At 43.4% G+C, this 72,089-nt stretch overlaps 1 protein-coding gene across 1 annotated transcript; it reads left to right on the top strand.

The window, feature by feature from the left end:
- Positions 1–29,206: 29,206 nt before the first annotated feature.
- Positions 29,207–62,430, top strand: LOC145406155 (uncharacterized). Its single transcript, XM_080277355.1, has 11 exons — positions 29,207–29,339; positions 30,130–30,276; positions 30,877–30,927; positions 32,199–32,339; positions 37,814–37,850; positions 44,493–44,641; positions 48,081–48,218; positions 49,587–49,828; positions 54,684–54,767; positions 60,594–60,764; positions 62,042–62,430. Exons 1-11 carry the CDS (start codon positions 29,207–29,209, stop codon positions 62,306–62,308), a joined length of 1,560 nt encoding a protein of 519 aa, XP_080133481.1. The 3' UTR covers positions 62,309–62,430.
- The last annotated feature ends 9,659 nt before the right edge of the window (positions 62,431–72,089 follow it).

Here is a 72,089-nt window from a genome sequence, read left to right as displayed (position 1 = left end):
TACCTAATAATTTAACCAAACCTAACCTAACCTAAAGTCAGAAAAATACTTAAAGATAAACTGGAGGAATATGAATTTGCTAAGGTCTCTCTGATGAAAGTTAAACGTACATTTAGTGCTCATTCTTTTGTTCGTTTTTGTGTTTAATGTGAAAGAGAGTACTGATGCAAACAGTAATATATCCCATTAACCCCTTAATGGGGTGGAGAGGTATATGAGAGAGGGGGGTGTGAGTTGGGAGCAGGGCAGTGAAATGGCGGGGGACAGGGCGACTTGGAGGCAATTTGTTTGTGGCCACCCCAAACGGGCTTGAGGCGTCTGGCAATAGATAGATAGATAGAACCCCTTAATAACCTCCGGCACTGAACAACCCTTTACAGTACCGATGTCAGTGATATCAAGTCAGCATGAGCTATAAAGAAAATTGAACAATTATAGGGAGGGAACGAAGGTCACTGGCACGTTTACACGACTCTATGCTAAGATTCCAAGCAGTCAGGCAGTCGGTTAATCTCAGATGTTTTCGCCCATTTGGTAAATGCCCCGTAACTTTAGAAGTTTTTCCGTGACTCATAGCGAATCATAGCATGGGTTTGGAAAGCTAAATAACATTGCTAGGTGAGCCAGACAATTATCTTCACGTCTTTAAGAAAAACAAATTGATAGAAGAATGGAAGAAACTTACTCTACGTACTCAGAGAGATTAAATTTCTTCCATTCTTCTATCAATTTGTTTTTCTTAAGATGTGAAGATAATCATCTGGTGCACCTAACAATGTGTTATTTAGTTTCCTAAACCCATGCTATGATTCACGGGAGAAGTTACAAAGTTACGGTGCATTTACCAAATGGACGAAAACATCTGAGATTAACCAACCCTCTGACTGCTTGGAATCGTATCATAGAGTCGTGGAAACATGCCAGTGACCTTCGTTCCCTTCCCATAATTGTTCACAGTTTTTTACTGTAATGGGTTGTTCAATGCGGGAGGTTATTAAGGGGTTAATGGAATACATTACTGTTTCCATCAATACTCTCCCTTTCACATGTAAACAAAAAAAATGAAGAAAAGAATGAATGCTAAATGTACGATTAACTTTCATCAGAAAGACCTTACCAATTCATATTCCTTCACTTTATTTTATGCAATTTTCCGACTATTTTATTTTGTGTTTGGAAAAAATACTGTATACAGCACTCACTCCAAACATATTTGTAATAACATAAGTAGTGATGAGTTCACCAATACAAGTGATGTACTGAGCTGGTAGGTAATATTACGTATCATTTCGGCCATCCAGGAAGTGTTATCTGACTTGTATGCCTACTATGTCATTACCCTTGTATATGTTCACTAATTTATATAAATATATATTTCAGATTCAGGTACAGTAAAGTATTGATTGCAGTATTGTACAGTATACTCTCTCCAAACAGTTGTAATACCATAAATGGTGATGACAGTGTTCACCAATATATTTAAGGTACTGAGTGGGTAGGTTTTTGATTATTCGGTAAATCCAATATCTCGGCATCATCTTGGTCCCATAGATGCCGAATAATGGGACTTTTACTGTAGATGGTTTCCTGGCTTACAGGAAACCATTAGGCTTGCCACTCAGTGTAAAGCCACCTGAAAAGGGAAGAAGAGATATAAAAATTTACGAGAAAGATGGGAGAAATAGAAAGACAGGAGGACAGACACAGAAAAAGAATAAAGGTGATGGAAGAGGTAGACCACCACATCAAAGAAAAGGCCTATAAAAGGTACCGGAGCCAACCCACCCCTGAATCACATCTTTTTTGTTTCTGCCTGGAATCGTGCTAAATCTGTTCTTCGCTCTGCTAAAAATAATGTAATTCGTGCTAAATGCTCTCAACTCTCCAACTTGAACTCTTCCCACTCCTACTGGCATCTTGCCAGAAGCCTTTCTAACAACTTTACCTCATCCTCCTTCCCTCCTCTTTTCTACTCTGATGGTTCTGTAGCTATTTCTTCTACTGATAAAGCAGATCTCTTCACTCAGACTTTCTCCTCCAATTCCACCTTAGATGATTCCGGTGCTGTTCCTGCCTCACTTCCCCCCTCTGACTTCCTCTTGGCTGACATTAAAATTTCTTCAGCTGATGTATTTTCTGCCATCACTGGCCTCAGTACTAACAAGGCATATGGGCCTGATGGAGTCCCTCCTGTTGTTCTCAAGAACTGTGCTTCTGTGCTTACACCCTGCCTAGGTAAACTCTTTCTTCTTTGTCAACTTCTACCTTTTCTTCTTGCTGGAAGTTTGCTCTCAATCAGCCAGTCCCAAAGAAGGGTGACCATTCCCAACCCTCTAACTATCGTCCAATTGCTTTAACATCCTGTATCTCAAAAGTTTTCGAGACAATTCATAACAGAAAAATTTTAAAGCATCTTTCCTGTCACAACCTTCTTTCTGATCGCCAGCATGGGTTCCGTCAGGGACGCTCCACTGGCGCTTCTCACCTACTTTTCAGACTCCTGGTCATCCTGCTTTTGGGACTTTGGTGAAAGCTTTGTCATTGCACTTGACACCTCAAAGGCTTTCAGTTGAGTCTGGCATAAATCTTTAATTTCCAAACTGCCCTCTTATGGTTTCTTTCTATCTGTGCCTTCATCTCTAGCTTCCTTTCTGGTCGTTCTGTAGCTGCTGTTGTAGATGGCCACTGTTTTTCTCATAGATCTATCAATAGTGTTGTTCCTCAGGGCTCTTTCCTATCACCAACTCTCTTCCTTTTATTCATCAGTGACCTAAGCTATACATTGAACCTCATCCACTCATGCCACCCTTCACCTTTCCATTTGGTTCCTGCAGCGTCCATCTCAGCAGTTACTTCAACAAACAAGGGATGAGGCTATGGCACACCTAATGTCTGACTTGGCTCATACCTCTGACTGGGGTAAAAATATATATATATATTTTTTTTAATGCATCAGAAACTCAGTTCTTACATATATTAACCTATCAGAATCTTCCACAGGAGTTAGCCTCTAATTTTCAAAAATACCCAGCTCTATCCTGCATCATCTTTAAACATACTTGGTATTTCATTCTCTCAGGATTTATCTTGGAAAGAACATATTACCTCTCTTGTGAAATCTGCTTCCTAGAGATTAGGTGTGCTAAGCCAACTCAATGCCTTCTTTACCCCTGCACAGTTGTTGACTTTATACATGGGTTTTATTCACCCCTGTGTAGAGTACAACTCTCCTGTGTGGAGAGGCTCCCTACATACAGCTCTTCTCAATAGGGTGGAGTCAAAAGCTTTTCATCTCATTAACTCTCCTCCTCTTACTGGTTCCCTTCAACCTCTGTCTCTTCGCCACACTTCACATCTTTTTCTCTTTTTCTATCGCTACTTCAATGGTCACTACTCCTCTGAACTGTCTACTTGCATCCCTCCACCACTACGACAGGCGCATAGCACCCGTCTAGCAACAAACTCGCATCCCATTTGTTTCTAGCTCACTAATGGCTGAATTAACCTTTACTCCGAGTCCCTCATTTATTCAGCGGGTCAACGCCAGAACTGTCTCCCTCTGTCTGTATTTCCTACTTCCAATGGTTTCCAGTCTTTCAAATGCAGTGTGTCCAGGCATCTAAAAATGAACAGATCTTGAATTTGGCTCTCTTTTGTATTGTTTTTGTTTTTTCTTGGAGGGAACCATTTGCCGGCTCCCAGCCTTTGGTTCCCTCTTCCTTGCATTTAAAAAAAAAAAAAAAGAGGAGTGGATGAGTCACTACCACTTCACATTCAAGTTGTGAGAGTGCCCCAGTTCCCTCATATGAAAGCAGACTGACTGTACTGTATCTGTACAGTAATACCTCGATATACGATACCCCTAGATGTGATACCCCGGCTTAATAATGGGGGTAGAAATACCACCATACCCTGCCTAATGATGGCCAAACCCTGGTTTAACGATGGGTTATGATAATTTTTGCCAATTTTGATGATATTTTAATTTAAAATTGGGTGTTTAGGTTGATTTATAAACTATTTTTAGACTTAGATTAATGTGTTTTGTCCATAGGTGGGGTGAACATTGTCATTTTGGGGTACAGTTTACTAAGCTTAATTTTTCCTAGACTTATATTTGATGATTTTCAGATTTTATTTGTTGGTTTTAGTGAGTTATTTACAGGTGTTAGGCTTAGGTTAGCTTCCCTGACAGCTGTTAGGCCATTTAGATTAGCTTCATATTTGTTTTGGGGCTCATTTGGGTAGGTTTTGGGCTTGGTTTGGGGGGAAACCCAAGGCTGGTAAACAGTTCACATTGAAATACATGTTTAAAGTACCCCGATATACGATACCTCGCCTAATGATTCTTACCTAACCAATTACATCGCCAAACTGGGGTATGCCTGTTTATGGTAGGTGGGATGCCCATCATCCACTTATTTGATGTAGTGCTGCATCCTCCCCCCTTCCCCCCCACTCTCTCTCTCTCTCTCTCTCTCTCTCTCTCTCTCTCTCTCTCTCATATTACTGTAGTGTTGAGGCTGGAGAGGGATGCCTTCATGTGGTGGCACTAATATAACCCAGCACCTTACAGACATCATTCACTTCCCTCCCTATCCCCTGAAAAGATGGAGAGCAAGAGGAGGGCAGCTTCATCCTGCAGTCCACTGGGTTCTTATTTCAGATGAACTTGGGGCTGCAATGACACCAGTTTAAAGTAGTATTTGTGACAGATATTCGCAGGTTCAGACGTACAGAAATGACAGTGATAAGGTGGATGTGCAGTGCGTCCCTGCTTGCAAGGCCTGGAGGGGCTGGGTTTACAATGGAAGAGTTGAGGAGTAGGATGGGACTGGAGTGTATTGGTGTTGTGATGAGGAGAGGTAGACTGAGATGGTTTGGGCATGTGGAGTGGATGGGGGATGATAATTGGGTGAGGAAGGTAAGAAGTGTTAATGTTGGGGTGCGGTAGCAAGAGGTAGACCGAAAAAGACCTGGGACGAGGCCAGTCTCTCATTCTCCATCCTTACCACATTGCCAAACTTTCTCATAATGATGATGAGGAGGAGGAAGAGGAGGAGGAGGAGGAGCAATTGTAGGATGGTGATGAATGATGTTTATGATGATGATGATGAATTTTTAGTTGATTTTTTTTTTTTTTTTTTTTTTTTTTTTTTTTTGTCATACTTGTGAAATGTAATAAAAACTGTTATATCATCATCATCATCATCATCATCCAATCCCATTTTGCCCCATATAGACAGGAGCAAAGGGTCCCAGGGCTGAGCTGCACATTCCCAACATTTAAGGCAACAATGACCAGCCTCACTGGCCCCTGAGTGGCTTTACATTTCATTTTGTCTATAAAGGCTCCAGCATGCTTGTTTGTGTTGGCCTTGGTCACCTGATGGCATCTCTTCATACTGCTTGATCTCTAGCATCATATAATTGATGGAGTCAATAGTCATGTCACTTCACTCACGTCATGTCTTTAAAAAGAACTAAGGAGCTTTTCTGTGGTTAAACTCCATGCTGCTTGATCTCTGGCAACCTCCCTATTCAGTCCCTTATCCCTGAGGTCACACTCTATGACCTCGTATACTTCTCACTTTTTGGACCCAGTTGTCATGCCCCATCCTCTCAACATGCCCAAACCATGTCAATCTACCCCTCCTCATTAGAACACCAATACTCTCCAGTTCTGTGCTACCTACTGACTCTGCCATCGTAAACCTAGCCCCCCCACGCCAGCAGTAAACCCCAACCACCTGATAGATGTTATGAGAAAAACTTCACTTTTCTCCACAGACGAATCGTAGAGATGCAGACAACAGGAGGCCTTGGAGATCCAGGTCGAGGGAGGCCAGTCCAAGGCGATTGAATCCAAGACGATTGAGTCCAAGGCGATTGAGTCCAAGGCGTGTGAGTCCAAGGCGAGAGCGGTCCAGGTCGCCCAGGCCCAGATTTGAGACTCGCACCCGTGAGCACCATGACAACGTGATCAGCGGAGGAGGCCTGGCGTCAATTATCGGAAATATGCCCGTGGATAAGGTAGGACAGTAGCCTGATTGTTGTTGGAAATTGACATGTCTTGTTGGCAGTGCGCCTCTCACCAGAATTGTCCCTCTCATGTTGGAAATGTCCCTCTTGTTGGAAATTTCCCTCTCATGTTGGAAATGTCCCTTTCATGTTGGAAATGCCCCTCTCATGTACTGTCACCTCTGCGATACAGATTTTTACGTGGTCAAAAGGGACAGAAATCAAGTCACTATTGATGACCACTGTGTGCTGGAACGGTCGGGAACTCAGATTGATGGAGACTCTCTCCCACTAGCGGCCTCTTTGGTTGCGTTTATTATATTTCAAGTGGTCAAGTTAAGATTGGTAGTATGCCAAAAGGATGGGGCCAGTCTCCAACTAGGCCAACCCAAGCCCAACTTTCGCAGTTTCCACCAAAATGCTTTTGTTGCACATTAACAAACTACTAGATAAGCTCTGTACCACCAGTTCTCAAGGGTTATACAAACAATAAAGTTTGAGTGGGAGGAATTGTGTATTAACAAGACCAAAAGGTAGTAACCTTCCCCAGCTACTTGCTTTACAGATTAAACCTGAATCAGTTGGCACGTTGTTCAAAAAAATATATATATGGTCCTAATATCAAATCCACAAACCTTAGCCCCTTTGTCCCAGTCCAGTGTTTCTTCATAATCATCCCTCTGAGTACATAGTTCACTGGTCCAGTCCTCTGCCACTCCCGACCTTGACTTCCACACTGAGACCTTGACTCACACACTGGGACCTTGACTCACACACTGGGACCTTGACTCACTCACTGGGACTTCGACCTCCACACATGGACATTGACTCACTCACAGGTACTTCGACCTCCACACCTGGACCCGCTAGAAGTTAATAGGTGTAATGAATAACTATTCTCCCTAAAGCAAGTAATCTCTTCACATGATCAGGAAAGTCTCATAGAAACATGAGTTACAACACTCGGCATCTCAATTTATAACACAAGATCACATGGCACTACAGACACATAGGTCTGCTCAAAATAATACTTATTGTAGGGATAACATGGAAGAGAAAGTACTGTAACAAATACAGTAAGCATGAATAACTTTAACCATGAAAATCATCACTGCATCAACATCATTGTGTCTCACAAAGTAACTACGTGAACATTTACTCACAACATAGCCCTAATAAGTACTGAATTGCAAAGTCATCCCAACACATTAATAAATAATTCATAGTCCCTGGGCACCTGATATTTGGCCCACAAAAATCACACATTTATCTGAGGCTCAGACAGAACTCTGCAGCTAGCATTCTCGTATTCCAGTTACACACTAAATAATAATACAAAGTACAGTACACAAATATATGGGAAATACCTCACTATTCAGCTCACAGAATACCAGAGTGGTGAGCGGGAAACTCGGGACTCACTTTTCCAATAGCTAATGGCGTCATCGATACACACTTCCTGAGGAACGACAACACTTGATTCTTCCCGAGTCTGTTTCTTTATTTCGTCACTATTATGACTTGTGGGATATCACTGTTTGCGCTTCAACATATCAGACATAAATATCATCAATAGTATCAAATTACAGTAATCACTCTAATATCCGGACGCCCAATAACCGAACATCCCCACTAACCGAACCTTATCGTCCTGGGATCAAACATTCCCAAAATGGTCCGAAAATCCAAAAAAATTGGAAAAAAAACCGATTTTTTGCCGTCCGTAATTTGAACTTGCCGCGCGCGCCGCGTGAGAGCATTGTTTTGGTTCGTCATTCCTCCGACGTCCGATAGAGCGCCGCTGCATCATCCCCACTTCCCGCCTGTCTCTCACCGCGACTGGACCTGCGCTGTTCGTCATGGCTGCCCACGTGCTCGCTTTTGTGGTGGTGCCGTACTTGCTGCAAGGCCTCCTGCTGCTCTCTGCCCTACTCTTAGTGTGTGTGATGATGGCCCCGCCTCCTGAGAAAAGGAAGAGAGTGGTGTTGACTCTGGAGAAGAAACGGGAGATATTGGAGAAGGTTGATGCGGGTTGGTCTTCCTCTCGCATTCTCCGCGAGTTCAACCTGGCCCGGTCGACTTTGTTTGATATCAAGCGTTCCCGAGACAAGCTCATGCAGTACACGGCTGACTTCTCGTCGAGAAGCAAACGCAACGTGGAGAGGAAGGTTATGTTTACTCCCAAGTATGCAGAGATCACCGCTCCACGTTGATTTGCATCGACAGCAACGTGCAGCTGGTGTGATGGTACGTGGAACGGAGCTGAAGGCTGCTGCTGAGAAGTTTGCAAGGCTTCACGACGCCCTAGACTTCAAGGCATCCGAGGGTTGGCTCTTCGCGTTCAGTTGCGACATGGCCTTACTAACCGTAAAGCACATGGCGAAGCATTGGACGCTAACGAGGATGGAGTGGACGAGTTTCGGCACAAGGTGAAAGGCTTGATCGACAGGGAGGGCCTCACTCTCGGTCAAGTCTATAACGCTGACGAAACTGGCCTATTCTATCGCTCGGTGCCAACGAACACTCTCGCCGATGAGACGGAGAAGCGTGTACCTGGCCGCAAGCTTTCTAAGGAACGGATATCTGCTTTGTGTTGTGCCAATGCTAACGGCATGCACCGGCTTAAGCCCGTTATTGTTGGCCGTGCAAAGCAGCCTCGGTGCCTTCGTGGGGTGATGGATGTCCTTCCTGTCGTATGGTACCATTCTTTGAAAGCATGGTTCACAGCTGTGATTTTCAAAGACTGGTTTCACCATCACTTCGTCAAGGAGGTCATACATTACCAGACGAAGACACTGGGAATTCCTCGCGACCAGGTAAAGGCTCTCCTTCTCCTCGACAATGCACCTGCCCACCAGTGCGACAAGGACTTGGTTGCTGAGAATGGCCGTATTAGGTGCATGTTTCTGCCACCTCAATCACGACTGCTCTCATTCAACCAATGGACCAAGGAGTGATCGTGGCAACAAAGCGCCTGTACCGTCGGAAGTTCCTGGGACGAGGTGATGGTGGTTCTCGAGGACCGAGGACGAGCGCAGGGAAGGACGTGACACTCGAGGCAAGCGGACTTTGGAAAACCTTCGCCGCTACAACATCAAGTCTGCGCTGTACAACTGGGCTAGTGCATGGAAGGAAGTCCCTGTGAAAACTCTTGAAAATGGTTGGTCTCGTCTGCTTCTCGGAACAGATGTGGAGTACGATTTCCTAGGGTTTGACGTGGATGACTTCCATGCACGGCTACGTACGCACGGCGACGATGTTGATGTGGACGATGTTCGTGAGTGGTTGGACGACGACGAGGGCGATCCTGGGTATCAGACGTTGTTCTGATATCGAGATCGCGTCTTCGGTTGCTGGTGTCAGTCCCGAACTTGAAGATTCCGACGACGAAGGCAATGATGATGCAGACTCCGCCCAGCAGGACACTACTCCAGCCATCCCTAAGCTGAGCGCACTCCGGGAACATCTAGAGTTCGTCCTAGACTACCTGGAACACCCGGACTGCGACAGGGAGATGGGGCCCTTGGGACTCGTGGAGGAAGTGCGTGCTTTCCGGCAGCGCATCATCAATCGCCAGAATCGTCGGTCCTTGCGTCAGTCAACGATTGACAGTTTTTTCAGGCCCGTGACCCCCGCTGTGCCAAGCCCTGGTTCCACTCCGTTGCCTCCCAAGACAGGCCCTCATGCTCCGAGCCACAGCCCAGCACATCAGCTACAGTGGAGTCACCGCTCGACGTGAGTTTGCGGCTGTCTTCAGAGTCTTCTGTAGTCGGTACGCCATCACCACTACCCACCGATGCACCCCTTGGACGCCTGCCAGTGATACTCGGGCTCTGACAGTGAATAAACAGCAAGAACTTCTCCACTAGACCACACGGGAATTTTGAGTGTTGTGCAGTGAAAACGGTGTGTTGTGTTAAGGTTTTCAAGTTGGGAGAAAAGACTAAGTAGAAAAGAAATTTAACGTAACTAACCTTCTTTGTTTTGGCTTTGGAAACTTAAAAAAACTTGGGAAAAGTTAATGTGCAACACTTAAATTTAATGGAACATTATTTGGACTAAAGTGAACACTGTGAAAAGAACGGACTTCTGTGTGTTAGTGACTAAGTTCAGTGCAAGACTTCAGGAAGAGTGTAGTGCAAGTGCTTCAGGAAATCGTTCTTACTGTCAGAGTCCGAGAGGAGGCGGTTATTCATCGAGGTGGCCAGGGACTTGCTGTAAGTAGCCAAAATGTTTCATGTTGTACTATTTTCCATACTATATTTACCAGAATGTTTCATATTGTATTTTTTCCCATACTATACTTACCAGAAAGTGTCATACTGTACTTCTTTCCATACTAAACTTACCTCATGCATGTGCAGTAGGAATGGGTTTTTCAGAGTTCGGTTAGGTTCGGTTAGGTTAGGTTCGGTTAGAGTCCATAAGTACCAGAATGTTTATTAATGTATGAACATACTTCTAAACCCACATTTTATGTGTCTATTGCATTTATTTCAGTCATTTATGTGCCTTATTGGTGTGATTTGGGTGTTAAATAGGTGCTATGCATGTCCGGAGGGAGTTGTATAGGTGTTTCTCTGTGTTAGGGTCCGTAAGTACAAGTCCATAAGCTGGGGCCCAATATCCGGACAAAACCAATATCCGAACCTACCGATGGCTCTATTGATCCGGATATTGGAGTGATTACTGTACTTACAGAATTCCTTGGGTGGGGGGATGACGACAGTACCAACCATCCGTCACCTATCATGGCCGGTGAGCGAGTGAGACACGCCAACTCTGCCTGATGGAAAGGGGGGAGTGGGGGATGACGGCTTACGCTATTTAAAATTTTTATTATTACAGACTCGTGATTGACTTAGTGTGATGCCTTTCCCCTTGCAATCGATTACCCGAAAAAAATGACATTCTCTGGTTACAATGATTACTCACCAACCCCTCTCTCTTTATACCCTTACATTGAAAAACATCAAAAATCATCGTGCCTTACATTACTTGGCGCATGCATACATTATGCTGGATTACGTGACCAAGGCACATATTCCCATCCACTCGAGTTTTTATATTATAAAGAGACTTAATACTAATAAATTACAGTAGGGAGAAAAAAAATGACTTAGCAACTAGGTAACTTAATCTGTGTTCTGGTCACGTCGCATGGTAACAACTATGTCCCGACCACACTCTCTGACTTAACCGAACTTTTGGTCATATAAAATGAACTAGATACAACTCATTATCACTTCCAGGCACTACACTCATGTTGGAAATGTCCCTCTCATGTTGGAAATATCCCTCTCATGTTGACAATGTCCCTCTCATGTTGGAAATGTCTCACTCTTGGTAGAAATGCCCCTCTTGTTGGAAATGTCCCAGTCTTCAGAAATGCCCCTCTTGTTGGAAATGTCCTTCTCTTGTTGGAAATGTCCCTCTCATTGGAAGTGTCCCTTTCATGTTGGAAATGTCCCTCTCATGTTGGAAATGTCCCTCTCATGTTGGAAGTGTCCCTTTCATGTTGGAAGTGTCCCTTTCATGTTGGAAATGTCCCTCTCATGTTGGAAATGTCCCTCTCATGTTGGAAATGTCCCTCTCATGTTGGAAATGTCCCTCACATGTTGGAAGTGTCCCTCTCATGTTGGAAGTGTCCCTCTCATGTTGGAAATGTCCCTCTCATGTTGGAAATGTCCCTCTCATGTTGGAAGTGTCCCTCTCATGTTGGAAATGTCCCTCTCATGTTGGAAATGTCCCTCTCATGTTGGAAGTGTCCCTCTCATGTTGGAAGTGTCCCTCTCATGTTGGAAATGTCCCTCTCATGTTGGAAGTGTCCCTCTCATGTTGGAAGTGTCCCTCTCATGTTGGAAATGTTCCTTTCATGTTGGAAATGTCCCTCACATGTTGGAAGTGTCCCTCACATGTTGGAAATGTCCCTCTCATGTTGGAAGTGTCCCTCTCATGTTGGAAGTGTCCCTCTCATGTTGGAAGTGTCCCTCACATGTTGGAAATGTCCCTCTCATGTTGGAAGTGTCCCTCACATATCTAAAAACCTACCTGGATACAATAGGACTTTGGCCAGCATTCTCATGAGGTCATGTGCTGTTGTTGTTATTTTGGTTAATCCCTGTCTGTTTGACTGAACAGACCCATCAACCACAGGTAAACAACTGGTTCTGTAGGGTTGTCCTACAGGTGCAGTACAGTACAGTACATGCACCATGCAGGGATCTGGCACCCCCTTGTGGAAGACAGCACCGCACCAGCTTTGGATCAGGGTCCTTGCCATGGTGAGGTGTAGAGATATACAAGGAGGTTTGGCACCTGGGCAGACACCACAGCTGCTCCACTAGGGGTATACAGTGCCACCCTGTGTTGGTACTTTGTCAGTGGCATATACAGTGATCCCTTGATTATCACATGTAATGGTACTGAACATGATGCACGATAACAAAAACACAGAACCAATAGGATGTACTCTAATTGGTACCAGACATCCTTAGTGCAAGCCCCAAATTTCTCTTTTATAACAGTTTAGACCCACTAAATACATGCAAACTGTTATGGTAAGTATCAGAAATACACACAGGCTTGGTTAGATTAATAGTAAGTGATGAAAAGGCACAAGAAGGAAGACACACATACCATGGAGTGCTAAGGTGGACTTGAGGCTAGGGGGTGGAGAATTAGTAGTCTCCGCCACCTGAGATTAACTCCTCAAATAGGGCATCATCTTTGAATCCCTCAGAGACATCAGAAATCACAGACACCTCACCAGAAACCAGCTCAGGTGTGTTGTTTGGCTGGAGAATGTGCTGTAATGGCAGGAGTGCAGATTTTCATCATGCTGTGGCAGCAAAAACCACTGTAACCTGTCACTGTACAGTAACTCTTCATTTAGCATGCTTTCACTTAGGATGTTTTCCGCTGTTAGGCTTTTTCACTGTTTCTTTACTTGCCTGTTAGTATACACTGATCCATCCATCCGTCCATCCATCCATCATCCAATCCTGTGTTGCCCCATGAGGAGCGTAGGAGCCCAGGGCTAGGCAAGTTGGTCCTGACATTTAAGATGGGAGTGACCAGCCTCACACATCCGTGAGTGGCATTACGTGAGCAGTAAACCCCAACCACCCCTTAGATATAAACCTTCACCGGCTCAATCCGATTGAAGTGCCTTAATTGCCCACTAGACCACCAGGTGCCATTAGTTGGTTATATGGTTACCACCCAGCATAGTGAATGGTTTCCTGGTGTACAGGAAACCACTCAGTAGTAATAATAGGGTAACCCAAGTCTGTATGACAGAGCAGACCCATCAACCATAGGCAAGCAACCACCCTTACATAACTGTATAACTGTCCTGTGCAGTGACCTGTTGTTCCCTTGCAGTGGACAGCACCTCATCACAATGCGGTGCTGGGACGAGTGTGGAGGTTTGGTCCCTGGATGGATGCCACATTTGCATCTCTCTGCTCGTATTAGGCTCCACGTCGCCCTGTTATTTGGTTCTGTGGTTACCACCCAGTAGGTTTCCTGGGTTACAGGAAGCCATTAGGTTTCTCACTCAGTTTGGAGTCACACAGTGTGGAAAGAAGAGTAATTAAATATGACAGGAAGGATGAGAGGAAGAGGAAGAGAGAAGGGCAGGCAGAAAATAATGAAAGTGAAGAAGTAGTCAGCACTACATCAAGTGAGGGGATGATGGGCATTCCCATCTACCTCCACAGAGTTAAAGTTAAAGGGTTGTAATATTCAAGTTGTGAGAGTGGCCCATATCCCTCGGGGAAAAACAAAATGGTATAATATGTCTGAGCAAATCTGAAGGAGGGAGGAGGCGAGGTAGGCCAAGGAGAAGGTGGAGGGATGTGGTGGATGAGTGTGTGAGGAAGAGAGGTTTGGAAGTCGGTGAGGCTAGGGAACTGACAAGAGATCAAGCTGGCTGGATGAATGTTGTGAGAAGTGCATGATCAGGGATTTGGCACCCCTTTTTAATATGACAGTGTCTGAATTGACTATATCGGATATGTTTCTGTGAAGGTACAGAACGTGATGAATGTTTTTGGTGTATCAGAGAGAGACAGGATTCTGGGGGCTTGAATGATGAGTGAATGGAAGCGTGGCCCATTGGATTGGGCAAATTTGGGCTGTCTGGATGTTGCTACTCCTCACCCCGCCCTTGAGTGGGAAAGGAGGTTTGGATGATGATGATGATGTCTTTCTTTTTTCTCCTCAGATTTTGGAGTCGAGCAAGTACTGCCGGGTGGATGGGTGCCCGGAGGTGTTCGCTGCAACTGATGCGCACCGGTTCTGTGTGGTGCACGACCGGTGTGTGAGGGAGGGCGGCTTGTTCTCCCCTGACAGGTGCCAGGATTGCCGCGAGTGGCTGGAGGTCGTGAATGTGCAGGGGGAACAGACGATCATCCAGCAGGTGGCCTGTACACTGCTACACGAGCGGTACAGCCGAGCGCGCCGCCTCTTCCACCCACTCTTTGTAGACCCAGCCATTGATGATCTGATTTCGAAGATTGAAGTGAGTGTTTTGTTTATGATGTGGTTTTATATCAAGCAGCTGGAGAGAATGGAGAATGAAAGACTGACTAAGAGGGTGTATGTAGGTGAAGTGGTGGGAGGGAGAGGGAGGGGGAGACCAAGGATGATGTGGAGGGATGGTGTTGAGAGGTATATGAGGGAATGCAGAGTGAGTTGGGGGGAGGGCAGGCAAATGGTGGGTGACAGAGCGACTTGGAGGTGTTTTGTCTGCGGCCACCCTTTGCGGGATTAGGGTGTCGGGTTATAGATAAATATAGACTGGTTGTATATTTACTGCACTGACTGATAGAGAGGTATTGTATCCAATGCAGTAATTAGATCAGACAGCACTGCTTTATTGGACTGATTTCATACTGGGGAAATAATATGCCTTATGGGGAAAATTATTAAGATCAGACAAAACTAATTTAAGTCACATAAATCTCTAGAATGTTGTAAACAATCGTATGCACACACACAAAATTGCAGTTTGTTTTGATGATTAAGGGAAGGTAACACACACACACACACACACACACAGGCTCAACCCCCTCCACTCTCTGTACTACTGTAAGTTTTCTGTGCCAAACTAATCTCTTCTTTTGCTGAATATTTTGAGTGTGCTGTAACAGAGGCGACAACTACTGAAGAAATGTGTGTTGTGTGCGAGGCCCCTGTTCTGTTATTATTAATCATTGAACATTCAGCCTTGTGGAGAGAATGGAGAATGAGAGACTGACTTGAAGAGTGGATGTGAGTGAGGTGGAGAGGGGGAGAGTAGAGGGAGACCAAGGATGAAAGGAGGGATTGAGTGGAGAGATATATAAGGGAGTGGACATGGGAGTTGGAGGGAGGACAGCCAAATGGTTGAGGGCGGAGCAGTATGAAGGTTGTTTGTGGCCACCTTTATGGGACTAAGGCTTTTGTCAATAAATTGAAATGTTTAAAAGACTTTAGACAGAGTCATACAGGGTGACCTCTGGGCTGAGGGGCTAAATAGAGAAGCTGCTAGAGACTGAACATCGCGGTGAGCCACTGTTAGGTGACCAACACATGCAAGCATGTTGGAGACTATTTAAACACACAAACAAACAAACTTTTCCTCATTGTTGTTGCTGTTGAGTAGTCCTGGTCTGCCTTGCTGAGCAGACCCAACAACAGGCCAGCAACCACCCCTGCAGGGCCAGCCTGTGTGGTGAACCGATGTGCCATTGGTGGACAGCATCACCACATTGAAGCACAGAGAAGGGTGTGGAGGTTTGGTTCCTGGATGGATGCCACATTTGAGTCACTCCCAGTTAACCCTCTCATTACTGGACGACGCTGGCTGCATCCAACCACGGGCAAGTAGGCCTACTGAGGATGTGGGCTGGCTCGGCATTGGCCGAGTGCTGGGAGAACCCCCCCTTGTTTCCGCGCTCGCGGTACTTCGTAAACATTTTATCCTCGCACCCTTAGTTTTGCTTTTGTCTCCATGATTTTTTATTCTTCACTGTCTCGAATAGCTGTACTTGCTAAAAGGTTTGGCGAATATAAATTATGCGCTAATTTACGATGTTTTTTCTTTCCTTCGTGATTTTGTTCAACACAGCTCGCGTTGTCCAGTAACGAGCAGATGAGATTAGGTTCGATGCAGCCTTCATCATCCAGTAACGAGCGGGTGACTTTTGCACTGCTACCCTAAGTATCGAAAGAGTTAAAAGGGGGCACCATAGTAGACTCCACATCACCCAGTTATTTGGTTATATGGTTACCACCCAGTGTAGTAAATGGTTTCCTGGGTTATAGGAAACCACTTGGCTTGTCATTCAGTGTAGAGTCACCCATAGGCAGGAGGAAGAGGAAAGAATGAAGGAATGAAAGACAGACGAGGGAGGGTAAAGTCACCCATAGGCAGAAGGAAGAGGAAAGAATGAAGGAAAGACAGAAGAGGGAGTGTAAAGTCACCCACAGGCAGAAGGAAGAGGAAAGAATGAAGGAAAGAAAGACAGAAGAGGGAGTGTAAAGTCACCCACAGGCAGAAGGAAGAGGAAAGAATGAAGGAAAGAAAGACAGAAGAGGGAGTGTAAAGTCACCCACAGGCAGAAGGAAGAGGAAAGAATAAAGGAAAGAAAGACAGAAGAGGGAGTGTAAAGTCACCCACAGGCAGAAGGAAGAGGAAAGAGTAAAGCAAATAATGTTTGTTGAATGGGGTGCAGTGGGTGGCAATACATGTGTTTCCTACTCTTTTTTTTTCTCCAGCCTGGCCTGAAATTGCCCTCTCTCCATCATGATTGCTGAGTTGTAGTAACACATTATAGTAATACTGTACTAGTCGTGAAGAAATGCTATGACAAGGATGTGAAATCAGCTGCAAAAGGGTGAAATTATGGGCCAGGTTAGCATAAAATGGCTGTTGTTTACATTTTTGGGAGTAGACTATGCTGCTGTACTCATTTATTTTCATGTGCCTGAAATCCCACTTCATGTAGGGCACTCTCGGATGTAATGGACTATAGGCCTTACTGCAGATGGCTATTCCACAATTAGCCTGTTATAGTGAGGGTCTGCTGTTATTACTACTACTACTACTACTACCACTACCACCACCACCACTGCTACAGCTGCTGCTACTAGTACTACTACAACTACTACTACTACTGCTACTGTATGACTACTGCTAGTATACTACTACTAATAATAATAATAATAATATACTCCTAGTATATTTTTTCTACTATTACTACTACTACTACTAATTTACTACTACCACTACTAATTTACTACTACCACTACTAATATACTACTGCCATACTGCTACTATTACCAATATACTACTACTACTAGTGTCTATCTATCTATCTATCTATCTATAACCCGACGCCCTAATCCCGCAAAGGGTGGCCGCAGACAAAACGCCTCCAAGTCACTCTGTCACCCACCATTTCTACTCTCAGAATGTCCTTTGTCCGTTCCTTAGTCGTCAACGTATGGTCCGTCCGGGTCCGAGGCGCTTTATTTGCTTTTTTAGTTAGTTCTTTTTACGGGGTGGGGCACTAACCCACCACCAACCCTTTTAGTCGCCTCGTACGACAAGCAGGGATACTGGGGGAGTATTCTTGAAACCCCCCTACCCCCAGGGGTAGTGTACTACTAATATATTACTACTACTACTTATATACGACTATCATACTACTACCACCACTGATATACTACCACTACTATTATACTACTACTACAACTACTACAATGGTGTAGTGTGTTAAGGCCACACAGTTGGATGTGAGCCATAAGGAGTGGCATCCAAGGGGTGGCTGGGGTTTATCACTCACATAACTGAGTGCATCTTGAGGTGGGTTCTTTTATTAATTTTTCCATGGAGGGAACAATCTTACATGCTTTAGCCTTTGGTACCTTCATTCTGAGATTAATATATATATATATATATATATATATATATATATATATATATATATATATATATATATATATATATATAATATAATATATATATATATATATATATATATATATATATATATATATATATATATATATATATATATATATATATATATATATATATATATATATATATATATATATATATATATATATATATATATATAATATATATATAATATATATATATATATATATATATATATATATATATATATATATATATATATATATATATATATTTATATATATATATATATATATATATATATAATATATATATATATATATATATATATATATATATATATATATACTGTATATACATACTCACAGTAATATCTCAATATACGATACCCCTAGTAATATATATATATATATATACATATATATATATATATATATATATATATATATATATATATATATATATATATATATATATATAATATATTTTATATATATATATATATATATATATATATATATATATATATATATATATATAATATATATATATATATATATATATATATATATACTGTATATACATACTCACAGTAATACCTCAATATACGATACCCTTATACGTGATACCCCAGATTAACGATAGGGGAAGAAATACCACCATACCCTGCCTAATGATGGCCAAACCCCAGTTTAACGATGGGTTTTGATTTCATTTTACCGATTTTGATGATATTTTAGACTAAACTTGTTTAGCTTGATTTATAAACTGTTTTTAGACTTATACAAGTGCTCATGGGCCCCTCGGGCCCCCCGCACTTGCTCCTGCGGAGGGCACTCGCATTTATGTGCTGTTCTAGTGTAATGTTGTCACTTGGATTTTTTGCAGCTAACTAATTGATTGTGTTATTTGCAGCTTTGGGAATGGAACCCAAGTTGTCTGAACACAAGTCCGAAATACACACACAGACACACGGCTACTGCTATAGAATATTTTAGTTATACCTATGGGCAAAAAATTCTACGGAAATCCTATGCCGGGCACCAGGAGTGGCATTTTTTGGTCAAAATGTGATTGCTCATTAAATTTAGATAAAGTTTTTCAATCGTGATAGGACCAAGTTTTTTCACATCAGCGAAATTTTTTGCAATCTTTGTGCCAACTGTGGTGCGATTTGAATGTGTAGTTTCGGCTGCCCAAAATACACACACACACACACACACACACACACATGGCTACTGCTTTAGTATATTAGATTAATATGTTTTAGGCATAGGTGGGGTGAACATTGTCAATACAGTTTACTAAGCTTGATTTTTTTTCCAGACTTATATTTGACGATTTTCAGATTTTTTTTATTTGTTGGTTTTAGTGAGTTGTTCACAAGCGTTAGGCTTAGGTTAGCTTCCTTGACAGCTGTTAGGTCATTTAGATTGGCTTTAAACTTGTTTTTGAGCTCATCTGGGTGGGTTTGGGGCTTGGTTGGGGGGAAACCCAAGGCTGGTAAACGCTCCACGTTACACATTAAAAGTACCCCGATATACGATACCCCGCCTAAGGATGGGCTTTTACCCGACCAATTACATCGTTATCCCGGGGTATGCCTGTATATCATTTAGTAGCCAGTTGTAGTCAGCTTGGAGAGATGATTTGACTAGTAATCAAGGAGACTCACTGAATTTCATGGAACCAAGATGTGGTGTTCAAGCAATGGGAGTGTCCCAGGTCCATTAGATGAAAACAGATGGACTTGCTTCACACTCACCTTCACTGCCAGGACAGCGTAACCAGTCCCTGGAACCCAGTGGCCCTGGTGGCATAAAAATGATTGCTTGATAGACACACTTGCACTTGTGGTTGCATAATCTCAGTCTGTCGGGCCAGGTTGACCCGTCAGCCACAGATAAACAACTGTTTATGTGAGGTCATCCTACAGGTACAGTACTGTATAGTACATGTACCATGTAGGGATCTGGCACCCCATTGTGGTAAACAGTGTGTCACCAGGGTTGGATCAGGGGCCTTCCCACAGCAAGGTGCAGGGAAATATAATCAGGTTTGGCATCCAGGTGGATGCCACAGCTGCTTTGCTCCACCCAACATGCACCGTGCCACCACATGTAAGCTTCTCGTCAATGTCACCGACTGCTGTGACGGAGTAGAGGGTGTGGGTTTGTTGGAGGGGCTGAAGTGAGGGACATCGTTGTGTCCGTGTGTCATAATGATGTCCCTCACCAACACACCACACTCTCCTCAACCCACCCATGCTGTCAGCTTGTAGCTTAGCGTATTGGGTTGCTGGTGTAGTGGATGAAACACACTTAACCCATTTATTTAATGGGCTGCTTGTGGTCAGGTGGTTGGAATACGTCAGACCCATATAGTAAATCCTTTTGCTGCTAACCTTATTGATCAATGATCTTGGTTCAGCAGTAGGCAACTACTGTACTATCCTCATCGATCAGTGATTGAGTCAGGTCAATAATAATGTTTTTTACCTTCCACAGAGGACATAATTTAAGGGTTAATTGGTTGCCTGTGGTCTAGTGGTTGGAATGTATTGGTTGGAGTGGTGGCCTTTCACCGGCCTTCTTGTCAGGTGATGCCTGAAGGTATTTTGTTCATATATTGCCGCACAGCACAGGGGAGTTTGATCATCTTGTTAAGTATACTGTTTGATCCTTAAGTGGTGGCCAGAGGTTTTTCCCTCATATAATGCCATTGAAGGAAGTTGTCTGATGGTCTGTCTTTAAGTGCACTACTGTATTGATCCTTAAGTGGTACAGTGATAGCCTGATTAACTGTGCTGTGTTGTGTGAAGGGGTGACCAAATAGTCTGAAATCACGATTAATCCTTTGGAAATAACACATAAGTACTGTTGGATTGATTTATTAACTCCTCAGTGGCTGTGGGTTCAGAAATTGGCGTGCTTCCTTGGCCGGCCCCGGGACCATTTTTTCAGAGTTTTAAAGTCAAACTCTTTTTCTTACAGATGTGAAGAGAATCATTCCAAAACCCATTCTGTGATTCAGTATGATTTGCGGAAGAATTAATAAAAGTTCTGTACTGCTCACGTCCCATAAACGTAAATGTATGGGCAAAAACATCTGAGATGAAGTGATCACCTGATTGCTTGAGATGGTAGAGAAAGGTCATGTAAACATATCACTGACCTTTGTTCCCTTCTCATAATCATTCACAATTTTTTATAACTCGTTCTAACTTGACGTCACCGGCACTGGTATGGTAAAGTGTCGTTAAGTGCCTTCAGTTATTGAGGGGTTAATGGAATACATTATTGTTTGTATTGGTACTCTTTCACACATACACACAAGAATGAACAAGAAAATGAGCATACAAGAGCATCTCTCTGAAGGTAGCTTCCTTTCCATATCAGTTGCCTCACCAAACTCCATCCCACCACCCTTATGAACGGGTCATGAGCGAGAGGCATGGGTTTGGGGGTAGACTCACTCCCACTTACCCGTGGCTTGCTCACTGTTTAAACTGGAGCTATTGTACGGATATTTTTATGTATTACTGCACCACTGCATCATTTGGTCACGGCCTGGATGTGCTGAAAACTGGATGTTCCGAGAATGGATAATCGAGCCTTCACTTTGTTTTGTTCTTATAATGCTGCACAGGAGGCCTGCCTGGTTGTCTGTCTTTCATGTGTACTATAAAATCTCCAAGTGGTGATGGAGGTTTTGAACATGATCATAATTATATTGCCACTTGTCATGTCATGGAGTTGTCTGGTCATGTATGTTTAAGTGTGCAGCACATCCTTGTTGTATGATCGTTTGGTATACGATCATTCGCTTTTATGATCAGTAAGAATTTAGGGCATTTTTCATGTTATACTTGTGGTTTGCTCATGCAATCACTGTCGTGCCATATATGTTGTCAAATGATCGTTTTCTTGCATATACGATCTCTACAACGCACTGTTTGTTGTACGATCAATTAAAAAAAACAAAATGCATCCCAGCCGTAAGAGGAGCGTGTGCTGTCCTGGATTCCACTAGTCTAGCCTCACACCCTTACACCTTGGAAGGGTTTAGCCTGGCTGGCTGTACAGTTAAGTGTCACTTTTGCATTACTTACATACAATTAAATGTCGGTTTTTGCATCACTTATTAACTCCTATGTTATACCTTTTTCAGAACTTGGACAGAAGGAGGAGAAATTATGCCAGGGGTGAGTACAGTACAAATACATAAACCTTTCTTGTTGTTATTGGTTAACCCTGATCTTTCTGACTGAGCAGACCCCTCAACCACAGGTAAGCAACTGGTTCTGTGAGGTCATCCTACAGGTACAGTACAGCACCTACACTGTATAAGGATCCAGCACCCCCACATGGTAGACAGCATCTCACCAGCGTCCTCCCCACAATGAGGTGCAGAGAAACATAACAGGTTTGGCTCCTGAGTGGACGCTGCAGCTGCTTTGCTCTACCTTGGGTGCACAATGCCACCACTTGCAGGCTCCTTGTCAGCAGCAGAAGCTGGTGAGGGACGTCATCTAATAAATAAATCTAATTTCCATGTGGTGTAGTGGTAAGGACGCTCCAGTCAGGGTGACGGCCCTGCATAGATTTGATCGCCAAGAGGTAAGTATCATTTCTGCGGTCATGCAGTATTGCAAAACACCATCCCATCAAAATTTCCTTTTTCCCCTGAGTTGCTTCTTTTTGGAATTCTGTCTGTCTCTGTCCATTGCCAGACACCTGAATCCCATAAGTGGTGGCCATAAACAAATCTCCTCCACATCGCCATGTCCTTTGCCATTTGGCTGCCCTTTCTCCAGCTCACATCCCCTTCTCCACTCCATCCCTCCAACTCATCTTTGGTCTCCCCCTCGTCCTCTCCCCCTCCACCTTACTCACATACGTTCTTCTAGTCAGTCTCTCATTCACCATCCTCTCCATATGGCCGAACCATCTCAGGGTATTTCTCTTAACACTTTCAACATCCACATCAGCACCACAAATCTCCTTTACTTCCTTTTTTGTCTGTCTGTCTCTCCATGTAACTCCACATCCATCACATCCACATCAACATCGCAATGCTCCTTTACATCTTCCTTTGTTTATATGTAATTCCACATGCATTTCTCAGTTAACTCATTATTACTGCTCTCATTCTTGACTTGTGTCCTTCCAGCAGGGTCCAGGCTTCAGTTCCCTACATCAGTGTGTGGATCACAGTACTGTCATGCAGCCTCTTTTTTACTTCCATGCTTCTCCAGATTAGTTCCCCCTCAAATTTATACCACAGCAGTTCAAGTCAGTGTGTTATAGATTTTTTTTTCTTTTCTAATGACTCGGTGGGTTAGAGCGCTCCACTCTGGCTGAAGGGTTGGAGGATCGAGTCCACCCAAGGGTCATTGGTAGACAGGAAGGGCATCCAGTCAGAAAGTGCTACTTGCTCCAAACCTAAGTCCTCCACCCAGGGGCCTTGGCCTTTATCGAATCAAGGGGACATGGCGTTAAACTCCCCCCCACCCCCACCCCCACAAAAAAAAAAAAAAAATGGAGGACACCTGTCGTCTGATGTATTGATTTTTATTTTCTGTATTTTTTTTGTTTTTCCTCCTTTGTTCATATTCTGCAAAAAATAATTACTTTATATCAAATGCAGCCATCAGGGCAACAACAACAGCAACAATGCCTGGCCTGCCTTGGGCCCATACACTCAAATGGGGTAAAATCACTCTCCATTCAGGACAGGAGTGGTTGTGTTGGTGCAGGGGTTGTGTTGGGCAGGGGTTGTGTTGGTGCAGGTGTTGTGTTGGTGCCGGCGTTGTGTTGGTGCCGGCGTTGTGTTGGTGCAGGGGTTGTGTTGGTGCAGGGGTTGTGTTGGGCAGGGGTTGTGTTGGGCAGGGGTTGTGTTGGTGCAGGGGTTGTGTTGGTGCAGGGGTTGTGTTGGTGCAGGGGTTGTGTTGGTGCAGGGGTTGTGTTGGGCAGGGGTTGTGTTGGGCAGGGGTTGTGTTGGTGCAGGGGTTGTGTTGGTGCAGGGGTTGTTAACCAGTGGTACACAGAAGCATGGAAAGGGATCATAATATTAAAGCCCTACTGTTTGTTTCTCTAAGGCCTTATAACAGAGTTTGTCATCCTGCACTGACAGCCGTCCTTGCCATTCCTCAATATACCTACGTGAATCTGGGTTCTCCACACTTGCCAGTAAAGGTTTAACTCTGATCTAAGTTTGATATTGAACCTGGCCTTCACTCTGCCTCCCTAACCACTCTGCCAAATATACAAACTATGGTAACAGAAACTGTCAGACTTCTCATTAACTGTAATTGTTCATCCTTGCACCTTCCTTCCTCACAGTTTCTTCCCTCCACCCTCCTCTCTGTTCCACCTTACTTACCTCTCCTCTCATCCGCCTTCTCTCTTTTCTCATCTCCCTTCACACTGTACTAACTTTTCCCTCTTTCATAATAGTCAGTTTTTTGTGTGTACAGTATGTATGTGTGTGTGTTTTTTTTCCCTTTTCTTCTTTTCCCATTTTTTGAGAATACGAATGTGGTTACTAATGGAGATAACTGTTATTGTAATTCAGATTTGTATTATGAGCAGTATAAGCACTGATAAAGACATGGCCTTAGAAATTCACACTGCTCAGTACTGCCTTGTGGTACCAAGGATTTCCGTTCATTGTTTGTTCAAATGATGGGTGACAGAGCGACTTGGAGGCATTTTGTCTGCTGCCACCCTTTGCAGGATTAGGGCGTTGGGCTGTAGATAGATAGATAGCTCGTTCATGAATGTGATTTAAAATTGATAAAATAAGACTTACAGTAGAGCATGTAATGAAATACTTGGGGTTAGTCCAAGCATTATTTTGCTATTTGAAGTCTGATTTGCAGAGACTTTTATGCGATAAATTGTCTTGAAAGGAAGAATATGATATTTAAGGTGGCAAATCAGATGAAGAGGGAAAATAGGGATATCATAGGTGTGCAGTGTATGAAGAATGATGAAGGAAGGGTTTTGGTGAACTGTGGAGATAATAAAGATGCATGGAGAGAGCATTATAAATGACTGCTGAATGAGGAGTTTGATTGGGACAGGGAAGGTTTGTAGTCAGCAGATCCAGTGTTTGACCCGAGGCCTTTGACTGACGCTGCTACTGTGAGCAGGGCAGTAAGCAGGATGCAGGTGGGGAGGGCAGCAGGTGTGTCTGGGTTGACTGCTGAAATGGTGAAGGCCTCAGGAGATATAGGAGTGAGGTTAGTCACTGACCTGATAAACACAGTTATATATGAGTGTGTTGTCCCAGATGATTGGCTGACGAGTGTAATTGTAAATGTGTACAAGGGGAAGATTGATGCCCTGGAAGGAGGAAACTATAGAGACATTAGAACTTTTAGACCGGATAATGAAGGCAATGGAGAGAGCTTTAGAAGGTATTAATATAGGAGCAAATATTGATGAGATACATGGTTTATGCCAGGCCAAGGGACCACTGATGTAATATTCATTGTTTGACAAGTTCAGGAAAATTTATAGGAAAGAAAAGGGAATTATACTTTGTTTTTGTTGATTTGGGGAAAGTCTTTGACAGTCCCTAGGGAGGTGGTGATGTGGCAATGAGAAAGCTTGGGATGGAGGAGTGGCTGGTTAGGGTGGTTATGGCTATATATGTGGGTGCTCACACCCAGGTAAGAGTGAATGGAGATTTGAGTGATGAGTTTTCCGTGAATGTTGGTGTGCATCAGGGGTCAGTTTTGAGCCCCTTGTTGTTTATCATGGTACCTGAAGCCCTCTCACATGACTTCAGAAATGGAGTCCTGTGGGAGATGTTGTACTAGGTGCTACCCAAAAGTTCCAGTAATCTGAACAGAGGGAGCCAACTGTGTGCAGTTTTGCCTTTTGCCACTAGGAGAAGTCAGCAGCACCCCTTGTGCTCGGATGTGGCCCAACTTGGACAAGTAGTAATGGTGTGCTCGAACTGCAAAATGTACTGTAACGACAGGAATGTAGGTTTTCATCTCACAGAGATAATGAAAACCACTACAACCGAGTGCGTAATAACCAGAGCATTGCATAAGATGGAGCCGTAGCTGCCACACATATACAGTACAGAAATTGCTGTACATCACCAGTGTGTGGTTAGATTGAACATTTATGTGCAGTAACAGTGAAAATATACATTACCTGTGTAATGGTAATATTACTGAGTGGTCCACATATAAAGCATGTTTCTCTAATGACATGTAGGTGGCTCTTATGGAGGAGCATGGCTTGTTTTGACTAAATTTAAATCAGTGTAAAATCACACATCCTTTCAGATAATAGTTTATTGTACTTCACTTACTATCTGTCTGTGTCTGTCAATCTGCCTCTGTTTATTAATCTGCCTGTCTCAGTGTGCATATCTACAGGGTTTGCCTAGAAAAGTAAATGAACTTATCAAAAAACAAATTTATTGCTTTACTTACAAGTTAGTCAGACTTGTCTCCTTCAAAATTTTCCCCTCCACTCTTCATGCAACATTCCCAACACTTTTTCCAATTCTGGAATACATTTTCAGGGATGGCACGCAGTTCTCATAGTGAATTTTCTTGTCCCTTCAATCGTCTGAGATTGGTGATCTTTCAGGGTGGATCTCAGCTTTGGGGGGGTGGGGGGAATAGTCTGCAGGGGCCAACCAGGAGAGCAGGGTGGCCGGGGGATAACTGTTGTCTCATGCTTCGCCAAAAAGTCATGGCTAAGGAGTGACACGATAGCAGGTGCATTGTGGTGGTGCAGCATCCAGGTTTTGTTTGTCCATGCCTCAGGCCTCTTGGCTTGCACTGCCTCCCTCAGACACTTCAGGACATCCAAGTAAAATTCCTTATTGACTGTCTGACCATGAGGAACAAACGTATGATGAATGATGCCCTTCTAATTGAAAAAAAGAAAAAAAAATGGTCAACATCACTTTATAATTTGAGCAGCTCTGAAATGCTTTTTTGTCTTTTGTTGATGTGGTGATGATATTCCAAGCCACTTTAATGACTGCCTTTTTGTTTCAACATCGCAGCCATACACCCACGTTTCATCACCTGTTATGACATTTTTCAGAAAGTTTTTATCAGCACTGAAACAGTCAAGCAGCTCCTGACTGACTGTGGCACGGTTCTTGTTTTGCTTATCTGTCAGCAGATGTGGCACAGATTTTGTGGCAACATGATGCATCCTCATTTTTTTTTATTAAAATCGTGTAGCATGATGTTTTACAGATGCATACTTCTTCAGAAGCCTTACGCACAGTCATGTGATGATTTTCACAGATCACAGCACACACTTTCTCACCATGGTTGTCATCTCTTGACATGGAAGGCCGTCCAGATTTTGGGGTTGTCTTGGGTGGATGTTCTTCATGATATGCAGAGCTTGAACCACTTGAGACATTGGTTACAGTTCAGACAGTGTTCTCCACAAGCCTGTTGCAACATCTGACGAGTCTTCATAAGAGTTTCTCCCAGTTTGAAACAGAATTCCATGTAGACACATTGCTCTTCAGGTTCCTTCATTGTTCAGCTTGCAACAAATGGCCAAGTGCAATAAACATATATTCAAGAGTGTATACATCAATGACTAAGTGACATGGTGTGATGTGGCCAGTGTTAAAGCAAAGCACACAGTCGTTGCTACACAGCACTGCCATCACAAGCACACTGTGTTGGCTGCTTGGTGTGTTATTTAAAAGGTTGATTTCACTTTGGACAGACCTTGTATCTGCCAGTCTTTCTATTGGTATATCCATTAATTTGTCTGTTAAACTCTGTCTATTTATCCTTTATTTATCTATCACTATCTGTATCTACTGTATCTATCTATATCTGTTTATCTTACCAGATGCCTTAATTCTGTAAGGGTTGGCCATAAATGAATTGCCTCCTTGTCACCCTTTCCCCTGCCAATAAGCTACCCTCTCTCCAGTGCACTACCCTCTTTCTCATATACCTCTCCACCCCGTCTCTCCTCATCCTCAGTCCCCCCTCCCCTCTCCATCTCACACTCTCCTAGTTAATCTGTCATCCTCTATCCTCTCCACACGGCCATGCCATCTCACACTGTTTATCCACTGTAGCCTTGATCATATTTTAATTATCGTACTGGTGATGGTGGAGGGGGGGCGCCCATCACCCACTCATGCAATGTAGTGTTGCCTCCAGGTGACTCTGCATGGTTTCTTGTAACCCAAGAAACCATTTTCAATGCTGGATGGTAACCCTATACCCACATGATGCCTGGTGGTTTAGTGGGTTGAGATGCTCCAACCATATTGAGGCTGGAAGGGTTTACATAAGAGGGATGGTTGGGGTCTATTGCTCACCTAATGCCATTCAGGGGCAGATGTGGCTGGTCACCCTCGCCTTAAATGTCGGGACTGAGTAGCCTAGCCCTGGACCCCTACACTCCTGTTTATATGGGAGAAAATGGGATTGGGTGTTGTTATTATTTGCCTCACTGTCTAAGTTTCTTGTTTTGTCCTGCAGTCATAGTGTGAAATGTACTCTCCACTCCATCCCTCCATCTCATCCTTGGCATACCCCTCCCCTCTCCACCACACTCACACTCTCCTAGTCAGTCTCGCATTCTCTATCTTCTCCACATGGTCAAGCCATCTTGAAGTGTATTTTCTGTAACCACCTGATTATATATTACTTTTTGTTTCCTTTATAAAGGCTCCAACGTGCATGCATGTGTTGGCCTTCTTCACCTAATGGCAGCCCTCCAAACTGCTCATCTCTAGCAGCCTCTCTGTTCAGTCCCTTATCCCGTAGGTCACACTCTGTGACCTTGTCCCGGATCTTTTTTTTTTGTCTGCCTCTTGCAACTCCACCCTCACTGTTCACACCTCTCACCCTCTGTATCCAGTTGTCATCCTTCATCCTCTCCACACACTCAAACTGTTTCACAATATATCTCCTGTACCCACTTTAACATACATTATTTATCTTACTGCACTGTAATTTTTCTTCCAGACCCATCACCAAGGCGTATGGATCATCGCCTGCGGAGTCCGTCGCCAAGGTATCGAAGCACACGCAGCCCATCTCCGAGGCACCGTGGCCGCCTCAGCCCCTTGCATCGCTCCCGTAGCCTGAGGAGCCCACTGCGCTCCCGTAGCCTGAGGAGCCCATTGCGCTCCCGTAGCCTGAGGAGCCCCTCACCGCCGCCTCGCAGAGTGCGCACCCCATCGCCACCACGTATTGGATCGTTTAAAGAGGAGAGACAGACCATGTCACCCCGGACCACTACAGAAGCTACAGTAATGATGCAGGATGGCTCAGGACCAAGTTTTGTGATGCCGGGGGCCTATCCACAAGGGCTGGCAGTATCGGCAGCCTTTCCAACTGCTGCCTATCCGTCAGGTGAGTAAGAAATATCCCTCATTGAACTATTTCACTTCTTTGCTTTTTTTGCTCAAACTTTGCCTAAAATTGCAATCTGTTTATTTTCAGTGCTAAGTTGTAACGAGATTAACATTAAAATATGGTACTAATCTCATAGAAGTGCTACAGAAGTGATGTTGCAAAGCCCATCCATCAGCTTCATATCCGTATGATAAGTTGTTTTTGAGTAACCCCAGTCTCTCTGGCTGAGCAGACCCATCAGTTGCAAACAAGCAGCCAACCCTACAGAGCCATCCAGTGCAGTAAACCTGTGGTCCTCTGCAGCGAAGAATACCTTACCACAGTGAGGTGCAGGGATGAGTGTGGAGGTTTGGTTCCTGGATGGACACTGCATATGTGTTACCACCCAGTTAACAATGGCACCGTAGGAGGCTCCACATTACCCCATTATTTGGTTGTATGGTTACCACCCAGAGTTGAAATGGTTCCCTGGATTACAGGAAACTATCAGGCTTGTCACTCAGTGTATTCACTTAAGGAAGAAGTAGGTGCACTACAACAAGTGAGTGGATGATGGTCACCACTGCCTGCCGTAGGAACATTGGTGAAGGGACATGAGCCTGAGGAATACCACTACTGATATTTTTTTTTAAATTATCATCTGCCTGGCCAGACAGACCTGGGTTACTCTACTACTGCTGCCGCCTATCCTCTTGCTTATTTTCATGAGTGACATTGTGAAGTGTACATGTGTGTCCCTCCCCTCCTGCTCTGATGTTTCCACTGTTCACTCTTGTGCCTTTCCCAGCGTCCATCACAGCAGTGAGCGCCACAGTTGGCGGTCTTCCGGCACAGGCGCTGGCAGCCGTACCACAAGGCATTTATGCAGCACCGCCGGTGTTGGCGCCAGGGACATATCCACCTCCTGCAGTGCCAGGAGCTCCCTTCCCAGCTGGTAAGTCATTGGTAGCATCTGAGGGAACTGAGCCACTCTCACTGCTTCAGTTCGTACTAAGTCATGGCTGCATGAAATTCTATAAATTACAGATGAGGGGTGGGAATGAGTCTCTTTGGTTACTAGTTAAATCAACCCTCCAGTGTTGCTCCAATGCCCCATCAGCCAAGGTGAAAGGAGTTATGGATCTTTGTCTGGTTAGAGTAAATGTACTGTGGTGGGATTTCCCTTGGCTGAACAAAGTTAGTTACTGGTAGCCTGAGTTGTTGTTAAGTGACCCAGGTCTGTCTGGTTGAGCAGACCCATCAACCACAGGAAAGCAACCACCCCAGCAGGGCCATGCTGTGCAGTGAAGCGATATTCTCTTGTGGTGGACAGCATCGCACCATGGCAAGGTACAAGTAATAGTGTGGAGGTTTGGTTCCTGGATGGAAGACATGTTGTGTCTTTCATTCAAGGTAACCCTTGCTGAGCTGCAGACCTCACATGAGGCAATTCATTGTGTCGTTTATCATATCATTTATAAAGGCTTTAACATGCTTGCATGTGTCAGCCTTCAACACCTAATGGCAGCTCTCCACAGTGCTCAGTCTCTTTCAGCCTTTGTATTTGGTCACTTGTTCCAGAAGTCACACTCTGACCTCAGCTCAGGTGAGATGTTGACCTCCACAAAAAAATCAGTAGAAATAGAACAGTTCCTTCATGATCACAATATACGCACAGCACATTTACAAGAAACCAAACTGACACACACAACAGATCCCCTAAATCAGACACAACTCACACATTGGCTTTGACTGAACTGACAGCCAGGGAGGAGGCCTCATTACATACATTCACCTGTCAGCCCCCTACAGACACAACACAAATCAATCACTTTTCCAGGATGACACAACATTACAAATACAGTCACTCAGTGTATGGTTGGATGAGTCTCTGAGTGTCTGGTACCAAAATACAGTTGCTCAATGTCTGGTATGAGATTGTAGTGGCTCAGTGTGTGGTACAACACCCACAAAACCACCACAGAGGCTTCACCATTGCATCACAACTCAGCAGCATGTACACAGTCAACAACAGCTCACCATACACCCTCATCACACACCAGGCAAATCACACCACCTCCCCCCCAGACATCACATTCTGTTTGCACTCACTACACATCATCTCCCCATCATCATCACACATCATCTACCCATGAGTATCACACATCATCTCCCCATCATTACCACACATCATCTCCCCATCATTACATCATCTCCCCATCATTACCACACATCATCTCCCCATCATTACCACACATCATCTCCCCATCATTACCACACATCATCTCCCCATCATTACCACACATCATCTCCCCATCATTATCATGCATCATCTCCCCATCATTACCACACATCATCTCCCCATCTTTACTACACATCATCTCCCCATCATTACCACACATCATCTCCTGACTCCACCAGATAAGTCAAGAAGACACTCCACACATAGCTTCATACACACCTACCCAACAGTGTCAGTCCAGTGACTGTCAGATTAAAAAGAAGTGCCAGACCCGTGTCATACACATCTCTGCACAAAATTAGTTCAGCCAGCTTGATCAGATTGCACTTCCCTAACCTTGTTAGCTCTTATACATCACTTTATCACACAGTTATTTACCATATCTCTCTACATTCATCTTGGCATACCATCCATCCATCCAACCTTCCATCTCTCTATGCATCTTTATCACTTGTCAGTTCCCTTGCATCATTAGCTGCTATACCTTTCTCACACACACACCTTGCCATATCTGTCCACATTCATCCAGGCAACCCATCCATCCATGTACATTGATTGTCAGTTCTGTAGCCTCGTTAGTTCATGATTATCTCACTATTAACTTTGGGACCATTTCCTCCGACCTTCCCTCACAGCAGTACCGGTAAGCGCTGCGGTTGGTGGTGTTCCGGCACCACCGCTGGCTGCCGTACCACAAGGCATGTTTGCAGCACCACCAGTACTGCCACCTGGGGCATTTCCACAGCCACCAATACCAGTACCTCCATTCCCACCAAGTAAGTTGTATTATTATTATTTTTTTTTAAATAATAGAATAGAGGAAGGAAAACAAATTTAAAAAAAAATAATCCATACACCAGATTACTGGCATCCTCCATTCATAAAATATCTGTAACAGTTGGACTGATATATTGTGTTTACCCTAACTTAGCCAAAAATTGCCATCTCTCCATCTTGAAAGCCGAGTTGTGGTAATAAATTAGCACTAGAATGTGACGTTGATCATGAAGATGAGATGTGGAAAAGATATAGAGCCATAGTATTGTCTTACTGTACCACTGACCAACATGAAATAATTTGCGATAGGACAAGAATGCTGAGTTGTAATATATAATAGATTAATACTAGTATATGATGATAGTCATGAAGAAATGTTGAAAGGGTGTAGAGCAATAGCACAGTTTTTTTTTTTTCCACTAAACTACATGAAATAATTTGCAAAAGATTGAGAATATCTAAGCTGTAATAGATTAACACTAGAATATGATGCTAATCGTTAAGAAGTGCTGTGGAAAGGATGTATGATGGTATTGTCATATTGTACCACTGAGTGATATAAAATAAGCTGCAAAAAGATGAAAAGCTTGGCCAATTAGTGCACTGTTGTTGCTGATGTTTTTTTATTGTTGTTATACTACAGGAAAATTAATTATTTACTACGCTGAGTGGTAACCATATAACCAAATTATGGCGCCTGGTGGTTTAGTGGGTAATTAAGGTGCTCCAATCGTATTGAGCTGGTGAAGGTTTATATCCAAGGGGTGGTTGGGGTTTATTGCTCATGTAATGCCACTCAGGGATGAGTGAGGCTGGTCACTCTCATCTTAAATGTCAGGACCAACTTGCCTAGCCCAGGGCTCCTACGTTCCTCATGAGACAATGTAGGATTGGATGATGGATGGATGGATGTTATACTACCCCAGTCTGTCTGATTGAGCAGGTCCATCAACAGCAGGCAAGCAACCGCCCCTGCAGGACCATTCCATACAGTGAACCGATGTTCCCAATCGGCCGACCGCATCTTACCACAACAGGGCAAGGAGATTGATGTGGAGGTTTGGTTCCTGAGTGGACATTGCATTTCCATCTCTCCACCCAGTTAACAAGGACACCAAAGTAGGCTCCACATCACATCATTATTTGGTTATATGGTTACCACCCAGCATTGTATATGATTTCCTGGCTTACAGGAAACCATTAGGCTTGCCACTCAGTGTAGAGCCACGTCAAGTGGAAAGAAGAGCAATAAATAATGACAGGAAGGATGGAAGAAATAGGACAAGTGGAGGACAGACACACACAAAGACTGACAACTTGAAGGATGAAGTAGGCAGCACTACATCAAGTGAGTGGATCATGGATACCCCCACCTACGACAGCCAAGTGTGTGTAAAAAGAGTATATATAGGATTCCTCTTCTATCTACTGTATGTATATATCTGAAGCCAGATGTCATCTCCTATAAGGGGTGGTCATTTGTCTTTGAGTAAGTGGTTTTACGGGGAGGGGCACTAACCTTCCGCCAACCCACTTGTTGACACGTTTCGTTTCGTTTCGTTCCGTTTTTAAAAGCTCCAACATGCTTGCATGCGTCGGCCTTGGTCACCTAATGGCGGCTCTCCATGCTGCACGATCCATTGCAGCCTCCCTGTTCAGTCCCTTAACCCTGAGGTTGCACTTAATGACCTCGTCCCATGTCTTTCTCGGTCTACCCCTCATAACCCCACCCCCAATAATAACACTTCTTGCCTTCCTCACCCAATTATCATCCCCCATCCTCTCCACATGTCCAAACCATCTCAATCTACCTCTCCTCATCACAACACCAATACACTCCAGTCCCATCCTACCTCTCATCTCTTCCATCGTGAACCCAGCCCCCTCAGACCTTGGACACAGGGACGCACTACACATCCACCTAATCATTGTCATTTCTGTACGTCTGAGCTGGCGAATATCTTCCTCTTTCACTGCCCAGGTTTTACTACTATACAGCATTACACTCCTAACACATGCTGCATACAAAGACCCCTTAGCATGTAGGGAGACTCCTCTCAGTGTCAGGAGAGGCAAGAGCTCCCTGAACTTCTTCCAACCACTTCTCACCCTAGCCACAGAGCTAGCTCCAGCCCCACCTCCAGCACACAACATGTCTCCCAAATAACAAAACTCTTCCACACACTCAAGAGATTCACCAGCAAGTTCAATTCTTTCACATCTGACAATCTCCACCTGCTCTCCCCGACACACCGTACACATAAAATCAGCATTATCTCGCAGTCTACCTCTGATACCACTACATCTCTTATGCACCCATTTATCACACACACCGCACAAGATGGAATTACTTCCCACGTCCTTGTGGCAAACTGCACATGGCCACTCTCCCTCGTCTTTGACAGTACCACCACCAACCCTAGATATCATCACTTTTGTTTTATATGCATTTACCCTTAAACCCTTTTGCCCCATACCATCTCTCCACTTCCTAAGCCTTTCCTCCGCCTCCCTTTCGTTCTCTGCAATCAACACCAAATCATCAGCATACAACAACTCCCACAGGAGTCCATTTCTAAAGTCGCGTGAAAGGGCTTCAAGTACCATGATAAACAACATGGGTCTCAAAACTGACCCCCGATGCTCGCCAATATTCACGGAAAACCCATCACTCAAATCTCCATTCACTCTTACCTGGGTGTGAGTACCCACATACATAGCCATAACCACCCTAACCAGCCACTCCTCCAAGCCAAGCTTTCTCATTGCCCACTTCACCACCTCTCTTGGGACTCTGTCAAAGGCCTTTTCCAAATCAAGAAAAACAAAATAAAGATCCCTTCTCCTACCAATGTATTTTTCCTGAAGCTGTCGAACAATGAATATGGCATCAGTGGTCCCCCTACCTGGCATAAACCCAAACTGCATCCTTCTAAAACTCTCTCCATTACCTTCATTATCTGATCTAAAAGCTTTATATCTCTGTAATTTCCTCTTTCCAGGGCATCACCTTCCCTTTATACACATTTACAATTACACTCTTCAGCCAATCATCTGGGACAACACACTCATAAATAATCCTATTTATCAGGTCAGTGACTAACTTCACCCCTATATCGCCTGAGGCCTTCAAATTTCAGCAGTCAACCCAGACACACCTGCTGCCTTTCCCACCTGCATCCTGCCTATTGCCTCACTCTCAGTAGCAGCATCAGTCAAAGGCCAAGGGCCAGACACTGGATTTGCTGGCTCCAAACCTTCTCTGTCCCAGTCAGACTCCTCATTCAACAACCGGTTATAATGCTCTCTCCATGCATCTTTAATATCCTCGCTGTTCACCACTACCCTTCCTTCATCATTCTTCACACACTGCTCACCTATAATATCCCGATTATCCCTCTTCACCTGACCTACCACCCTAAATATCACATTTTTCCTTTCCCCATGATTTAAGTTATCAAGTAATAGTCTCTGTGACTCAGACTTTGCCCTGTATACCTCTCTTCTAGCCCTACGTTTGGCAGCCAAATATTCCTCTTTGCTACCACCCTTCTTCCATTCCCGGAAAAGCCTTCTTTTCTCCTTAATTGCAGCTTCTACACCCTCATCCCACCACCAAGTTACTTTATGTCTTGGTGGTCCTCTTGTCCAACCGCATGTTACATCAGTAACTCTCAAGAAATTGTTCTTGAGGGCTCTGTACTGTTCATTAACGCCTCTGTCTACAGCTCCCTGTTCAGCCACCACTCTCCTCAACTCGCTATAGAAGGCATCCCTTACTACTTGGTTTTTCAGCTTCCATATTTTCCTCCTAGGTACATAAGTCCTCTTTTTCATCACTTGTTCTTTAAGCACCATATCACAAATCAGTAGTTTGTGCTGCTGCACACACTCCTCACATCCTATAACTGTAACATCCCTCACTAACCTCCTATCGGCCCTCCTAACCAGAAAATAATCTATCTGACTGCTATTTCCCCCAGACTCATATGTAATTAACCTACTGTCTCGTTTTCTAAAATATGTGTTGCACACAATCATGTCCGTTGCCTCCCCAAACTCGAGTATCCTTTCCCCTTCTGCATTCCTTATACCATATGCACATCCCCCATGCACTCCTTCATAACCTTGTGCTGCTTCACCTACATGACCATTTAAGTCCCCTCCCAAAACCATTATCTCATCATCCCGCATACCACCCACTACATGTATTAAATCTTCCCAAAATCTATCTTTCTCTGCTTCATCCAATCCTTCCTGTGGAGCATATGCCGATATAATCGCAGCTATCTTTCTACCCAACAGAATTTTCACTACCAATATCCTATCGCTTACTCTCATAACATTCATAACATATTCCACCCATTTCTCCACAACCATCACGTAGGGAACATTTATGGGTTGGTTATATGGTTACCACCCAGCGTTGTAAATGGTTTCCTGGCTTACAGGAAACAATTAGGTTTGTCACTCAATGTAAAGCCACCTGAAAAGGAAAGAAGAGTAATAAAAAGTGATGGGAAAGATGAGAGAAATAGGACGAGAGGAGGACAGATACAGGAGAAAAATGATAAAGGTGAAGGAAGAAGTAGGCAGCACTACGTCATGTGAGTAGATGATGGTCGCCACCAGCTACCATTCTCTTCACTGAACAAAATCATTAGATGTTAGCTTAATTGTAATTTTTGGGTTTAAATACTCCCTTCATATAAACATGGCCTAAATTTTCATCTTTTGCAGCTTATAGTACATGGGAGAAAAAGACAGTACTATGGGTGTGCTTCCTCTCCATAGCACTTCTTCGTGACTAGTGCCTTTTTCTAGCATTACCGGTAATCTGTTGTTACTATTCAGCGTTCAGATGGAGAGGTGGCAGTTTCAGGCCGTTAAAATAAAGGTTAAGCTGCGGAATGTTTGCTGTAAAATGGGAGCATCTGTGCATCTGTGTCAGCAGACTTTTTTCTTTTCTTTTCCTTTTTTTTTTCTTTCCCTTTTTTTTTTTTCTTTCCCTTTCTTTTGCCAAGGAAGAAGGGACCAACGGCCAAACATGCAATAATTGTTCCCTTCAAGAAAAATAAACTTTAAAAAAATAGATTCAAATTCAAGATCCGTTCATTTGGAGATGCTAGGACATTGTGTTCAAAAGGTTGGAGGTCATAGGTAATGGGAAATACGGACAGAGGGAGACAATTTGCTGCTAGATGCATGCTACACACACGCTGTAATGGAGGAGGGATGCAGAGAGACAGGTTAGGAGAGAAGTGACCATTGAAGTAGTAACAGAAAAGAGATAAAGATCAATCAGTGAAGAGACAGAGGTTGGAGGGAGCCAGCAAGAGGAGGAAAGTTAATGAGACAAAAAAAACACTGACTCCACTTTGCTGAAAAGAGATAAAGATGCAACAGTGTGGTAGAGAGACAGAGGTGGAAGTGAGTCAGCCGTTATAACATTTTTCCTGGTATTTTTTTTCAGATCAGCTGATTGTAGGAAACCCGGCCAGTACAGCAAGGTTAGTGTTTATGTTTGTTTGATGCTAAGCCCCTTGTATCCAGTGATGCATTTTCTGTTTTGTTGATGCCTACTTCTAAAAACTAAATTCAGCTTCGGAGAGAGTGGAGGTGTTAGATGTTGCCTTCATTAATCCTTCCTGTATTGTAGAGTTCATTCAAGTTGAACACAGATGTCTGGAAATAGCAAACATAATGTAAAATCTAATATAAAATGTGCTTTGTTTTCTCGTGAAGAATTTCCCATATTGGGGTTGGCCATGGTTTAGCTGATTTCTTCTATGGGCTGGAAGCTAAACCAAGTGCTAGAACGAGCTAATTACATCCATAAACAGTAAAAGTCCTGTAATCCGAATGGCAGGGGGCCGAGGGTCTTTTGGACCACTAGTTTTTTCGAACTATTGGGAGAGACCTCCGAAAACATTAGAAATATGTACATGGTCATTAAATAAACACTTAAAATGATATGGGTTATTTTACTCACTGGAAATGCAAAGAACTGTACGTGAATAGTTGCAGGCAGGTACAGTTGGAGAAATTTCCATGTGGGACACTGTGTAGATGGCAGCAGCAGCGACAGACAGAAATGATCTGGTAACAGTGCTGGGGATGAAGCAGGGGGTGGGAGTTGCAGGGAAGGTGAGTGATGGGGAAGAGGAGGGGTGGTGGTGGGGGTAGGTGAGTGTTAGTTAGAGGTTAAGTAGCCATTAATTATGTCAACAAACTCTGCGTAGATAATCATTCCAATACGATTTTTCTGTTAATAATAAAAGCTGCTAATGATGGTTCAGTATTTGTTGGAATAAGTTCAGTACCTAAGCAAACAGGTATCGCCAATACGTAACCTAATCCTTCCCCTCCGTCATTCCGTCCCCTCATTGGAAAGCTTTCTATTGTTGACCGAGAACTTACAAATATTTAGAATTGATTTCAGCTGCTTCTCATGCAAGTTGCTTAACAAAGATACTGTAACTTTCATTGCAACTTGTATTGAATACCGAATCTAACATCCCGTAATAGTCCATTTTATAATTGTATAAGTCAACCACTGTTAAGACTGAACGCTGGCAGAATAAGGAAAATACATCCTTTAGACTGATGGCGTAATTTGTTATCCTTTCATCGTCGTATAGGCAGTTACCCTGTTTGCAGATGGAAGAGCCTGGCCTTCATACCTGACTACAAATTTAAGCATACTCCAGTCAACACTTTCTTAGGGCCAATCCCTCATATATTAATAGGCCTTTATAACTTTATGCTTATGTGCATACGTGCGTGGTTATACGAGTATACTAAACGTGCATAATCTCTCTCTCTCTGACACACGCAGTAGATTACCTTACATACAGTCACACTGGTAACCTTTTGGTCACGGATACGGTCAATTTTTCAGTTGTCATCTAAAGTGAATACGGACAATATCGCTATTAAAGATGGTGATATATTTGACAAAATACACGTGACACTCACACAGAATTACCAGCACTATGTAAGACTTGCATTGTTACAAATTGTGCATGCACCTAACGTTTTACGAAATTTTCATAATGTAATATCTACAAATGTGCTAGCAGTAGCGGTCGCCCTGTCCACACCATTATTCTAACCACACACACACACACACACACACACACACACACACACACACACAAAACTGGCGTAGTGGTAATGCTTTCGCCTGCCGTCTAGTAAAATGGGGGTTCGCGCCTGATCAGGTGCGAAAAGTTTCACGAACGAAGTGGGAGGTTAATGTACCTCTTCAGGAAGGGAATGTTTGTGTGCGGGTGTGAAGGTCACAACCTTGCCCTAGATCGGACTATATGAGCTCTCAGCTCTCTTCCTGGAGGGTAATGAGCTGACGACAACGCCAATAACGTTATCCTGACCGACCCGGTGAATTACACACACTCACCCAAACGCATTAAATTTTGGCAGGCAGTTCTCTCTGCCCACTCCTTCCACACACACTAAGAGATAATATCACATACTGTACTTATTGTCTTATACAACTAATAGTTGAGGAGAATATAGCTGAATAATAATTCTTTCTGGGAATTAGATTGAAGGAAGGACTCGTTTGTCCCATTACATTTAAACAAGAAGTGTTTCTCAACCCAACTTTTCTTTTCTACTGAGTTTATGATAAACTTCATGCATCATTCTAGTACGACGCATTCTAACGATTATCTGGGTAAACAAATAGTAACTGAACCAAGAGCAAAAAACGTCATTGATAGAATGTGTCAATACAAATGACTATGTTGGGTTAGCACTCAGTTGGCAATGTTCTTGTAAACCAGTGCTTTCCAAACTGGGGAACGTGCCCCTCTTTGGGGTGCGTGAGGAAGATGGAGGAATGACCTGAAGCCATCTTCAAAAAGTTGCTATTAATTTGCTGTATGGCGCAGAAGCCTGGGCGTTCAGGAAGAATGAAGAGAAGCAGCTGGAGAGGACAAAGATGAGGGTGCTTGCGACGGCTGATGAGAGTGTCACAGAGAGAGGAGGAGGAATAATGACATCAGAGCAGAGGCAGGAGTTGTGTCAGTTGTGGAGAAGGCAAGACAGGCACGTTTGAGGTGGTATGGGCATATGACCAGGATGGTGGAATTTGATCCTGTGAGGGTGGCATGAAGGAGTCAGGTGGAAAGGAGAAGAATGAAGGGAAGACAAAAGATTACTGTAGGTGGAGAGATGGAATTGAGAAAGAAATGAGGCAGTTAGGCCTGGAGGAAGAGGACGCAGTGAACAGAAGTTACTGACGACAACATATAAGAGCGGCCGACCTCACCAGGGACTAGGGCAAAGAATATATATACTGTATATGCATATACTGTATATTCTTTACTTATTAGTCACAGGCCATGCATGCGTCTCAGACTCTGGTGAGTCAAGTGGTGATACACGAATCCATCTCATTCAGCTGCTGTCTACTGACCATCAAGTCACGGCCTTCCCAACCACAGCCAATTAAGCAGTATATAATTCACTATGATCTGATGGATATTATGACTTTAAATATTATTACAGGTTGAAGAAGTTATAATACCCAGGAAATTTAAAAGAATATGCCGAATAAATAAACAAAAAGTAGGAATATGCACTTACGCTCATAAATGGCTAGAATATGGATTTCCAAATGCACATATTCGATTGCATGATTATCCTTAGTGAAGTAAACCGAGTTAGAGAGCGAGAGACCCAGTATTATACACTGCACAACACACACATACGCAGAAGCTGTTGATTGACCTGAAAACGTCTGGGTCTGGTTTATGCTTAAATTAGTTTGTGACAAGCAGCCAGCATGTGCTTACGATTTAGGAAATACGTCAAATTCACATTGACAGCTAACGAAGATACATTTATCTTAAAATCTGACATACTCTAATGCCTTTTGGGGTAAAAAATACTAATGGTTGACTGAAACAGTGAAGAAATGGAATATAATATACACTGTACAGTAAAATCTCAAATTTCGATGGACATATGTACCAAAAAACCACATCTAAATTCAAAAAATCGAAATTTAAACTGAACTTCTTATGGGAAAAATCAATTTGGGTCCAGGGCCTCCCGACTTCACTATGTAAAATCATGATTTTTTGCCCACGCTCCCTGTAAACTATAAATATGGTTAAGTAACTATAGTTCTGCACTGTATTGCCATACTGTACTGTAGAATACAGCAAAATTTGTTACAATTTGTCAGTATCCTGTCACAGTTTTTATTACAGTAGTTACAGCACACTGTACAGTACAGTACTAACCTTGGGTTATGGAATATTATCACTTGGCTGGCTGGTGTTGGTGGTGTGTGGCAGGGGTGGACCACTTAGTTGAAGTAGCCTCCTCTGTGGAGGTATCCAACCCAAATTCCTCAATATGAAAATCATCCTTGAGTATCTGGACATCTGCAGTGTCAACCTCTTCCTCCTCACCCTCTTGGATGGTTATATCTTGCAACACCCTAGTAATTGGCCTGAAGAAGGTGATGATCTTTGACTGTTTCTGCTTATGAAGCCCGTGACAGCATCGAAATTCGCGGTATTGCATCGAAAAGTGAGGTAGGCAGACTACTCCAAAATGCATCTAAATTCAAATCATCGAATTCTAAACTGTCGAAATTTGAGATTTTACTGTACTGTATTTTCCATACGCTACATATCTACGTTAGCCTACAATTTGGAATGTATGAGCAACTTTTCTGAGACGTATCTGAGTTAAACATATGATATTAGTCTGTGTTACAATAGGGATGTTATAGATACAGAAGGGGGACAAGTCATTATATAAGGTTACGTGTTGGTGATGTCTTTGTGTTTATATCAGCCTTGCATGATCACTGAACTGACCATTTTTCATCATGTCATGAACCATCACTTTATAGCTTGTTACTGTTTCGTGTTTTTCCCTATCATAAAAACACATTCATTTAAAATCAAAACAAATTATGTTATGACATTAAATGGCTACTAAGCCTCTTCCTAACACTCTGCCACCCCCACTCTCATCCCTCCCACCATACAGCTACCCCCACAACCCCCCCAATCCCTCGCCTACCCCGCATGTCCCACCCCTCCTTTACCCCCAAGACTGTTACCAGATCAAATTATTTGTCGCTCCTGCTGCCTTCTACACAGTGTCCCGCGCGGAAATTTCTCCAACTGTACATTCAAGTCAGAGAGCAGGTCCAAGCAAATCCTTAGACAAAGGCCAGAAAAATTAAAAAATAGCCCAGAAAATTTTAAAAATTATGCCTTAAAAAATTCAGAGTATTGGGATATTCAGATTATTGGTGGTCGGATTGAAGGACATTTACTGTACTGTCTTGAAGCTGTTGAAAATAGAGAAATTTGAGATTTGTATTAAGATTTGTAACAGTGTGAGGGTGTCAGCTTGGACTTTGACATTGTACAGATCATTCAGAAAAAGCATCACCAAGAGACTGTTTGTGTGGGTGAATGTTTCCTGCCTCAGAGTGATGGTTGTGTGGCTGGTTACCATGCTTGTTGCCACACTTCACTCTAATGGTAGTACTTAACTGGGCCCCTGGTACTGGCTTATCTGTTGTAAATTGAGAGAAAACAGTGGGAGAAAGACTTTGAGATGGTTTGGCCATGTGGACAGGATGGAGGATGAGAGACTGACAAGGAGAGTTTACTGAAGTGAGTCAGAGAAGGCAAGGGTGACGGGACACTGAAGATGAGGCGGAGGGATGGGGTGCAGAGGGGTATGAGGTGCTGTCCAAAATTTTCTGGACTAATGCTATATTAAACTGAAAACTCACCATAGCTCTTATAGGCCACCATCATCCCCAAAGCAGTTCCCTTGTGCCTTGATACACCGGTCCCAGCGCTTCCTCTTTTGCTGGAATACTCTCTGGAGGTCCTTTTCTATGAGAGTGTTGAGCACCGCCTACTATTCCCTCTGGATGTCGTACTGATATCAAAACGATGCCCTTTCGGCTTGATCTTCATTTTCGGGAACAGAAATAAGTCACAAGGGGCCAAATCCAGTGAATAAGGAGGGTGGGGGACGATAGCCATGTTGTTCTTGGCCAAAAACTGCTGGGTGTTTGCACTGTGAACCCGGGATGTTGTCATTGTGAAGCAGCCTTTTGTTGTCTCACCCAATGCTACAGTGAGAATCCTCTAACATGTTCCACAGCCAATTCCCACATCCTCACAAACATCGTGAATTCTTGGATGTCGATCCTCATGGACAAGCTGCTGAATCTTTGTGACATTTTGAGGAGTTGTGCTGGTTGAGGGCCTCCCTGTGTGGGCGTCGTCATCAACTGATGTTTGACCGGCCTTGAACCGTGCCTGCCACTGAAACACCTGTGTCCAAGGAAGAGATTGCTCACCAAACACTTGTTCAATCATTGCCAGGGTCTCCATTGCATTTTCCCCGAGGTTAGCACAAAATTTGATGCAAATTTGCTGTTCCTTTTTTATATCCATCTCGAAAATTGCCAGATGATACGTACACGACAGCAAACAAATGAATGTCACTAATTCCCACGTCTGCCTAGCTCTGTGGCACATGGCACGCTGACCCACAATGCATGTTAGTACTGCCACTTAGAGATGCATCACGCTGCTACAACCCATTTAGACGTCGCGATCCCGGTCCAGAAAATATTGGATAGCACCTCGTTTGAGATTAGAGGGGTGTGTTGGAGAGGATTCATTTGTGTCTTCCCCTTACTGGATCAAAGCATCTGGCAGTAGGTAGATGGAGGGAGTGCAGAGACAGGAAATGTGAACTAAAAAATGGGTGTCAGCCATAAGGGAGGGGGAGACTGAGGATGAGGTGGAGGAATGGTATCGGGAGGTATATGAGAGAGAGGGGATGTGAGCTGGGGGAAGGACAGTGAAATGGCGAGGGACAGGGCGACATGGGGGCGATTAAGATGTCCAACAATAGATAGATAGATAGATAGATAGAATAATTATACACTACAATCTTTTTCTCTGTTTATCTATTGCCAGACACCTTAATCCCGTAAGGAGTGGCCACAAGCAAATCACCTCCATGTCTCCCTGTCTGCCGGCATTTCACTGCCCTGCTCCCAGCTCACACCCCCCTCTCTCAATCTTTTGTTCTGCATTATTAAATCACACGTGGCTCTCCTCTTACAGCACCAAGACCATATCAGGCCCACCCATCAATCTCTTTGTGGGCAATATCTCGGACAGACTGGAGGGAAGCCTGATGATGGACCTGCTGAAGGCGTGTGGGCCCGTCATAGAGTGGAAGAGAGGGAAAGGGGCGTGGGGAGCTCCTTTAGGTAAGAGAGACAGACAGACAGACAGGCAGACAGACAGACACACACACACACACACACACACACACACACACACACAGAAAGTTATGATTAATGGTGTTAGTATATTTGGTTGGTTGGTTAGTTTTGTGTGTGTGTGTGTGTGTGTGTGTGTGTGAGCATTTTTCTCAATACATTTATCTCTGAATATAAATAGTACACGTGTTCCTCTTCCCACTGTGTGTATGATTGTGTTTTTATTGTTTAGAGTGGTGAAGAAGGTATATCTGAGCGAATTTGAAGGAGGGAGGAGGCGAGGTAGGCCAAGGAGAAGGTGGAGGGATATGGTGGATGAGTGTATGAGGAAGAGAGGTTTGGAAGTCGGTGAGGCTAGGGGACTGACAAGAGATCAAGCTGGCTGGATGAATGTTGTGAGGAGAAGTGCATGATCAGGGATTTGGCACCCCTTTTAACGTGGCAGCGTCCGGATTGACTCTGTCGGATTCGTTTATGTGAAGCTACAGAACGTGGTGAATGTTTTTGGTGTATCAGATAGAGCCAGGATTACAGGGGCTTGAATGATGAGTGAATGGAAGTGTGGCCCATTGGACTGGGTGAATTTGAGCTGTCTGGACATTGCTACTCCTCACCCCGCCCTAGGGTGGGAAAGGAGGTCCGGATGATGATGATGATGATAATGATGATGAAGAATGATGGTGATGATGATGATGATGATGATGATCATGATGTGTTTTTTTTACAGGACTGAGTCAGGTTTATTGTGTGCTGCCTTTTTTTTTTTTTTTTTTTTTTTTTTTTTTTTTTTTTTAAATGCAGTAAGGAAGGAACCAAATGCCAGACGCCCTCAAGATTGCCCCATTGAAGAGAAACAAAAACGAATAGATAAATAGCAGAGGGTTGCTCCCCAGAATACTGTATTTTTCTTCCTTACATCTTTATCACACTTGTATCTATCTGTGTACGTCAGACTTAAATCTGTCTGTGTACACTGTCTCCAACTCACACCCCTCTCTCATTTACACCTCTCTCTCATTCACACCCCTCTCTCATTTACACCCCTCTCTCATTTACACCCCTCTCTCATTCACACCCCTCTCTCATTCACACCCCTCTCTCATTCACCTCTCTCTCTCATTCACACCCCTCTCTCATTCACACCCCTCTCTCATTCACACCCCTCTCTCATTCACACCCCTCTCTCATTCACACCCCTCTCTCATTCACACCCCTCTCTCATTCACACCCCTCTCTCATTCACACCCCTCTCTCATTCACACCCCTCTCTCATTTACACCTCTCTCTCATTCACACCTCTCTCTCATTTACACCTCTCTCTCATTCACACCCCTCTCTCATTCACACCCCTTTCTCATTCACCTCTCTCTCTCATTCACACCCCTCTCTCATTTACACCTCTCTCATTCACACCCCTCTCTCATTCACACCCCTCTCTCATTCACACCTCTCTCATTCACACCCCTCTCTCATTCACACCCCTCTCTCATTTACACCTCTCTCTCATTCACACCCCTCTCTCATTCACACCCCTCTCTCATTCACACCCCTCTCTCATTCACACCCCTCTCTCATTCACACCCCTCTCTCATTCACACCCCTCTCTCATTCACACCTCTCTCTCATTTACACCCCTCTCTCATTCACACCTCTCTCTCATTCACACCCCTCTCTCATTCACACCCCTCTCTCATTCACACCCCTCTCTCATTCACCTCTCTCTCATTCACACCCCTCTCTCATTTACACCTCTCTCTCATTCACACCTCTCTCTCATTCACACCCCTCTCTCATTCACACCCCTCTCTCATTCACACCCTTCTCTCATTCACACCCCTCTCTCATTTACACCTCTCTCTCATTCACACCTCTCTCTCATTTACACCTCTCTCTCATTCACACCCCTCTCTCATTCACACCCCTCTCTCATTCACACCCCTCTCTCATTCACCTCTCTCTCTCATTCACACCCCTCTCTCATTTACACCTCTCTGTCATTCACACCTCTCTCTCATTCACACCTCTCTCTCATTCACACCCCTCTCTCATTCACACCCCTCTCTCATTCACACCCCTCTCTCATTCACACCCCTCTCTCATTTACACCTCTCTCTCATTCACACCTCTCTCTCATTCACACCTCTCTCTCATTCACACCCCTCTCTCATTCACACCCCTCTCTCATTCACACCCCTCTCTCATTCACACCTCTCTCTCATTCACACCCCTCTCTCATTCACATCCCTCTCTCATTCACACCCCTCTCTCATTCACCTCTCTCTCTCATTCACACCCCTCTCTCATTCACCTCTACCCCATCCCCCCATCTCAGCTTCTGGCCTCCCCTCCCCTTCCTCCTCTCCACCTCACCCACATACTCTCTCCTAGTCAGTCTCTCATTCTTCCACATGGCTGCCATCTGTCCAACTCACACCACCTTTTCTCATATACCTCTCCACCTCACCCCTTTGTCTCATCTTCGATCTCCCCCTCCTCCCCTACACCTGAACTCATACACTGTCCTAGTCTGTCTGTCTACTTATCTATTGCCAGACGCCTTAATCCCATAAGGGGTGGCCACAAACAAATCACCTCCATGTCACCCTGTTCCCCAGCCATTTCACTGCCCTGCTGCCAGCTCACACCCCCCTCTCTCATATACCTCACCACTCCATCCCTCCATCTCATCCTTGGTCTTCCCCTCCCTCTCCCTCCCTTCACCTCACTCACATGCACTCTCCTCATCAGTCTCTCACTCTCCATCCTCTCCACATGGCCAAACCACCTCAGTGTGTTTCTCTTAATGCTTCCTGTCACATCCACATCCACACCACAACGCTCCTTCACTTCCTCATTTGTCAGTCTCTCTCCATGTAACTCCACATCCACATCCACACCACAACGCTCCTTCACTTCCTCATTTGTCAGTCTGTCTCTCCATGTAACATCACATCCACATCCACACCACAACGCTCCTTCACTTCCTCATTTGGCAGTCTGTCTCTCCATGTAACATCACATCCACACCACAACGCTCCTTCACTTCCTCATTTGTCAGTCTGTCTCTCCATGTAACTCCACATCCACATCCACAACACAACGATCCTTCACTTCCTCATTTGTCAGTCTGTCTCTCCACGTAACGCCACATCCACATCCACACCGCAACGATCCTTCACTTCCTCATTTGTCAGTCTGTCTTTCCATGTAACTCCACATCCACACCACAATGCACCTTCACTTGCTCATTTGTCAGTCTGTCTCTCCATGTAACTCCACATCCACACCACAATGCTCCTTCCCTTCCTCATTTGTCAGTCTGTCTCTCCATGTAACTCCACATCCACACCACAATGCTCCTTCCCTTCCTCATTTGTCAGTCTGTCTCTCCATGTCAGTCTCTTATTCTAACAGTATTTTTTTTCAGGCTTTGGGATCTGCAAATATGCGAACCCAGAGGCAGCACTGCGTGCCATTCGACTCCTGGACCACTATAGAATTGACGACAAGGATCTGGTGGTGAAGTGCGATGGCAACAGTCGAGCGGTTCTGGACAAATATTCAAGTAAGATCAAGGCCCTACGTCTGAACAAGTGGGTTGGCGGAGGGTTAGTGCCCCTCCCCATAAAACACCTAACTCCAAGACAAACGGCCACCCCTTATGGGATTATGGCATCTGGCTGTAGATAGATACCGGTAGATAGATAGGAAATGGAGGTTCAGTGTCGATTTGTGGGTGGGAGAGAGATACAAGATAGAGGCTCAGTGTGAGTTTGTGAGTGGTGAGGGGAGAGAGAGAGAGAGATCTTGGCACTATCCATTTTTCTATTTACCCCTAAAGACTGCCATTCTCCCAGCCCCCGTATCCCCAGAATCACAAAAAGGGTCCGATTTTTGAAAGACTGACTAAGAGGGTGTATGTAGGTGAGGTGGAGGGATGGAGAGGGAGGGGGAGACTGAGGATGAGGTGGAGGGATGGAGTTGAGCGGTATATGAGGGAGGGGGGAGTGAGTTGGTGGGAGGGCAGTCAAATGGTGGGGGACAGAGTGACTTGGAGGCATTTTGTTTGTGGCCACCCTTTGCGGGATTAGGGCGTCAGGCTATAGATAGATAGATAGGTTTCAAAAGCTTCAGTTTACACACCTGAAAACGTATCTTTCATATGCCTAATGGTTACTACAATATTGACCGACAAAGGACATCAAAATAAAAATGGTTACCTCTTGCATATAGAGAGACAGAGAAAACAAAAAATTGCACCGAAGATAAATTTTGGTGTTGTAGATTTGAAGAGCTTGATTTTACGCACCAGAAAATGTATAATTAATTCATATGTGTCCGATGGGTACTGCATGATTGTCAAAAAAAAAAAAAAAAAAAGTTACTCCTCACTATGAGCGAGAATGGGATGGTCTTGAGAAATAAGGGGGAATAGGGAGATGGAGGGAGTGTGGTGGGGTCATCAGGAGGGGAGGAAAGGGAGGGAATATGTCCGCTACACACACCCAATATAGTCTAGAGGGGGTGTGGGGGGTAGTTTGGGTAGGAGGGGACACAGAGGGTGGGATCCAATGGGGCAAAGGGAGATGAATAGATGGCCTAGGGAGGAAGGGGGGGTCCAGCTCATGCCTCACACCACCTGATATTTTAGTTTAGGCACCATTGCTGTCATCAAAGAGGTGGTGTCGCAGCTATCCAGTTTTTTGTGACCCCTCCACAATCGTCGTTCATAGGGCTTTATCACACATTTTCTGAGGCCTACGATCATCAGCCATAGAACTTTAGGGGTTAATATTATGTCTAATGGTATCTTTGTTTCTTTCTTCCCTCCGCCAGCCGTGTCATCCTCTATATCCCACTCGTATTATATAACTTACTCCTATCCTCACTCCTGTTATATACCTAACTCTTGTCCCATCTTTGTCAACCACAGTGGGTCTATCAAACTCACACTGGAGTGGCCCAGGACACCCCACCCGCCTGGGTTCCATTTCGGCGGAGAACCGGGCTCAGGACCAGATGGCGCTGGTGCATATCAACAAGGTGATGGCCAAACACAAAGACGAGTCGCATGACTCTGGCAACAAGATGAACCGGCAGAGTTCAAGCTTCATTAAGTCTGCAGAGAAGTTTAAGGCACTGAAGGAAGGCATGACCGAGATGCCTAGGTATAAAGTAAGTTGATTATTTCCTGTTAGTGTACTTTTTGTTGTTAGTATTGTAATATCATTATTATTATTATTACTATTGCTGTTATCATCATTATCATCATCAACATCATCCGCATCATCCAGACCTCCTTTCCCACCATAGGGCAGGGTGAAGAGAAGCTACATCCAAACAGCCTAAGTTTGCCCAAGTCAGTGGGCCACACTTCCATTCACTCACCATTCAAGCCCTCAAAATCCTGGCTGCATTGGATAGGCCACAAAATTTGACCACTCTCTGTAGCTTCACATATACCTATATGATAGAGCCATTATGAATGTTGTCACATTAAAAAAGGGTGCCAAATCCCTGATCATGCACTTCTCCTCACAACATTCGTCCAGCCAGCTCAATCTCTTGTCAGTCCCCTAGCCTCACTGATTTCCAAACCTCCCTTCCTCACACACTCATCCACCATATCTCTCCACATTCTCCTTGGCCTACCTTGCCTCCTCCTTCCTTCAAATTCACTCAGATATATCTCTTTCACCACTCTGTTGTTATCCATTCTCTCCACATGACCAAACCATCTCAGGGCACTCTCTTCGATTCTGGTGTCCACCGACTTCCTCACTCCACATCTTTCACGAATCACATTTTTTCGTATCCTCTCCACCCTCTGTACTCCACATACATTCCTCAGCAGTACCATCTCCATTGCTCTTACTCTTGACTTTTCATTTTCATGCCACACCATAGTCTCACATCCATATGTTAAAATTGACACTAACACTCTCTCATGTAAGCCTCGTGCAGCTGCAACACTCAAGCCTCTGTTTCTTATCAAGGCCTTCATAGCACCAGCTACTTTTCTTCCTTGTGTCACTCTACTTTCAACTTCTTTTGCATATTTTCCTCTCTTTTCTGTCACTGTACCCAGGTATATGAACTCTCTCACCATTTCCAGTCTCTCTCCATTCGCTGTAACATCACACTGAAGTCACCTCTCTCAGTCACCATCACTTTACTCTTTTCTACATTTACTCTCAAGGCACGACACTCACAGACATCAGCAAAACTCTGCACTAGCCTACCAAATTCTTGTCCAGTATTTGCAAGTAGTACTGCATCATCAGCATACAACAAATGTGAAATATTCCATCCATCACCATTCATTACCAACGCCATCCCTCTCTCCATTACTCGTGTTTTTACTTCTCCCATACATATATATATTGAACAACCATGGGTACATCACACAACCTTGTCGCACGCCCACACTGATTGTGAACCATCCACTTAGATGCCCATTAACCCTTACACATGCTTCAGTACCATCATAAAAACTCAATGGCACCTCGCAGCGTACCATCTACACCGTACATGCATAAAACCTTCCACAATCCTTCTCTAAATACTTTGTCATATGGTTTTTCCAGATCCATGAATACCATAAACACCTTATAGTCCATCTCACAAGCCTTCTCCACTATATGTCTCACTGCAAATACTGATCCACACATCCTCTGTCACTCCTAAAGTCACCCTGTTCATCACTCACTAGGACTTCTGATATCTCTCTTACTTTCTGTATAATAATTCTTCCATATACCTTCCCTACCACACTCATATAATGGTGGGTGAATGGGGGTGTGGCTCATTCACATTGGCATGCTTTGGTTAGTGTCTCATTCTATTAATTTTCCTCTGGACCCTACCTCACCCCACCCTAGGGCAGGGAAGAAGGTCTGGATGATGATGATTGGGAGGAAGAGTAAGTCATAGAAGTATACGCCAAGACAAAAAATATCTGGCATAAACAATAAGTTATAGGAGAATTTCAAATCTTAATATCCAATTTCAGAATGTCTAGATTAAGGACAACATATTTTTTAAACACTGAAACAATGTGGCAGCTGATGTCTCATACTTCTCAATACAAATAATACAGCATAGCATTAATTTACTTCTCAATACAAATAATACAGCATAGCATTAATTTACTTCTCAATACAAATAATGCAGCATAGCATTAATTTACTTCTCAATACAAATAATACAGCATAGCATTAATTTACTTCTCAATACAAATAATACAGCATAGCATTAATTTACTTCTCAATACAAATAATACAGCATAGCATTAATTTACTTCTCAATACAAATAATACAGCATAGCATTAATTTACTTCTCAATACAAATAATACAGCATAGCATTAATTTACTTCTCAATATTAACATAACTTATCATAACAAAAAATTTACATCCACCAACAACAAACTCATCATAACAAATTTATGTCTCAATAACAACATAACTCAGCATCATAACAAACTAGTTATTCTAAAACTGATACAGTGCAAACTCTCAAATCTAAAATGCTTGGGCCCAAAATCTTTACATAAAATGGAGTAATTTGGAAATAAAATCATAACGGCAACTACAATATATGAAAATCATGTCAAAAATCATCTGCAGTACCATGACCAGTCAGTGAAGTGAAGTACCCATTCCATCCCATCCATCATCTCATCCAGTGTTGCCCCATGAGGAGCGTAGGAGCTCAGGGCTAGGCAAGTTGGTCCTGACATTTAAGATGAGAGTGACCAGCCTCACTCATCCCTGAGTGGCATTACACGAGCAATAAACCCCAACTATCCCTTGGATATAAACCTTCACTGGATCAATCCTGTTGGAGCGCCTTAATTACCCACTAAACCACCAGGCGCCATAACTTGGTTATAAGGATACCACCCAGCATAGTAAATGGTTTCCTGGTGTACAGGAAACCATTTGGCTTGTCACTCAGTGTAGTTACCCGTAGACAGAAGGAAGAGGAAAGAATGAAGGAGAGAAATACAAAAGAGGCAGGAAGAAAAGAAGAAGTGACAAAAGGGCAGGCAACCGAGAGTAACACTACATCAAGTGAGTGGATGGTGAGCACCTTTATTAGTAATAAATCACATGTTGTTATACTTGCCTAAATAATAAACCTTGTCTTCAACTATGCATTGGTGATGTGAGGACAGGTGGTGTAAACGTCCTCCAGTCACATTATAAATATTTTGGAAATGAGATGTCTGGATTTAGGAAGTTTTATTGTATCAGGAACTACCGGCCTTCCCTGGATGACACAAGCATTATCTATCTGTCTATCACCAGACGCCTTAATCCCTTATACAGGGTGGCCACAAACAAATTGCCTTCACGTCACCCTGTCCCCTGCCATTTCACTGCCCTGCTCCCAATTCACACCCCCCTCCCTCATATACCTCACCACTCCATCCCTCCATCACATCCTTGGCCTTCCCCTCCCTTTCTCCCCCTGCACCTGACTCACATACACACTTCTCATCAGTCTCTTGTTCTTCATCCTCTACACTTGACCAAATCACCTCAGTGTGTTCCTCCTAACACTTCCTGTCACATCCACATCCACACCACAACGCTCCTTCTCTTCCTCATTTGTCAGCCTGTCTCTCCATTTGACTCCACATGCTCCTCTCAAATAACTCATTTCCACTGCTCTCACTCTTGACTTGTGTCCATCCAACAAGGTCCAAGCTTCACTTCCATATGTTAGAGTTGGTATCACAATACTGTCGTGTAGTAACTTTTTCACTTCCATATTCACTTCCCTGTTTCTTATCACTGCATTCAAGGAACCAGCAACCTTTCTTCCTTGTTGTACCCTTTCAAGCACTTCATCCTCCAAACTTCCATCCTTACTCATCACACTACCCAAGTACTTAAACGTACTCACATTTTCCATTTCCTTACCATCCAGCGGCACTGTACATTCACTGACTTCACCTCTCTTGAAGACCGTAACTTTATTCTTCCCTACATTCACCTTTAGATTCCATTTCTTACACACTCTCCCAAACTCTTGGGGTAAAAATGTCTCTTCAGTCCAGTTAACATTTCTCACTGTCATCTGATTACCACCAGAGCAAAGTGGTAGCTATGGCAACTATCATCCATTCACTTGATGTAGTGCTGCCTACTTCTTCCATCATCTTTATCATACTTTTAAGTGTCTGTCCTCCCTTCTTCCTACTTCTCCCATTCTTCCTGTCACTTTTTATTACTCTTTTTTTCTACTGGAAAAGCATATGACAAAGTGGACAGAGAGGGATTGTGGAAGGTTTTGTGCATGTACGGTGTAGATGGTAAGCTGCTGGGTGCTGTCAGAAGTTTTTATGATGGTAGTGAAGCATGTGTCAGGGTTAATGGGCATCTAAGTGAATGGTTCACAATCAGTGTGGGCGTGCGACAAGGTTGTGTGATGTCCCCATGGTTGTTCAATATATATATGGATGGGGTGATGAGAGAAGTAAAAACACGAGCAATGGAGAGAGGGATGGCGTTGGTGTAATGGTGATGGATGGAATATCTCAAATTTGTTGTATACTGATGATGCAGTACTACTTGCAAATACCGGACAAGAACTTTGTAGGCTAGTGCAGAGTTTTGCTGATGTCAGTCAGCGTCGTGCCTTGAGAGTAAATGTAAAAAAAGAGTGAAGTGATGGTTATTGAGAGAGGAGGTGACTCCCAGCGTGATATTACAGTGAGTGGAGAGAGACTGGAATTGGTGAGAGAGTTCTGTACTATTATTACAATTATTATTATTATTATTATTATCTGCCCAAGGATGGAAAAGGTGGACTAGATGATGATGATGATGATGATGATGATGATGATGATGATGATGATGATGATGATGATGATGGTGGTGGTGGTGGTGGTGGTGGTGGTGGTGGTGATGATGGTGATGATGATGATGATGATGGTGATAATGATGATGATGATGATGATGATGATGATGCTTACCTTTCTCCCATTGTGTATATAAACTAATTCGATGTTTACTTTCAGCCCCTTGAAGAATTGGATGACGTGGAGGAAGAACAGAAGCCATTACTGGCGCGAGAGATTACCCGATTCAGAGACACTGTCAAGGTACTGTACCCTCACCAGTAGTGTTACATGTACTACTTTTATGTAATAGCAGTCTGAGAGGATGGAGAGTGAGAGACTGATGAGGAGAGTGTATGTGAGTGAGGTGGAGGGGGAGATAGGGAGAGGGAGGCCAAGGATGAGATAGAGGGATGGAGTGGAGAGGTATATGAGAGAGGGGTGTGTGAGCTGGGAGCAGGACAGTGAAATGGCGGGGGACAGGGCGACATGGAGGCGATTTGTTTGTGGCCACCCCTTACGGGATTAATGCGTCTGGCATTAGATAGATAGATAGTCTGAAGCACACAGGAAAAATGTATACAAAGGAAGGATACTCTGGTGTTTGAGGATAAGAGTGTGGAAGTTAGCAAAGGGAGAGTGTGGAGGTTTGGTTCCTGGGTGGACATCGCATTTGCATCTTCAACCAGTTAACATGGGCACCATAGTAGGTTCCACATCACCTCATTACTTGGTTAAATGGTTACCACCCAGTGTAGTAAATGGTTGCCAGGGTTATAGTGCAATAGTAACTACAATTTTGGCACCCCTTTTTAACATGGCAGCGTCTGGACTGACTCTATCGGATACATTTAGGTGAAGGTTCACAACGTGGTGAATGTTTCTGGCATATCAGATAGAGCCAGGATTTTGAGGGCTTGAACGATGAGTGAATGGAAGCGTGACCCATTGGACTGGACAAATTTGGGCTGCTGGACATTGCTACTCCTCACCCTTCTCTAGTGTGGGAAAGGATGTCCGGATGATGATGATGATTTATAACTACAATGCCACAATAGTGTATTTGGTCTGACATAGATCCCTGACCACTCTCAGCTTTAATTAAACTGGTGGATTGATTTGACTAGTAACCAAGGAGACTCATTCTTGCCTCATACCAAAGGTCCATCAAATTTCATGCATCCACAACTTTGTTTGGACGTGTGAAGAGAATGGAGAGTGAAAGACTGACTAAGAGGGTGTATGTAGGTGAAGTGGAGGGAGGGGGAGACCAAGGATGAGGTGGAGGGATGGAGTGGATAGGTATATGAGGGAGGGGGGAGTGAGTTGGGGGAGAGCAGTCAAATGGTGGGTGACAGAGTGACTTGGAGGCAATTTGTCTGTGGCCACCCTGTGTATGATTAGGGCGTTAGGCTATAGTTAGATAGATAGATAGACAACTTTGTAATCCAGGAGATGGAGTGACCATGTTGTGTCTGATAAAACTGAATTTGCGATAGTTTTGTCTGGGATGGTTTAACTTAGCTTCACCTAAATTGACCTCCTCTTGCAGCACATACCTCATCCCTTTTCTGTCCAACTCTCTAATGCAAGAGTTAACCGTTACTCCCAGTCCTTCATTTATGCAACAGGTCAACTCTGGAACTGTCTCCCTCTGTCCAACTCTCTAATGCAAGAATTAACTGTTACTGCCAGTCCTTCATTTATGCAACAGGTCAACTCTGGAACTGTCTCCCTCTGTCCAACTCTCTAATGCAAGAGTTAACTGTTACTCCCAGTCCTTCATTTATGCAAAAGGTCAACTCTGGAACTGTCTCCATCTGTCTTTATTTCCTACTTCCTATGATCTCCAGTCTTTCAGATGCAGTGTGTCCAGGCATCTCGAAATGAACGCATCTTGAATTTGGCTCTCTTATTTTATTTTATTTTTTTTTTTTTTTTTCTTGGAAGGAACAGTTTGCAGGCTCCTGGCCTTTGGTTCCTTCTTCCTTGCATAAAAAAAAAGAAACTGAGGAAGTGACAGTACTGTGGCTCTACTTCCTTCCCACAGCACTTCTTTGTGACTAGCACCATATTCTAGTGTTACTCTATTGTTTCAGCTCAGCATGCAAGATGGAGAGATGTACTTGGAGAATGAGTTTAGTTTACAGTACCACTTCTGTCTATCTATCTATCTATTGCCAGAAGCCTTAATCCTGTAAGAGTGGCCACAAACAAATCGCCTCCATGTCGCCCTGTCCCCTGCTATATCACTGCCCTGCTCCCAGCTCACCCCTCCCTCTCTTATATACCTCTCCACTCCACCCCCACATCTCATCCTTGGCCTCCCCCTCACAATACCACTTGCTTGGGGAAATGTGAAATGTGTGATGCTTTGGAATACTGCAGGACTTTAGATGAGGAAGAATGTTTATTATTTTTGTTTTATAAAAGAAATATACATAACTTCACTTCCCAGTTGCATTCATAACTCTCTCTCTCTCTCTCTCTCTCTCTCTCTCTCTCTCTCTCACACACACACACACACACACACACACACACACACACACACACACACACACACACACACACACACACACACACACACACACACACACACACACACACACACACACACACACACACACACACACACACACACACACACACACACACACACACACACACACACACACACACACTGAATTACTGAAAGAGAAAAGGGAGGAAGCAAAAACAAAAAATGAGGGAAGATCAGAAGAGAAGAAGAAGAAATTTTTTTTACAAAGTAATAGGATTGCAGGTACGAAAGTGGCACACAAACAGGATGGAAGAAAAAGGAGGAAGGTAGTAGAACCATGTCATGACAAGTATATAAACAAGATGATAAAGTTGATGTACTCAAATGTGGATGGAATGATATCTAAATTACTAGAGACGAATGATTATGTCTGAGAAAATGAACCACAAATAATATGCCTAACTGAAACAAAATTAATACCAAGGATATCCAATGACATACTAAACTTAGAGGAATACAATATATGGAGAAGAGACAGAAATTTAAAAAAAGGAGGAGGAATTATAATATTAACTAAGAAAAATCTAAAAGTCAAGGAAATAAAACTAGATATACCATCACAAGTAGAACTGATTGCAGTAGAGATTGACACATCTGAAGGTAAAGTAATTGTAGCCAATTTGTACATGCCACCCAGATCAAACACATGGAAAAGAGACGAATATGAGGACCTGGCAGAGAGTACAATTCAGAGTATAAGATCATTGCTACATAAAATGGAAGAGAAATCGGAAAGAATTATACTAACTGGGGACTTCAATACAAATATAAATTGGAATACTCTAGATATAATTAGCCAAGAAAGCTGTTGGGACCAAAAGCTCCTGGATCTCGTACAAGAGTTTTTCTTAACGCAACATGTGAGGGAAACCACCAGAAAAAGAGGACTTGATGTACCTTCAGTGCTAGATCTAATATTTACTAGGCAAGAAAATGATATTGACAGTTTAATATATCACCCTCCACTCAGCAAAAGCGATCATGCAGTACTAAATTATAACTTCAGGATAGCATATGACATAGTAAACAGCAATGACAGTTACAAAAAGAGCCTAAACTATAAAAAGGGAAATTATCAAGACCTAAAGAAGTATTTCTTAGAAGGTGATTGGGAAAATGAGCTTAGAGGACAAGATTTAAATGCTGTATATAAAAAATTTTGTGAATTTTATGAAATAGGAGTTCAGAAGTACATCCCACAGCACAAAGAAGCAGATAAGAAAATACAGAAATGGTTCAATACAGAATGTAAAAAATCAAAAGAAAGAAGAGATTTGTTGTGGAATAGATACAGAAGACACAATAGTGAAAGGGCATATAATAATTACAAACAGGCAAGAAACAACTATACAAGAATAAGGAGGGAAGCCCAAAAACAGTTTGAGGAGGATATAATAAATAAAAGTAGTGATCAACCAAAGCTGTTTTACAGCTATATCAGAAGCAAAACCAAAGTAAAAGATATAATACAATCCATTACGGACGAGGGAATCACTTGTACACAAGAGAAGGATATTTGATAGTTTTTACAGAAGAAAAAAATTTTGAGAGGGACTATGTGGAACACGCATGTCCACACATACTACCAGATATACAAATAGCAGAAAAAGTAATACAGGAGGAGTTGAGTGGATTAGATAGAGGAAAAGCAAGTGGTCCTGATGAAATTTCTTGTTGGGTATTACGAGAATGTGCAAATGAGTTAAGTAAACCATTATTTTTAATTTTCAAGAAATCCTTGAGTCAAGGGAAACTACCTGATATTTGGAAAAAAAAAAAAAAAAAGCAAATATTGTCCCCTTATTCAAGAAAGGAAATAGACAAAATCCACTCAACTACCGACCAGTATCACTGACCAGTGTTGTAAGCAAGGTATTAGAAAAACTTATAAGAAAAGCTTGGGTAAATCATCTAGAAGAACACAGTATGATAACAGAAGGACAGTTTGGTTTCAGAAAAGGAAAATCATGTGTTACTAATCTGTTGAGCTACTATGACAGAGTAACAAACACAATACAGGAAAGGGAAGGATGGGTGGACAGTATCTATTTAGATTTCAAGAAAGCTTTTGACACAGTACCACACCAAAGACTTTTATGGAAACTGTACCATCAAGGAGGAATTCGAGGCAAACTGTTTTGTTGGATGCAAAACTTTCTCATAAAAAGAGAAATGAGGACAGTACTTAGAGGAAACTACTCATCATGGAAAGAAGTGACTAGTGGAGTTCCACAGGGTTCAGTGCTGGCACCAATCATGTTTTTAGTGTATATAAATGATATAAACAGTAACACTGGAAATGAGAGCTATATGAACATGTTTGCAGATGATGCAAAAATACAAAGGAGAATTACTAACACAGACTCTTGTAGGGAGCTACAAGAAGAATTAAACAAACTTCATGAATGGAGTAGTACATGGCAAATGGAATTCAGTGTGGACAAGTGTCATGTAATCAAGTTTGGTAAAAGTGGAAAAAGACCTGATTGGGATTATAAGTTAGGAAATAAAACCCTATACACATCAGAAAGAGAGAAAGACCTAGGTGTGATTATCAATAACAGACTATCTCCGGCTGACCACATCAGCGAGAAGGTACGGAACGTGTATACATTGCTTGCAAATATGAGAATAGCATTCACATACATAAATGAAGACATGCTAAGAAGGATAATAACATCATTCATTAGACCAACCCTGGAATATGCATCAGTAGTCTGGAGTCCTCATCTCAAAAAGCATATAGACAAGATTGAAAAAGTTCAAAGGGCCGCTACAAGATGGATACCAAGCTTACGGGACCTAAGTTATGAAGAAAGACTAAATAAACTGAATCTACCAACACTACAGGAGAGAAGGAAAAGAGGTGACATGATAATGCTATATAAGTGCATATCAGGAAAGGAGAAAATAGACATAAATGATTACTTAACATATGGAGAAGCATCAGCAAGAGGACACTGCAAAAAACTGCATAAGAAGAGAGGTGATAAAGACGTAAGGAAATTCAGTTTCCCAAACAGAGCAATTGATCAATGGAATGCACTACCGAATGAAATAGTGTGTGCCAAAACAATTCACAAATTTAAGGAGATGTACGATAAATATGGTTTAAGTCACGGGACAGTATGAGCTTGACTCATTCCTGTAAAGATACAATTAGGTAAGAACACACACACACACACAGTGTTCTATTATTCTTTGCCATTCAGCTTCTCTTCTCCCTCCCTTTCTTCTTCCTTTTCCCTATTATACTCGTTTCCTTCCACTCACCTCATCGTATCCTCCCTGCATTTTCTACCACCATCACCATCACTACTTCTACTAATGCGACTACTACTACTACTACTGCAATCACAATACCACTACTGGTACAGCTGCTGCTGCTGCTGCTACTACTTCGTCCACTACTACTACTACTACAACTATTATAATGACAACCACTACTAATTTTTATTATTGTTATTATTATTATTATTATTATTATTATTATTATTACACCTTTGTTCTCCCTGGTCTTCCCCCATCAGGCAGAGGGTGACATCCCCAGGGCCAGATCTCCGAGCCGCAGCCCCTCACCGCCCCCGGCCCCGTCCCTGAAGCACAAGGGGCCGGTGCCATTGTCTGCAGCGAGGGGTGTGGGTCCCTCCAAGCAGCAGAGACTCACACAGGAGCAGAAGGACAAGCTGTTCAAGATGCTGGTGAGTTATACAGTGTTCCTTGAGTTGAGAGTTGTTTTTGTTGTTCAATAGGATACGTTTATGTGAAGCTACAGAACGTGGTGAATATTTTTGATGTATCCAATACAGCCAGGATTCCGGGAGCTTGAATGATGAGTGAATGGAAGTGTGGCCCATTGGACTGGGCAAATTTGGGCTGTCTGGACATTGCTACTCCCTAGGGTGGGAAAGGAGGTCCAGATGATAATGGTGATGGTGATTATATATATATATATATATATATGTATAGATAGATAGATATAGGTAGATAGATAGATAGATAGATATAGATAGATAGATATAGGTAGATAGATAGATAGATAGATATAGATAGATAGATAGATAGATATACAATAAGACCTCACTATAGCAGACTAATTGGGGCCCAAACCATTCCAATAATTTCGATAAAAGCGACATTCAGACTTCCCCCAGCTAACCCGGACTTTTCCCGATATATCAGACATTAGTCTGGATTGCACGAATGGTTTTTAAACTGTTTTGACTACCATTGTGGTACTGTACTGTGTTATACCTTCACTACATTAATCAGTTGATATATACAGTAATACTGTACTGTACACTGATAAACATGTCTTTTATTTACCTCATTGTGGTGAACATAGCTGAAGTGGTCAGGCAGTCCACACTGCTTCTGGCTGTATCGGACTTTTTCTGATATACTGTATATGAATTTAGTCCGGTACCTCCTTGAGTTTGATAAAAGCGAATTCCAGTATATTGAAGTCCGTTATATCAAGGTCTTACTATATATATATATATATGTACCGTACGTATGTATATATATACACTTATATATACTGGTGTATATGTATATGTATATATATATATATATATATATATATATATATATATATATGTGTATGTATGTATGTTGAAGATTGGTTGTGGTCATGGTGATGATGATGATGATTTTTTAGTAATAATGATGATGATATGACCATCCAATATTCTCATCTCTTCAGTGAATATGACTTTTTCATAATGATGATGATGATGATGAATATGACATTTTGATGATGATGATGATGATGATGAATATGACTTTTTGATAATGATGAATGAGACTTTTTGATAATGATGCTGAATATGACTTGTTAATAATGATGATGATGATGATGATGTTTTAACATTGATGATGATGACTTAAATAACAGTGATGATAAGCTTTTGATAATAATAATAATAATAATAATAATAATAATGAAGGTGATGCTAATGATGGTTCTTGTCACCAGATGGACGAGGATGAAGACGTGGATGTCAACAAGGTCCAGTCTCTCCTGAAGGTCAACACCGCACCGCCACCTTTGCACTACCGGCCGAGCCCATACCAGCAGCAGTGGCCATTGAGGGGCGGCGGCAACCAGTTTCCCAGGTTTCCCCCCCCGAGCCGAGCCCCAGTGCCGAAACGGAAGAAGAAGCCGTTGCAGCAGCCGGCTTTCCGATTCATGACCCCACAGCCCAGCGTGTACAGCTCTGCCCCTGTGTATTATAAGAAATAGCCAGGAAACAGTTTAATGGTAGCAAGGATGTGGTTGGAAAAACAGCAAGTAGGCGGTAGATGTGGATGTGATGCGTCAGGAGAAACACACTGAGGTGGTTTGGCCATGTGGAGAGGATGGAGAGTGAGAGACTGACAAGGAGGGTGTATGTGAGTGAGGTGGAGTAGGGAAGAGGGAGGGGGAGGCCAAGGATGAGATGGAGGGATGGAGTGGAGAGGTATATGAGAGAGGAGGTTGTGAGCTGGGAGCAGGGCAATGAAATGGTGGGGGACAGGGCGACATGGAGGCGGTTTGTTTGTGGCCACCCCTTATCGGATTAAGGCATCTTACATACTGTAGTGTATCTTATCGTATCATTTATAAATGTATCAGCATGCTTGTATACATCAGCTTTGGTCACCTAATGGAGGCTTTCCACAGTGCTCGATCTCTGGCAGCCTCCCTATTCAATCAGTCCCTAATCCCTGAGGTTACCCTCTGTGACCTCATCCCAGGTTTTTTTTGCTCTGCCTCCCGCAACCCTACCCCTTACTTTCACACTTTTCACCTTCTGCACCCAGTTGTCATCCTCCATCCTCTCCACATGCCCAAACCATCTCAATCTATCCCTTTTCATCACAGCACCAGTCCCATCCTTCCTTTCAACTCTTCCATCAAAAAACCTTGCCCCGCCCCCCATCACAAGTCCTGCATTCAAGGATGCACTGCACATCCATCTAATCCTTGTCATTTCTGTATGTTTGAGGCTACGAATATCCTCCTCCTTTACTACCCAGGTCTCATTACCATACAGCATTACATTCATAACACATGCCGTATACAAAGATCCCTTAGCGCAGAGGGAGAGCCCTTTCAATGTCAGGAGAGGCAACAGCTCCCTGAACTTTTTCCAACCACTCCTCACTCTAGCCACAGAGCACATAACATGCCTCCCAAAAAACAAGTCTCTTCCACACACTGAAGAGACTCAAGTTTAATCCTTTCACGCCTGACAATCTCCACCTGCTCTCCCTAACACACCACACACATAAAATCAGCATTATCTCACAATCTACCTCTAATACCACTACATCTCTTGTGCACCCACTTATCACTAACACTGCACAAGATGGAATTACTTCCCACGCCCTTGAGACAGACCACACATGGCCACTCTCCCTCTTCTTTGACTGTATTGCCACCAACCCATTCTGTCTCTCCACCTCCTGATCGTTCCTCCACCTCCCTTTCATTCTCTGCAGTCAACACCAAGTCATCAGCATACAACATTTTCCATGGGAGTCCATTTCTGAAGTCATGTGATAGGGCTTCAAGCACCATGACCAATGACAAGGGGCACAAGACTGACCCCTGATGCACGCCAACAGTCATGGAACTCTCATCACACATCATGTACTGTGAAAAAAAAAGTTGGCCTGAAATATCCTACAGCACAAGTAAAGTCAGCCCCAGCGTATTATAAAGTGGTTACAGGACAGGGGTTCAGTTGAAACTGAATATATTGAGAGCAAGAAACACTTAAAGAGGCTAGTGAAGAGGAAAAAGGAGGAGGTAAATGATGATCTGGGAAAAAAAAATGAATGCGAACTACTCTGAAAAGAGGAAGTTATTCTGGAAAGAAGTGCGGAAATGTAGAAGTGAAAGCGGAAAGAAATGTGTTGTATTATAAATAATGGTTAAATAATGGCAAGTAAATGGGGTGATGGTGGCCAGATTGGTAGTGGGATGGCCTGCTGTCCTAATGTTTAAATCCTGGCTGGGTTGTCTATCTATCTATCTATTGCTAGACGCCTTAATCCCGTAAGGGGTGGCCACAAACAAATCGCCTCCATGTCACCCTGTCCCCCTCCATTTCTCTGCCCTGCTCCCAGCTCACTCCCCCGTCTCTCATATACCTCTCCACTCCATCCCTCCATCTCATATTAACATTTTGAATTTTGTTAAAACAGATATTATTCATGTACAGTAAGACCAACCAACATGTAAACACAGCCAAGACAATACCAATACACCAGTCTGAATGAGAGCCTTAACATGTTCTCATTATGGATGGTGGGTGTTAGTGCTGAAGTGGTGACATGTGCATGTGTGTGGTATGTGAGAGGACTGCTGGGCCTTGAAGCCTGTGCCTGGAGTTGGACAGAAAGAATTATAGTGAAGGTAAATGGTAGAATAAGGAAGTATGGTTGGGTATATGGTAGAATGAGGAAGTATGGTTGGGTGAATGGTAGAATGAGGAGGTATGGTTGGGTATAGCCTATGGTAGAATGAGGAAGTTGTTTGGGTGAATGGTAGAATGAAGAAGTGTGGTTGGGTGAATGGTCGAATGAGGAGGTATGGTTGGGTGAATGGTAGAATGAGGATGTATTCATTGGGGTAATGGAGTAATTGCTTTAGGGTAGATTATTTTTCTTTGTTACCTCTCAGGTGGAGCCAGGATTCCAGGGGCCTGAATAGTGAATGAATGAGAGTGTGGCCCAATCAACTGGTCAGTCTTTGGTTAGCCATCTCCATAACCTGACTGCTGAGATGTAATAATAGATTAACACTGGAATATAATGCCAGTCCCAAGGCAGTCTTCTGAAGTGGATGCAGAGCTGTAGCATTGGATTTTTTCAGCCCCAGAGCTACTATAGTTGCAGCGCATGACTCTGAGGTTGCCATTATTGTACCCTGGCAACCTACCATTCAAAAGTGTGTCCCATTTCGTATCATATTATACACGAATATGTTATACACAGATATTATTATACACGAGCATATAATACACAGATCACGTGCCTCATATAATACACGAAATCAGAAGCACTTTTCAGTGGTAGGTTGCCAGGGCACGATAATAACAGCCTCGGAGACACACCGCGTCTGTAGAAATACACTGGAAAAGACCAGAAAGCTGGGCCAAGTGAAGGGTGAAGAACCATAGGCCTTCATTCCTGTCCCTAGCACCTCTTCCTCAGCCACTTATTTCAGCATATGCCAGCAGCTTATTGACCTCTTCCATCCAATGATGTATTTGTTCTTTCTTCCTCCACTGGTGCTAATGAGGAGCCAGCATGTGGTGGCAGTGTGTACCCTGGGTGGAGCAGCTGCAGCATCCACCCACGAGCCACACCACCTCATATTTCCTTGTACCTCACTATGGAATGGACCTTGGTCCAACCCTAGTGTGGCGTTTTTTCACAAGGGGGCATCGGATCCCTACACAGTGCACTGTATCTGTAGGATGGCCCTATAGGAGCAGTTGCTTACTTGTGGTTGACAGGTCAGCTTGGCCACACAGACTAGGGTTAGCCAACAACAACAGTAACATATTCTGTCACAGTTCATTGTCTTTTAAATATAAAGCTGGCCTCAATACTGACATGGCGTATGGGCCTGATGGGGTCCCTCTTGTTGTCCTCAAGAAGTGTGCTTTGAACTTACACCCTGCCTAGGTAAACACTTCTTCCTTTGTGTGTTGACTTGTACCTTTCCCTCATGCTGGAAGTTTGGTGTCAACCAACCTGTCCCGAGGAAGGGTGACCATTGCCAGCCCCTGTCGCCCATTTGCTTTAACAGTCTGTTTTTCTAAAGTTTTTGAATTTGTTCTTTAAAAAATTTTAAATCGCCATTCCTATCATAATCTTTCCAATTGCCAGTATGGATTCTGGCAGGGATGCTCCACTGGTGATCTTCTCACCTTCCTTTCAGACTCCTGGTCATCCTTCTTTCGGGACTTTGGTGAAAGCTTTGCCAGTGCACTTGACATCTCAAAGGCTTTCGATCGAGTCTGGCATAAATCTTTAATTTCCAAACTGCCCTCCTACAGTTTCTATCCTTCTGTCTGTGCCTTCATCTGTAGCTTCCTTTCTGGTCGTTCTATAGCCGCTGTTGTAGACGGCCATCGTTCTTCTCTTAGATCTATCAACAGTGGTGTTCCACAGGGCTCTGTCCTATCACCAACTCTCTTCCTTTTATTCATCAATGACCTTCTGAGCTGTATATCTAACCTTATCCACTCATACACTGATGACTCCACCCTTCACCTTTCCATTCATTTCCTGCAGCGTCCATCTCTGCTGTGTTACTTCAACACACAAGGCATGAGGCTGTGACGCACCTAATGTCTGACTTGGCTCACATGTCTGATTGGCATAAAAGTAATCTTGTTATTAATGCACCGAAAATTCAGTTCTTAGATTTTTCTCAACATCATCATCATCATCATCATCTGGACTTCCTTTCCCACCCTAGGGCGGTGTGAAGAGTAGCAGTGTCCAGACAGCTTAAGTTTGCCCAGTTCAATGGGCCATGCTTCCATTCACTCATTATTCAAGCCCACAGAATCCTGGCTCCATCAGATTAGCCAAAAAATTTCACCACATTCTGTATCTTTCTACCCATCAAAATCTTCCTCAGGAGTATCCTCTGATATTTACCAGTATCCAACTCAATCCTGTATCATCTTGGAACATACTTGGGGTTTCATACCCTGAGGATTTATCTTGGAAACATCATATTTCATCTCTTGTAAAATCTGCTTCCAAGAGATTAGGTGTGCTAAGCCAACTCTGTACCTTCTTTACCCCTGCACAGTTGTTGATTTTATACACAGGCTTTATTTGCTCCTGTGTGGAGTACAACTCTCATGTATGGGGAGGCTCCCCACATACAGCTCTTCTCAACAAGGTGGAGTCAAAGGCTTTTCATCTCATTAACTCTCCTCCTCTTACTGGCTCCCTTCAGCCTTTGTCTCATTCTTGCACTGTTGCATTGCTACTTCAATGGTCACTGCCCCTCTGAACTGTCTGCTTGCATCACTCCACAACTATGTTGGGTGCACAGCACCCATCTAGCAACAAACTCTCATCCCTTTTCTGTCCAACTCTCTGATGCAAGAGTTAACTGTTACTCCCAGTCCATCATGTATGCAACAGGTCAACTCTGGAACTGTCTTCCTTTTTCTGTATTTCCCACTGCTTAGGCCTTCCAGTCTTTTAAATGCAGTGTATCCAGGCATCTTGAGATGAAAGAATTTTAATTTGGCTCTCTGTTATTTTGTTTGTTTGTTTTTTTGGGTGGAACAGTCTTGCAGCCCTAATGGGTATTGGTTCCTTCTTCCATTTAAAAAAAAAAAAAAAAAAAAAAAAAAAAAAAAAAAAAAATCAGGAAGTCCATTAATTACTTGCCTCACCATCTGTGTTGATGTCTTGACTCGCTCAGATGTTCGTCATCGTTCTTTCACCTTAATTTGTCTTAGATTTTCATCCATTTGCAGCTGTAGTTTGTTTACATCTGACAAAGACTCTTGACTCTTTTCAGTTCAGTTGGTGGCCATAGATGTCAGTAGCAACCAGGGAGATTCTTTTCTACCTCATAGTGAAGACTCACTGAATTTCATGCTACCACGACTTAGTATTCAAGCTGTGAGAGTGACCCTGTTCCATCATATATAAACAAATTGATTACAGCATCACATACAAGCATAGAATGACAGTGTTTCAGCTCTGTGTCCTTTCCATAGCACTTCTTCAGGACTGGTATCAATTCCACTGTTAATTATTGCTATAATTCAGCCTTCAACATAAAATTACGGCAATTTTAGGTCATTAGAGTAAAAAGAATATAGTTGTTGTTCACCCCAATCTTTCTGATTCACTTTCTGTTGACAAATTGGAGTTTCTCCAATCTGTCTGATCGAGCTGACCCATTAACCGCAGGCAACTGCCCCTGCAGGGTCATCCCGTGTGGCTGAGAGCACCCAGCACGGCAAGGCTTGGGGATTAGTGTGGAGGTTTGGTTCCAGGATGGAGTATATTAGTGTTGTCTTACCAAATCATATTATACAATAAATGTTGAAAACCCAAGATTTTTATTTGATAATCCACATGCAATATAATGAATGATGAACAATGAACAGACTGGCAGCAAAGAATATTATGCTGCCTGGTGTTCAATGGTGACAAGTACTGTTGTTGCAGCAGGTGCTTGTTGTTGTTGTTGTTGCTCCACCCCAGTATCTGGTCAAGAAGACACACAGACAACAAGCAAGCAACTACCTTCCTGTGGCACAGTGTTTTGCCAGGGTGGGAACATTTCCTTCCTCATGTCAAGGTGCAGAGAAAGTGGAAGAGACACAGCCCTTAAGATCATGACCTGTGTACAGTGAAGTCTTTATATACAGCCGTTCATTATGTGATAAATCGCTCCAGTGATAATTCAGAAGTTATACTCCTTTCTGGAATAAAGAGAGAAAATTGGTTACGATTTCACTGGAACAATAATTGCGACGGCTACCTCTGAGAATCTTGTGTGGATGTGTTGATGCATGCAAGCCAACAGTCTGCCATCTGAGCCAAGAGGGCAGCCCAGCAAAGTATTTACATTTGCTGTGATTGCCTGCCTTTATTTTCATTTTGTGCATGCAAGGCCGTTGAAACACAACTGCTATCGCTAAATAACAGTGCAAGTTTTTAACAAATAGTGCAGTGTGCAATATTAAATGAAATGATAACTTTTTGTGTGAATTACTGAAACTTGCTACCCCTAGTAGAAAGTTCGTGCTATTGAGGGCAAGCCTCACTACAACCAGCCCCCCTAAGTCACCAGTCATTGTCGGACTCCCGTAGGAGGCGAGACCACAGATGCAGTCACAGAGGGACGCCCCCAGGACTCCCGGCTGATACCTCCCTAGACAAGCCGGCAAACTGCCCTCCACCAAGGGCAGGAGCAAGACAGCGCGCCTTCTCGACCTGTTCAGCTCCAGCCCCGAGGGCCGACACACCGACGGAGGCCCCTCCAGTGAAAGACGTCCCTCTACACCGCCCAGCAGCCCTCACCCGACGATCCGGCGTACGATAGTGGTCTCGCGCCCCTTCAGAGAGCGCGCACCTGACGAGACACCTGTCACACCTGGGCGCCACCAGCAGTTATCTTATTAGCCCACTAGTCTCAGACTCAGATCCTTATACTTCCTATAGTGTGTATGATTTGTCACATTGTATTGTGTCAAGTCGCTGTATTCTTTGTGGGTAATATACTTGTAAGACTGGCTAGCCTGTGTTTTCAAGCCCTGTTCCTTTGGTGGCAGGCTCTGGACCCAGTTTTGTTAAGAACCCAAACTCTGACCCACATACTCAGAGAGCAAGAAGTTATCCCTGAGCACGTGGCATAACAGAAGCAGTAGGAAGTATAATCGCTCAGAGGGAGGTAAACAAAACCTCTTTAGCCACTTAGTACGGGCATGGTGTGTGTGTGTGTGTGTGTGTGTGTGTGCGTGTGTGTGTGTTGGAGTGGGAGACCTTGACACGCCCACTCATTAGGCTGTTTGTAGATGCCAAGTAGTCAAAATTAATTCCCATATTTACATTGTATACAAATGCACAAAAATTAGTTTGTATATTTTGCTATGTGGTTTTTGATTATTGGGCGTTTTGTTTGAATATTAGGTGCATAATGACAAAGAAAATGAGTGGATAAAATAACCTAATAATGCTTTTAAGTTTGGATATCGAATGAAAATACAGGTAAATGATGCATGGTGAATTTTCTGAATAGGTTACCTGCACTTTGGATAATCATACTATAAATAATTAGAACATGAGTCTCTCTCTCTCTCTCTCTTTCTCTCTCATTAAAAGGACATTCGTTTAGTAACTGCGGAGTTTGCGGTTAGTCACTACGAGTGGCCTTGACTGTGTTGCCAACTTAGCGGGAAAAATTCTTAAACCTTACCGATTGTCTGAGCACTGTCTTTTATTTTTCCTGTGTGTGTGTGTGTGTGTGTGTGTGTGTGTGTGTGTGTGTGTGTGTGTGTGTGTGTGTGTTCCTGAATCTGGCGGATTTTTATCATTTCTGACACCAATCTAGCGGATTTTTACATTTTCATTTGGCAACACTGATGCTGATCACGCCGCACTGCCAGTACCTCATGCGACCGCGCCGTCGCCGCACGCCGCACGTGAGATGTCAGTGTGTTGTTGAAGCGCAAGAAGTGGGTGCGTTGCGTTTTACAATCGTGTCCTGCCCAAGGTTTAGTGAGATACTGTCCTGCGTAGCTCTTGCCTTGCCTAACGCCACATCTTGCCTCGCCATTACTACATCACTTCTCCATGGTGACCGCAAGTCTTGTATTTTCGAAAACACTACCGGTGAGTTGTCTGTACTAACAGGTTTTGTCTTTTTGTAGCTTATTTCACATTCCCTGACTACTGTATATGGCTTTACATCCTTCCCATAGCACTTCTTCCTGACACGCATCATAATCTAATGTTAATCTCTTGTTACATCTCATTGCTCAAGACAGAGATGGCAGTTTTAGCCTAAATTATGAGTAAAAAGCGATGAATAGCAGTTTGTAACGTTAGGCCTCTCTCTCTCTCTCTCTCTCTCTCTCTCTCTCTCTCTCTCTCTCTCTCTCTCTCTCTAGGCCTAAAATTGCCATCTCCATCTTTGAGTGCCGAGGTGTAGCATTAGATTAACACAAGTATATGATGCTAGTCACGAAGAAGTGCTATAAACGGTGTAGACGCCTTATCATCTTTTCACTGACTTGGGCTAAAATTGCCTTATCTCCATCTCAAGTGCCGAGATGTGGCTGTAGATTACCACTGACATACGATGCTAGTCACGAAGAAGTGCTGTGGAAAGGTCGAGGTCGTTGAATTATCCAGAATATATCGCCAAGGAAAAGGTGCTACGGAGTGGGGGGGGAGGGCGAAATACCAAATCGGGGGCTTATTTTTATGTATTGGAAAAGGAATCAAAGGCCAGGAACCCGCATATTGTTCCAAGAAAAAAAGGAAAAAAAAAGATAGCCAAATTCAAGATGCGTTCATTTCGAGATGCCTGGACACACTGCGTTTGAAAGACTGGAGATCATAGGAAGTAGGAAATACAGACAGGAGGAGACAGTTCCAGAGTTGACCTGTTTTGTACATGAAGGACTGGGAGTAACAACTGACTCATGCATCAGAGAGTTGACGAAAGGGATGAGAGTTTGTTGCTAGACGGGTGCTGCGTGCCCGCTGTAGTAGTGAAAGGATGCAGGCAGACAGTTCAGAGCAGTGACCATTGAAGTAGTGGTAGGAAAGAGATAAGATGCAACAAATGGAGCCAGTAAGAGGAGAGTTAATGAGAGGAAATCAGCAGCGAATTGGCACTTGTGATTGGGAAATACGTTTTTTATTGCCTTATAGGTTCATTCACACCCAATTATCTGAAATGCGGGCAAAATTTTGTTTTTAACTTAATTTAAAAATCAGGATTCAGAACGTAAACCAGCTAAAGTTTGCGGAAATGTGTCGCCCTTAGGCTAGCTGGGCAACTCGCACAGACTTGTAGTTTGTATAAATGTTGATTTAACATGCAAATACATTTATTTGTAAATCAATAATTAGGCATAATAGAAGGCTGTGGCACAAAAGAAGAAAGCATACAATGAATGGATGAGAAATAGGGGCGTGGAAGAAGTTGAGAGGCGGAAGAGAGAGTTATATGTAGAAAGAAAGAGAGAGGTGAAAAGATTAGTAAGAGAGAGTAAGAAGAGAGTGGATGAGGAATTTGGAAGGAACTTGAGTGTAAAGTGGAGGGACTGTAAGAAAATGTTCTGGAAAGAGGTGAAAAGAGTAAGACAGGGTGGAAGTGAAGTTAGCAGGGGAGTGAAAGATAAAAATGGTAGATTACTAGTGGAGAAAGGAGAAAAAGTGAGCAGATGGAGAGAACACTTTAAGGAATTGTTGAACGTAGAGGATGGAAGTAATGCAAGTATAAGTGGCTGGGGAATGGCTGGGAGGAGGAG

The sequence above is a fragment of the Coenobita brevimanus genome, chromosome 8 (assembly GCF_032717465.1).
Source record: "Coenobita brevimanus isolate Jiangsu-jjx chromosome 8, ASM3271746v2, whole genome shotgun sequence".
NCBI classification, from domain to species: domain Eukaryota; kingdom Metazoa; phylum Arthropoda; class Malacostraca; order Decapoda; family Coenobitidae; genus Coenobita; species Coenobita brevimanus.
This window is presented reverse-complemented; position numbering and strand designations above follow the sequence as displayed.

Excerpts from the sequence above, each read along its gene's own strand:
- LOC145406155 (XM_080277355.1), top strand. The coding sequence starts at position 29,207 with ATGTCACCCCGGACCACTACAGAAGCTACAGTAATGATGCAGGATGGC. Across the intron at positions 30,928-32,198 it reads ACACTCTGACCTCAGCTCAG|CAGTACCGGTAAGCGCTGCG; the intron begins GTGAGATGTTGA and ends CTTCCCTCACAG. Across the intron at positions 44,642-48,080 it reads GGCGTGGGGAGCTCCTTTAG|GCTTTGGGATCTGCAAATAT; the intron begins GTAAGAGAGACA and ends ATTTTTTTTCAG.